The sequence below is a fragment of the Camellia sinensis genome, chromosome 1, assembly GCF_055761805.1.
Source record: "Camellia sinensis isolate YWXY chromosome 1, ASM5576180v1, whole genome shotgun sequence".
Classification (NCBI taxonomy): Eukaryota; Viridiplantae; Streptophyta; class Magnoliopsida; order Ericales; family Theaceae; genus Camellia; species Camellia sinensis.
In genome coordinates, this window is record NC_138961.1 from 248,234,608 (window position 1) to 248,306,696 (window position 72,089).

The following is a 72,089-nucleotide window of genomic DNA, read 5'->3' on the forward strand; positions in this document are numbered from 1 at the left end:
GTCTGCACCTGTGGTTTGATTCCTAGATTGTAACAGTTGTCATACTTCAAAAAATCCACACCCTTAATAACACATCATAAAATATCAATTAATGAAGCTCATGGATACATAATGTGGTAAACTGGCAGAATTTTCATCTAAATTCATGAATTCCTGATAATTTAAAGAAACATTTATATGGGTATTTTTTTTTATCTATTATTATTATTATTATTATTATTATTATTATTATTATTATTATTATTATTTTCAGATTTGGAGGTAATTTGGTAACTTTCTTTTTAATTTAGAGAATGAACTATTTAGGTGGTTGTTTATGAGAATTATTGCGCCTTTCCCTTATTTGGAATACCTTCAAGTTCTACTTTGTCTTTGAAATGCTTGTTGGAATTTCTGGAAATTCTAGTAACTTTTTGGCTTTTTAGCTAAAATGGAGGGTTCCCAAACGAGGCCTTAGTCTACCAAGATAGTCTTATACTTCTATGTAAAGTTAGCTTGCAGAGACAACAATACAAGTTTAGATAATGAAATTTCTGGAAATTTCTCTTACATTTTTAGTGGTGGTGAGACTTCATTGAATCCTTCTGTAGGAGAGGGTTCAAGAAAAGAGTTGGAAAATTCGAAGATCTTCAAAGATCCTTGAAGAACAACTTCGAATTCTCTAGAATATGATGAGAGGCTTAGATTCTTCAATAATCTCAACTTAGGAACACAACAACAAAGGAGATGATGGAGATAAGAGATTGGGTGAAGAAGAAGGCAAAATGGCTAGAGAATAGAATAATGGCAAGGCTCTCCCATCGATCTCCCACTTTCACTCTCAAGGTTGATAATGGAGAAGGGAAATTAGTTCTTTCCCAAGAGTTAAAATCTCCAAAATCCATCCCTTGTAAAGCTATGGGTGGGTGCTATTTATAGGCACCTCATGATGTAGGATGGAGCCCATGTGCAAGGCACATGGGGGATATTCTCTCTAACCACCTTGTCCGAGGAGGTGACCTCTCCGAGGAGGTGACTTCTCCGAGGATGAGAAAACCCCGAAGAGGAGATCAATCCCTCGGCGAACCCTTCTTCTTAGCCACACCTAACCAATGATCCCCAATCATCCCAAAGGGTCAGGGGTAGTCCCAGAGGACGTCCTGCCGCAAAATATTGCCGAGTCTTATGGACCCCCCGGGGTCGTGCCACCTCGACCCGGGTATAGGCTAGTTTAACCGAAGAGTGAATTTATCTCCACTCACCGTCCTCAGGATCGGGTCCTTTGTTCGGACTCCATTACGCCCATAGTTCTGGTACGTAGATCCCGGAAAGCTCCGAGCCCGCAAGTGTTCTGGGACTCATTAACGGAGCGACTTCTAGATTGTGTCTGAATCCGTTCGAAGCCAAATGTTTCGGACCTCTAGGTTCATGGATCCGAACCCTTTCGAGTCCGAGTGCCTCGGATCTCTAGGCTTGCTTAATACCCTTTCGAGTCCGGGGCCGAGTAAGTCTCTAGGTTCGTGGTTCCGAACCCTTTCGAGGCTTAGAGCCATTTAGCCCGTTTGATGGTGATAAATCTGGTCCCGCCAGTCTTGGACTTGCGATAAATTCGGACCCACTAATCTTGGGCTATTGGGCCTAAATAATTTAGTGGGCTCAAATTAGCCCCTCTTACACCTTCTAGATGAGATTCCTAGAAAATCTCAATGAGATTCAAAGGTTCTTCTTATATGTTTAAATTCCAGAAAGCCTCTGCATAAATAACAACCACATCTATCTTTTCTATCACCTTAATTGAGTCCTTAAAACCCTTAGACCTTGATCCAAACCCTAACCTTTATATTCTAACTCTTAAGACTTCTCTGTTGTCCAGAAAATTCTAGATTTACCCTACAGCCCAGAAAATCCAGTAACTTTTCTCCTTAAATTTCCAATTCAAAACGGCATCAAAGCTCAATCATTCTGACCACTATCTATGCTCAAACCCTCAATCCAATTTCCAAACCCTTGACCATTCCAAACCCACGATATTTAATTATAGGGGCATCCTTAATCCACAGGGGCTAAGGAAAACACTTGACTTTTTCTTCTTCTTATATTTGATAAGATATGTCACAAACTAACCTAAGAGGCAAAAAGCTCTGCATCATCATTTTCATGGTAAATTGATCCAGGTCGAACTTGACATGTAGACATCCTAGAAATTAAGTTGAATAAGTCAGAAGAGAGAAATCAGATTGTGACAGAGTATAGAACACTTGAGAAATAAAAACAAGATAATAATTTAATTGTGATCTAATTTATAATCCTCCGACACAATATTAGGAAATTAATTTTACCCAGCATCAGAATAAATTCCAAGCTTGAGGCCTTTATCATGTACATAGTCAACCACAGATTTAATTCCCAATGGAAAACTTTCTGATTCGGGGACTAGTTGACCCTGCAAGACCAATTTACAATGAAAAAAATTTTATTGCATACCTGGCTTTAAAGTTCAGTTTCTACTATTTCTGAGCTTAACAACCAATATATTTATATCAAAACTGGCCTTTAGATCCAAAGTAAACATTACTGTGTTTTAAAGAAAGAAACAATATTTTCCTAATGGACCGGAAGGTATATTGTTCAGTTCTTTTTTTAGTCCAATGGTGATGGACACAATGAGAGGATAGCTATAAAAGTGGGACTGACAATTCCAATCCCAAGTCTCTAGCACCACCACCAACAGACTTTACCAATTAAACTAGATGGAAAACATGGCATAAATGTAGTAGGATTTAAATTGACCTCTGAATTTCGTTCTTGAGCCGACCAACAATCATCTGATTTGAAAAAAAATTATTTAGTATGAAACAGAACCAAGTTATGAAGGGGAACAAAACAAATAGATCATGTGAATGAATACCTATGTTAACATAAACACAACCTAAATTAGCCAAATCAGTTGCGATAAGTGCATCAGCTTTCAAAGAGGAGAACATATGTTGGTATTTGTGACATTGAGTTTTTGAAAACAGGATAAATGAAAGGACATATTTCTATTCACGCATTCAAATTTTAAATACTTTCGACAGTCCATAAGGGCTTTTGTTTGGGCAATAATAAGTGGTTGGTTCTCATGTGCAAGTTTTTAGGAGCCTCTGTTTTGTGTGAATAACGCCTCAACCCTCAAAGACCCTCAAATCAGAAACCCTCTGATATATAGAGTTACTGAAGTAGACAAAGAAAATAATCTTGTGAGGTGTATATGAGGTTTTCCTATCGCTTATATAATCTTGAAGGAACAAGTAAAAACTCAAGGTGATCAGTTGCAAACTCAAGGTATTCAGTTGCAAGCTCAAGATGCTGTAATAAACTCTTCAAAAGAGCAAGTAGCATTTTTGATGAGACAGAGACAATGTTCTAGTGGTTTGCAGGTATAACTACAAGTAAACATATTTATCTAAATGATGTATTTATCATATGTCATCCTTTTCTAAATTTATGCATACTCATGTAAACTTTATTGTATAAATTAGGCGACAGATGGATCTAGTGGCATTTCGAACCAGGCTTCTCCACAAATACATCAGAGATCCTCTTTTGGGAGTCATGAAATGCAACCTTTTAATCGGGGTAAGTCATCCTTACAATACACATACATTGACACAAATTTAGAACCAATGTTAATGACTTCTCTACCAATAAATTGTTAGTTGGGTTGGACAAAATTGGGATTTGATAGGTTGACTTTCTACTTTGCTTCCTTTACTGGTATCCGTAAAAATACCAAACAAACCAGTGAAATAGAGAATTGGGCAATCAAACAAATTTGAATATCAACAATGGATCAAACTGTAATATACAATTAAAAAATAGACCCTTGGATGTTGCTATTGGTTGCTTGATTTAGTGATTGTTACTAATGTTTGGCTTTATTGGCTGATTCAGTCCAAATGCCAACCTGTTGGCATCTTATCTTTTATTTAGATATGTTTTAACATCCTAGCTTTGGAGTCTGCCCTCAGGATGTGTAAGGAAAGAGAGTCTTATATTCAAGGGCACATAGAAAAAATAGGGAGTATTATAGATAGCATGAGTAATAACTTCTTTTCATCTAAAAAAAAAAGAACACTTGTTTGTAAGAGTCTTTCAATTGTAATGTTTATGTTTATGGTATATGAATAAAAGTCCATTTTCAAAACCGTTGTTCTTTCATAATATAATCCTCTTCTTGAGTGATACACTGACTATGAGAGATTGGGAGTAGGGTGAGGCAATGAGGCTATTAGTGATTACCTATAGGCAAGAGACCACTTGGGAAAACAGAAGCTGAAAGCAACATCCAAACTTAAAAGGCCTTGTGGAAGGTGTTCTTCATCAGAGTTCTATACTTAGTAGTAATAGCAGAGGCGAGGTGGGCACATATTTAGATATAATTTCCCAGACATTAATAATTGTTAGTTGCTTGTTTACATGTTCTAAGCCCTTTACATGTCTTCACCCATATCTAATCTTAGAAATCAACTTGCAGTGCTTAAAGAACAACAAGAAGAACTGACTGCACAAATTGAGAACAATTTGTTTCTTAAATCTTTATCCACCTTACACTTCTGCATTACTGTATTTTTTCTCTCCATTTGTTGTTGTTTTCTCTCTGAATGGCTGATCTATCTTAATATGCAAATATGATCTTCAACTTGAGTATGGTGATATTTTTTGATATGTAAACCACATACTTACCAAAAAGATAAGACTTGTCGAGAATTATTTGTAGTCTAAATTTTCTTTATAGATTTTGAAATTAAAAATGATACTTATGCTCATTCAATCATTTTTATTGTAGGAAATAAGACAACATGAAAGCATCAATCAATGGACGTCATTTCTCGATTTGAACATTTTTTATGGAGTTCTTTATAAAATGGCGTCATGAGTAATACTTTTGAGTACTATTGTCCTGTGACAAGTTTATATATACCTTTTAGATTATGGTGTGGGCTATTAGTTTGTTAGAAATATTGGATCTTTTTTGTATTACAGGCTTATATAATGAACCTTTTAATTAAGGTGTTTTGGATATTTTGGGATTATAAAAATGCTGACTCTTTTACCTTTTACAATTATTGAGTATTGAGCCATTAGAATAAAATAATATTTTTATGGATATATAATGTGAGCAGGGATAAGTGAGAGACAACCATTAATGGTTAGTAAATCATTGAAAATTTCAAGCTATATATTATTGGTAATTGAATAGTAAACATAGCATATAACCGTGGTTAATAACTGCCGCTGCAAATAAAATTCAAAAAGAATTTTATGGTTATAGCGACAGTGTAAAACTGATGGAATAGAGTCAAGATATAGTAGTGGTTCACAAAATGTCGCAAAAGTGAAGGATATAGCAGCGGTCGACCCATCACTATAAAGTTAGCAAGTAATGGGTAAATTTAAGATATAGCGACATTTATAACTGTCACTACATCGGCCGTCGCGATAAAAATAATTATACCAGCGTTTGAGGAAAACGTCACTATAAGGATATGCCGATGGGGCTTTTGCGGCGGTTTGGCCGTCGCTATTGCAACCGCGAGTAAAGATTTTCTAGTTTTTAGCGACGCTTTTTCTTGGCTTTAGCGGCATTTTGGGCCGCTGCTAAAAGTGAATTTTTTTGTAGTGCTCTCTCGCTTTTGTCTCCATCATCGTCGAGTATAGGAGCATCACGGCCATCGCACACGAGCACCACCGTCAATCCACCATTGGAGCATTATCCCAAGTATGTCCTCTCTCTATCTTTCAGTCTCTCTTCTCCTAATTTCAACCTCTAGGGTTTTCTTCTTCCATTTGCATACCTTCGTACATACCCAACCCCAAATCGATCCACCCATCACCATTGATGAAAGATTGTTATTTTGGTTTTTCTTTTTTGTATACATATGTATATAAAATTTGAATTTGGGCTTTGATTTCGACGAGATTGAAGAGGTTTTCCATTGGGGAAATTGTTGAGGTAGAGTTGAATAATAAACCAAAGTTTAAGAAGAGCAGTCGACAAAGGAGTTGAAGCTTTACTTGTTGCTCTGTTTTGATCTTAGGATTGTGGGTTTGATGGCTACGTTTGTTCTTGTTTATTATTTAGGTTTTTATTTTTTTATTTTTTTAATGCTTCTGCTGTATTTTGGTGTTTCTGCTGTATTTTGCTGCTTCATTTGCTCATTTGTTTGAAAATCTAATCTAATTGGAGGTAGGTAGTGTGTGGCTTTTGACATGCTAATGAAGGAGCATTGTTTTGAATTTCAGCATAGAATTAAACATAAGTGAAATTAGAGATGATGTGAAACTTACTAATATAGATGCATATTGGAATTTCTTGGTCTTCATTCTTAATCACTGTGCTCTGTACTTGATTTGGAATTTCTTTTTCTTCAATTTGGAGAAGCTTGCTATTATATTCGTTGATGGTTTGAATTACTTGACTGGATTTTGGAGAACTATAAGGCTACTTGACTTAGTTATACCTTCTAAATGGGCCTACAAGTAGCAAAATAGTTCTTGGGTTGTATATTTCACTTTATTTTTAACATTGTAAGGCGTTGGAACGAGGTTTGAAGAACTCTATATTTGTTGTATGCATAAGATTACTTTTTAGCCCAATATACCTTATCCTTTTCTGCAACCCTGCAAGGAAGCTGCAGTCAGAAACTTAGCAAATAGAACCTAGAATAAATTCGGCTACCACCTCTTCAACTTATGGTTGCTTTCATTAAACAGAAGGAAGTTTATCAAAAGCAGTATGAAAAGCTAGGATAATATGGTCTTAAGGCTCTTAATGGATCCCGCCACAATTGCCTTTGTCACTTCCATAATTTCCAGTGACTTTCGTAATTGCCCTCAGTCACCATAAACCAGTTGGCATTCATAGAAGCTTTAACATAGAATAGAAAAATGTTTCAGGGTAATTGATGAAGACAATCTTCTTTCAGTTATTTCTCTCATGTTTTATTTCTTTATTTATTTTTTGAATCTCTTGGTTTTCACATGAGACCTCAAAAATCATGGATTTATAATCCCATGACTTTAGTGGATTTTAGTTTCATGATTTGTCAAACCAGTTGGCATTCTTAGTTGGTGAATTATTTGGTCATGTACGGAAGAGGCAGCCTTGGGTTGACCTGAAGATTGTCAAGGTAACATTTACACATGGTAGTATATATATTTGATATGAAATGCTTTTCTTGGTTTTTAACAGATGATATAATTTCAGAGGCTTATTGAGGTATTTCAATAATCTTTTTAGTTACATTTCTTTGTTGTCTTTTGGTATAGCAACTCATAGATGCACACTTATATGCATTACTTGGGAAAAGGACTGCAACAGATGATGAAAAGCCTATTAAAAAGAAGTGTGAGAAGCCTGTTAACGTTGAGGTGGGCACAGTTGCATGCATCTTTGTTGCCCACAAATATTACTTATCAGTTGATTTAAAGTTTTCTCACGTCTTTTGATCTATTTTCATATAACAAGTGGTGAAGCTATGAAATAAATAGCAAGAATCATTTAGGTAGTCTTTGGATCAAGGATTTGATGAGGAATTTGTGAAGGGGAAAGAAGATGGAAGGGAAAAGTGAACAAAATTTAGCTTGTATTTCAATTGCTTTTCCCTTTGTTTTTCCTTTCCCTCCACAAATCCCTACTTAAATCTTTGATCAAAACACACCCTTAACTAGTTGAAAGTAATAATATAGGACTTCTTGTTTGGAAATAGGAAAGGAACTTGCTTGTGATGCAGAAGTACTCCGTGCACACCATCTTTCATCCTAGCACAAAGGCATTGTAAGTCAGATCATAAAGTTAGCTTTGGAGAGTTGGCCAAAAAAATGCTGATGAGAATTCATAACATTTGGGGGAAAAAATAATATTCTTACATCATATTTGAATTGGAGTGATGGCCAGAAAATTCAGAGACCCCCCCCCCCCCCCCCCCCCCCCCCCCCCCCCCACACACACACAAAAGAGAGGATGTAAGTTATCCTTTCAATTATCATTGAACATGTCAAACATTCTATGCTACTTTTTGATGTTATGGAGACACCAGTCAAACACCACCAAAAATTGTAGAGCAATACTTAGTCGAAAAGGGGTGTTCCGGGGGCAAAAATTCAAAACAGCTCCCAAACCACCATGTGAATCTCACAGACAGTTTCCCCTTGACAAATAGGACTTGTGATAACTGACGGAATGTAATTCAGACCAGTAGGTTGGGAGTTAGAGTCGAAAACACCTTAAACTTAGTCAAAAAAGGACGTTTCGCGGTTGAAAATTCAAAACAGCCCCCGAACCGCCATGTGACTCTCACGGACAGCTTCCCCTTGACAAATAAGACTTGTGACAACTGATGGAATGTAATTCGGATCCGTAGGTTGGGAGTTAGAGCTGAATACGCCTTAGAACTTAGTTGAAAAAGGGCGTTCCGAGGGTGAAAATTCAACACAGCCCCCGAACCACCGTGTGGTTCTCTCGGAAAGATTTTCCTTGACAAATAGGACTTGTGACAACTGACGAAATGTAATTCGGACCCATAGGTTGAGAGTTAGAGCCAAATACGCCTTAAACTTAGTCAGAAAAGGGCATTTTTGGGGCTAAAATTCAAAATAGCCCCCGAGCCACCGTGTGGCTCTTACAGAAAGCTTCCCCAGGACAATTACGACCTATGACAACAGACGGAATGTAATTAGGACCCGTAGGCTTGGAGTTTGAGCCGAAAACGTCTTAAACTTAGTCAAAAAAGGGCGTTCCGAGGGCGAAAATTCAAAACAGCCCCCGAACCACTGTGTGGCTCTCACGAACAGCTTCCCTTGACAAATAGGACTTGTGACAACTGACAGAATGTAATTTTGACCCGTAGGTTGAGACTTAGAGCTGAATACGCCTTAAACTTAGTCGGAAAAAGGGCGTTCCGTGGGCAAAAATTTAAAATAGCCCCTGAACCACCTTGTGGCTCTCACAGGCAGCTTCCCCTTGACAAAAGATGGAATGAAACAAAAAACAGAAGAAAAATAAATTTGGTAAGGATGCTTCATTGCATCGTTTGGGATCGTTTTGGATCGTTTTCCCAAAACGCATGACTTGTTTAATGCTAGACTTAAGTCCTTATTTTTTTTTTGTGAATTTCATTTTCCCCGAAGGAAAAACATGGGAAATATATGATTAGAGGATATGATTAGATACAAGTCTTTGTTTAACTTTGTAAAACCATTTTCCATACTTGCATTCTATAGGTTCACCTTCTAAATAGGACAATTACCCAACTTGCAGGAATGGTTTGATTTTCTTTTATATACTCTTCTTATTTGCTTGATTTGGATCTTCTAACATGATTTTTAATTATGTGGTTCATGGAAACTGAGTTGATGTTGAAGAGCTCCCTCCGCAGTAATGCAGAGAAGTTTGAATTTCAGGCTGAGGTGTCTTGGCTTATGGACATCATTATTAACTCACTTTACAGCAAGAAAGATACCTTCTTTAGGGAGTTAATTTCCAATGCTTCTTATGCAAGTGTATTTTTCCTTGGAAATTTCCTTAACAATGATATGTTTATATCTATGTTATGTTAGGCATGAAAGAGGCTGGTTTCATCTTTTGCTATTGGCCGAGTGATATCGATCCAAGTTGAACTTGGAGCAAATTATACTTGTCAAGGGAGTAAAGTGAATTTTGCCCAACAAAAAAATAAATAAATAAATAAATAAAAATTAGTTCTATTGTGTAAATTATGTACCTCATATTATGTTGTATTATTATGCGATATCTGGAATTTTCTGGAATTTTATTTTCATTCATTAGTTGTTGATCACATTAATTGTTCAATCTGTGAAGTACTAGGCTTCTACATTAAAGTAGTAGTTTATGTCAATGAAGTTTATGTGATTCAACCATTGTTGATCAATCTGTTAATGAAGTTTTGTCCCATGCTTCTACATTAATTGTTAAATCTTTGAGTTTTGCATTATAATTGATTAACACTCACTGTGCTTCATTGTTCTGTATGTCATCGTGCTTCATTGTGATGTACCTCACATTAATTATAAAGATTGCCACTTCATTGTGCTTTCTGGCCCCTTCTTTGCGTGGGCTGCTTAAAAGCTTGAAAAATCATAAATTTATTTTGTATAAATCAGGTACAAGTGAATGTAAAATAGTTTGTTTTTTGTTTGGTTTGTTTAATATTTTTCCCTAATCAATTTGTGAAGCATCTTTAATATCTACAGGCAGATTAGATTCTTTTGAGAAAAGCAAAAAATGCTTATTAGTATATAAAAATTGGATTTAATGAAACAATGCCAAAGAAATGTTATCAGTTGAATTTTGAGATTTTATTAACATAGTTTATAGTTCATAATTTCCTTTTGTTGGTGCATTATATTTTTGTTAGTTCTTCAGTGTTTGATATTTTATCTTGTCAATGTGTATTAACCTCTAGCTTTCTCATTAATTCTAAATCTTTGGTAGATATATAATTAAGGTATTGATTTTGTTGTGACTTAGGTTTTCTTGTAATTTACTGATGGATTCTGTTTATTTGTATGCTCAGGCGAAGTTGACAAAAGAATTGCATTTGGCCAATTGAGAAGATTTGCTTGGCGAGAATTACAGCTAGTTACAGACGACTTTAATGAGAAAAATGTCCTTGGAAAGGGGGGTTTTGGAAAGGTTTATAAAGGAGTGCTTTCAAATAATACTAAAGTGGCTGTGAAACGATTAAATGACTATGAGAGTTCTGGTGGAGATGCAACATTCCAGCGTGAAGTTGAGATGATAAGTGTAGCAATTCACAGGAATCTATTACGTTTGATTGGGTTTTGCTCAACACCAACATAACGCCTTTGTTGTATCCCTTCATGCAGAACGCCTTTTGATTTATTCTAGTGAATTTTTGAAGTCTTTTGATTTTATATATAGCTGTGCATAGATGTCACTGGTAGCTCATATGTTTAAATAGGTTTGTATGAAATTATTATTTTAAGTTGGAATATACTTTGTTTGCAATGTTGACATTTAAAAGTTATTCTTTTGTTTGGATAGTTGTAAGTGAAATAGATGCAGATTGTGGAATGAGTGATAATATATATATGTATTGTTTTGTTTGTATACATGTTACAGGTTGCATGGAATACATATAGGTTGTGGACAAATTAATTTTTTTTTTAAAAAAACAAAAAACAAAAAATTATGTTTTTGGCTACTAAACAATTGGTAGCCAAATATGGAATAAATATTTTTAGCGACTAAATAGTTAGTAGCTAAAAAAAGAATTAAATGGAAACAAACCTTTCGGCGACTAAATATGTAGTAGCCATAAACAAAAGACTTTAGGCGACTAATGATTTAGTAGCCAAAAAAAGGAAAGCAAATTAATTGGCAATTAAAACTTTAGTAGCTAAACAAAAACTAGACTCTAGGCTACTAAACCACTTAGTAGCTAAAAGAAATAAGATGAATAAAAAAGAAAATTAGTGACTAAAAGTTTGGTCGCCCTAAATGGTTAAGTTTTGGCGACATTAAACATAAGTCGCTAAAAATATAATGTTAAATTTATGGTGAACTTTTGGCGACTAATTTTTTAGTCGCCAATTGAATAGTTTCAGTAACTAAATAAGAATCAGCAAAAACTGTCAACTATAATCCATAAATTGGAAAAGTTCATGTTGGTTTTTTAGTATTTCATTTAAAACAATTGAATCCGGATTCGAAGGATAAGATTGTTCAGTTCGAAGACCTAAATTTGCTTTTAAAGACAAACGGAGACAAAATCAAACAATGCCAAACAAAGAGAAAGTCTTAGTTGTATTAAAGCAAAAGCAATTACATCGAATGGCCCTTTTTGGGTACAAATTCGAGCTCATAAAAGTAAGGAATAGAATAAATAACAAGATCTTGGAATTTGGTCCAGCTATGGTCAATGAATTTCTGTTCTTTCTTTATTTAGGAAGGGAACTCTAAAGGATCAGTGAACTCGACAAAGTGATGGTTAATTCGCTCCCTTAAATCACAGGCCTCAGGTTCCGACCAACTTGCCCAGTCAGAAACCCCAGAGGAAGAAGAAGCCACAGCCTTATCCTATGCAGAGGATTGTGAAGAAGAACTTCCCATGTCCATATTTGCAACTTTCTGAATCAAAGGATTGAGGGCAGTTTGTTCATAGTCCGATGGTGAATCAGAAGAAGAACTTCCCATGTCCATATTTGTAACTTTCTGAATCAAAGGATTAAGGGCAATGTGTTCGTAGTCCAAGGGTTGATAGTTTGCAAAGGCTTCCATGACTTAAATATAGAAAGGTGGGTAAAGGTGGCTAATTAATGCATTGAGGTTCTTTCAAGGAGGAACAACATCATCAGATGACTCTTCGTGTGCTCGATCAATGGAGGAGAAAATTGATTCGGCCATAAAAAATGTATCAGTCTGTTCGAATACTAAGGTGGTGGGGGTGTTCAAAAGATTGAAGGAGAGTTTAATGTAGATGATGAATGACAGTTGCATTTTTGGAAGAATGCAAAGCCCATGCACGTTCTAAGACGTGGATAAAAGACCTTGATCCACTAATATCACCAAGTATTGGGTATATTAGCACGGGGAGTAATGTTGGCTACATATTTTGTATAAGCCAATTACAATTCGACGCGTGACAAAATAAGGGTAATACAGGAAGACTATTCAAGTCTTCAATCATAATCGTACACGTGGCAGTTAGCATTGGTTATTACGAGATCTGAGTAGCATTGGATCAGCAAAGAGATTCAGAATGATGTGGCTTCAACGGTTACTCACATTCAAATTCAAAATTATAAGGAAAGCCTAACTGCAAGTGATGGCATAATAGAGCTAATTATAAGGCAACATGATCAGCGATCATGGAGGAGCAGTTCGACGGTTAGAAATGCAGTTCGATAGTCATCCTTGAGAAGTATGAATAGCAGAGAAGGCCCCAGAAAAAAACCCCAGACTCAGATCCAAAAAACTAGTCTTATTCTACTTTATTTCCTTTCCAGTTTTACATTTCCTGTTCTTTATATTTCTGCACTTTAAAATTTCTGCACTGTACTTCATTCATAGGAGTAGTTTCAAGTAGATTGTTGCTGTAAACCTCTACGAGGCTGAGTTTGGATCATTGTAAGTTTTCATTTTAATGAAATGCTTCAATTGTTCTTCATTTAATTGTTATTTGCTTAATTCTCCTAAATCAAGCCACCAGTAAAAGTCCTCTTCATTGAGGTTGAAAGAACTAAAACACAATCATCTGATAATTGGTTGGCCATTAATTTTCTATAAGAACTGATTGATCCTTGCTAGCATGCTCATAATTACAAAAGTAACCTTCGAAAGCCAAAAAAGCCAACAACTATGTAAGGATTGAAGGTCTAAAAAGAATATAAAAAATAGATCCAATTGAAAAATAGATAAGTTTATTTTAAATAAGAGAGTTGCGCTATATTTATCAGTAAATAATCCTTTCAAAAATTAATCCAAGTTTTTCTCAGATCAAAAATTAATTCAAGTTAAAATTAATTTTTTTGCAATCCAACTAAAAAGCCATGGAACACCCAAAATAAAATTTTAACTAGAATGATATGAATCTCGTGTAAAACTCACACTCAAAAACTGACTTGTAAGGGGAGAATGTTTAAGAGGCTTAGGTCTCGTTTTCGTTTGGAAAGTGTTTATTTTAGTTTTAAGTTAAAAAGTTATTAAAAGATTAATAAATTATTAAAAAAAAGTTAAATATTCTTTTTTTCTAAAATAAAAAAATATCATAAGTATATCAATTTTTTTACCTCATATTTTAGTCCAAAAAAAATCACAAATTACAAAAATAAAAAATTCACAAACGAGGTCTTATATGCACGAGTGATAATTCGGTAGTCCGAAAATACGGTCACGTGGTGTTTCATGGTAGTATAATTGGTAAAAAATGTGGAATATTAATTATTTGTATTATGGTAGTATAATTAGTAGAAAAGGTGGAATATTAATTATTTATATTGGATAATTGAAGAATATAAAGAAGTATAATAAATGATGATTGGTAAAGGAATATAGTTACGTGATACTTTAGAACTATTATATAATTTTCCTATATGGACATTGACAAAGCCTATGTTAACCAATTTGAGATTGTAACAACAAATAAAAATCCCATCCAAGAAGAATTATTTGGTTTCTTTGCATTCTAAATTCAAATCTCCAAACAAAATTTTAAGAACTTTAAAATTAAGTTGAAACAGATCAAATAAATTCTCACAAATCCTAATTTAAAGAAAATATATCAAAATCAAATTAATTTAAGGGTAATTAATAAACAAAAAAATCAATAAGTATGCAATGTAAAAAAATGTTTTCACCAACTCCTCCCCCAATTTTTAAACTATTAATCAATTGACCTATCTTTTAAAATATAACCATCGTGAATGTGAAGGCAAACTAGTGACACTAGGCCATGAGGACTGCTGTGCAAGGAAAAGAATAAGAAGAGGACAGAACAAGGTAAGGAGAGAATAAGGCAAGGTTTGAACAAGGAAAAGAACAAGAAAAGGAAAGAATAAGCGAGGGAGAGTAGAAGGCAGGGTTTGAACATACCTGTTAGGAGCCTATAATCTAAATATGGAATATATTAACAAAGTGAATGAACTGCATTCTCGGAGATTCCAAGATTTAGAAGAGCAAAGACGACCCCATAAGAGAATCAAAAAAAAAAAAGACCCTATACGAAGAAGATACAGAGAGAAAGAAAGAGGATTCAGGGAATCATAGGGTAGGTTTCTTTGGGTTTCTTTGAGTTTCTCTCTCTTCACTGCAAAGACAGAAATGGGTGAATCGCCAACTTGTCTTGTTCGATCCTTCTCTCAACCTGCTGGCACTACTTCCACTGAACCCGAAGAGGTTTGTCCAAAAAGCACAATCTTCTTCATTTTCACAGAAAACCCTAGTGGGTTTTGATTTTTCTGACATGGGATTGCTATTTCTTTGTCGTTTTTTTAATATTATTTTGACAATACTTGATTTGTTACTGTTCTCAGTATTTGGTTTTTCATTTGAGTTCTTGATTTGTCCCTTTTGCTAGTTATAGTTTCTTCTTCTGATTCTTCTTCTTCTGATTCTTGTGCTCCTTTCTTTACTAATAACTGCAATCATCAACCAATTGCATGGGAATTTCATGTAATGCTTAGTCAATGTTGTTACAGCAAATTACGCCCGTAGTCTTGTAGTTTGTTTCTTGTGTCAATTTCGTTCTTATAGATAGTTCTAATTTGATCAATTCTACCCTTGAATTCTTCACATTTTGTGTCAGTTTAGTGTAATTGATAATGCCAATTGAACTGAAATCAAAGGGCAAAATAGTCTATTTCAAAGTGATTGATGGATTAAAATGATTAATGCCCTTTTTAAATGTACCATTTTCTCTTTGATTTTTGTCTAATTTCTTAGCAGATGTTTATCAATTGAACTAAATTTACACAATGTGAAAGGTTAAGAGGCAAAATTAATACAATGGGAACTACAATGACTAAATTGACTAAAGAGTCAAATTATAGACACAACTGGTATAATTTGCCCATGTTTTATTAGAATCACAAAATAATAGGGTACCTTGTTAAAATGTTTCTATCACATGTGTTCTTGAAGTAGATTATATTTGGAGTTGGGTATGTATGTCTTTGCAATTCTATTTAAAATATATTAGTGGATACATGTGTAAGCTTTGATGATTTTACTAAGAAACACTTGAAAGAATCTCATTACAGGGAGATCCTTATTGTGCCCTGACAACATCAATCTCATTTCGGAGGTTCATGTTGGAATCATTGGCGTGTGAAAAATGGTCGTGTTTCTCTAACAATCAGTACTTGGAAGAAGCTAAGAAATCTTCTAAGCCAGGTTTAGTTGCCCAGAGGAAAGCTTATTTCGAAGCCCTTTACAACAGAAATGGTGCTAAGAAACCTGCAGCATTGCTTGAGGAGCAAAATGCAGCGTGTAATGAACCAAATGTTATGGAAGAGACATCCAGAGACAGCTCAAATCCTCCACGAATTCCAACTAGGGTGCTTACTTTACTTCCTTGCCTTCACCTCATTCACCTTGTTTGCTGCTTTGTGCATGTGCAATAGCGTGCTAGTGCACACTGTAACACATAGCTGAGATAACGTTTTTGGTTTTTGGTAAACTGCAGGCATCAGCAAATGGGTTATCAGTGCATTCTTCAACAGCTCCTCAAGAAGAAAGAAGAAGGTTGTTTGTTTGCTTAACCCTTTAAAATTGTGCCATTTTTCTACGTGTATGTATATTCGTCTTCTTTCACTAAAATGTTTAATTTCATGGTTTACAGAAGTAAACCAGTGGATGATTGCTCAGTTTCTAGAAGGCGGATAGCAGATGGGAAATCACATGGGATAGAGTAAGATCTTAGTTTGTCTATGTTGTGGATTGTAGAGTTTTGATTAGATGCTCATATCACTATCTACTGAGTGTAAAGATTTTGTATTGCATACTAGGAACAATAGCTCCAAGAAAGTTCCAAAAGTCCTGCTAGTATTGTGTTTCTGGCACAAGGTATTGATAAGACGTGGATGCAACCTAAAAAAAGTAATAATAATAGTAATAATAAAAAAGTACTCCCAGTTTAGCGCCCATAGGATTGGGGTCTAGGAGGCATAGATTGGATACAAGCCTAACCTTGGCATTATTTGCACAAAGTGGTTACTCTCATGGTTGAACCCACAAACTATCTATCCAAAATGAAGTAGCTTCCCTTGCACTTTCTGTTATGCTGCCTTCTGTTTGTTACTACTCATGCCTAATTTATTTCATATTAAATACATATGTCAATACCATCCTTGCCAGTTATACCATTACAGTTTATAGGAACCAATTTTGCAATTCAAGTATCACTCTTCCTCATCACATGTGAGAAAACCTAAACAAAATTTCGTGCAACACAATTACTCTAACGATGTTATGCAATAATTCTAAATTTTATTTAACACTATGCAGCCATTTGAAGACCTCAGGTGTATCTGGACCCAAAGCACGACGTCCCACAGTACCCTCCCCTTTTAGCTTGAGGTGTGAAGATAGAGCGGCAAAACGTAAAGAGGCAAGTCCAGATCCATTCACTCCATGTATATCTGCAGTTTTACTCATTTATTGTTATGCTGATGTTTTTTGCTATCTTTTTATCATTTGCTGTTTCAGTTCTTTCAAAAGCTAGAAGAGAAGACAAATGCCAAGATCTTAGTTTCTGGAAGGAGGATAGCAGATGGGAAATCACATGGGATAGAGTAAGATCTTATTTTGCCTATGTTGTGGATTGTAGAGTTCTCATTAGATGCTCATATCGCTATCTACTGAGTGTAGAGATTTTGTATTGCATACTAGGAACAATAGCTCCAAGAAAGTTCCAAAAGTCTTGCTAGTATTGTGTTTCTAGCACAAGGGATAGATAAGGCGTGGATGCAAACTAAAAAATGTAATAATAATAATAATAATAATAATAATAATAATAATAATAATAATAATAAAGTACTCCCAGTTTAGCGCCCATAGGATTGGGGTCTATTAGGGGTAGATTGGATACAAACCTAACCTTTGGCATTATTTACACAAAGTGGCTACTCTCATGGTCGAACCCACAAACTATCTTTCCAAAATGAAGTAGCATCTCTTACACTTTCTGTAATGTTGCCTTCTGTTTGTTACTATTCATACCTAATTTATTTCATATTAAATACATATTTCAATACCATCCATGCCAGTGATACCATTACAGTTTATAGGAACCAATTTTGCAATTCAAGTATCACTTTTCCTCAGCACATGTGAGAAAACCTAGACAAAATTTCGTGCAACACAATTACTCTAACAATGTTATGCAAGAATTCTAAATTTTATTTAACACTATGCAGCCATTTGAAGACTTCAGGTGTATCTGGACCCAAAGGACGACCTCCCATAGTACCCTCCTCTTTTAGCTTGAGGTGTGAAAAAAGAGCGGCAAAACGTAAAGAGGCAAGTCCAGATCCATTCACTCCTTATATATTTGCAGTTTTACTCATTTATTGTTATGCTGATGTTTTTTACTGTCTTTTTATCATTTGCTGTTTCAGTTCTTTCAGAAGCTAGAAGAGAAGACAAATGCCAAGGAGGCAAATAAAGTGTATCTCCAAGCAAAAAATAAGGTCATCTCTCGACCTATATTTTAACGGTGATTGGATTAATTGATTGAATTTTTTTTTCTTCTTTTTTTGACACAAGCAATGCAAATGAAATGCATACCTCTCACAGACCTGAAGAACTAACAAGAGCAAGTGCCTAAATGTCTTGGTCCGGTTTCTAAGTAATTCATGGACGAAATAATTGAGAAACACAAATAGCCTCAGTTGATCTGAAGTTGTTGGGTTCAATAATTCATGAGAAATGTTTAACAGAAATTGAACCCCTTGGGTGTCATAGGGGTTCAATTTCTGTTAAACATTTCTCATGAATTCTTAAAACTATTTGCTTTTCTCTTGTACCTTCCCTGCCAGCACTGAACCTGTTAATGTAAATTCTTTGTAGCAGATCTCACTGACACAGCCTATGCAGGTTAAGATGAAGTTAGTTAACCTGGGACATGCTCAGAGGTAGAATCTCATGACATTCCGTCTTGTTATTTCGATTTTTGGTTCTGCTATTTTTCTTTCTATCATCGAATTTACAAGTACTTGGTTATTCATAAACTTTCTGGATATTCACTAACAAAAAAATCCTGGATATTCTGCTTGTCTTGTTAATTGATGTTCTGGTCTTTTAGATTGAATCTTAGATGGGTTCAGTCATTTGGGTTCAGTTAATTGATATTTGTTTTTCTCTTTTGTGGGTTCTTGGAGGCTGAAGCCAGAAAAAGACTAAACTATTTTAATTTTTTCCTCCTTCATTTTGTAATAATTTGTGCCTTGTTTACTGTTAATATTAGTCTGTTTTCTTCTTCAAATATGAGATTTTGGAAATTGAGAAGATTCAGTGAATTAGATGCTTGGCATTACCCTGGATTTGTACTAGGGCCTTCTTTAAGTCTAACAGGAGTTTTGAGTTTTTGACCTTCAGTTTGTAATTTTCCACATACTGCTTTAATCACTTTATTTACCATGTTCTTTATTGATTGTGCAGCGAAGAAACAAGGATGAAAATTGGCAATGGAGTGCGAATGGGGTGGGAAAGGTGCCGTGAAAAACTGAAGCTACAGGAAACTTGCTACTTTGAGTGGCAGAATTTGATAGCAGAAGCTTCTAGAAAGGGATTTGTTGGTGAGGAAGAGAAGCAGTGGGACTCCTATAAGATCTTGGATGAACAACTTGAGCAGGAATGGTTGGAGAGTGTTGAACAAAGTAGAAAAATGGCAAGACTGAAAGGTAGCAAGAGAGCACCCAATTCTCTTGAGCAAAGGAGGAAAATTTCAGAGGCCATTTCTGCCAAATGGGCTGATCCTGCAAGGGCATATGTTGCATTTTCTGCTGAGAATGTATGCTGTTTATTTGGCCTAGTCCATCTTGTTTGCTTTTCATCAAGTGATCATTTAATTCACTTTGTCTAACCCTCCAAATACGGAAAACATTTTCTGCTGATTTTTGGTGTTTGGTACAATAGAAAATGGAAAATGTTTTCCATGGTCAACGAAAAATAAAATTATTTGGGTAGAAAATATTTTCCACCATCATCACCACTAAAACCACCACGCCACGGCCACTACCACCACTAATTACATAAGTTTGAAGAATGTAATGAAACATAGAAAAATGTTCTCTATGGAAAACATTTTCTGGAAAAGAAGGTTTCCGTGGAGAATATTTTCTGCTGAAACAAGCGAAGCATAAATGTTCTGAAAAAGGGGTGGTAGCCTAATCCTATCAAGCTCTGGGTTTTGCTGCCATTCCTAAATGGATGACTAACTTATTACTAGTACTAGCTATGCATATGCCCCTTAGACTACATTAGCACGAAAACGGTGTGCAAACAGCTAATTGATGGGTATTTGAATTGAATCCAAGTACACAGAAAAAAGTAGAATATTTGATGGACGAACGAGGGATCCTTTTGAGCGTGTTATAATAAGAAAAGCCTTATATCTTGAAATTAATTCATGAAGTTGATGATAAAAATCTATAACATATTATTGGAGCTTAACATTCCAAGATATCGATTTGTAGATGTTTCAACCTACTTTGTTTTTTGTCTTGTGATACACCATTGAATGTCCAATGAATAAATCCTTATACCCTCCGTTTTCTGATATAAGACTTGAACTTCTATGCTACTTTTTACATAGAATTTCTCCAACTTCTTTTTTTTTTTTTTTTGCCCTCTCTTTTATCCTGTGTGTAAGTTCCCAACATCTACTGATTATTTGTGGAGAGAGAAGTATCAAACGATTGGTAAGTTGGACTGAATATAAGTTCTCCCTTTTGGGCCCAAGGCTCACTTGTGATTTGTGGTGATAATCTGTATATTTCATTGCAAAGTATCAGAAGAAAGATAGTAATATTTGTCCCACTGTAATTGAGATAGTCATTATAAGTTAATAAACCCTTTTGACTTTTTTTTATATATCACATTAAATTTGCCAAAACATGGTTTGTTAAGCAAGTTTTATCTTTTCCCACTAGGCATACCATGACAGGGTTTGCATTGCCCTTTATAAATATCATGGCACACCAGTTGGAGCAGAAAGGAAGCGAAAGAGAAGGCCAAGTAGTGAGAGACAACCCAGAACACAGAATCCCACAAAGAAGAAAGCTAATGACACTGATAATTCCACAGGGAATGTGACTGAAAGCCAAAAGCGTCGTACTAGGTTAAGAAGTAATATGCCCTTATTTAAGGATCCTTTGGCAAGCTCCAAACTAGAGATGATAAAGAACATTAGAGCAGAGAGAGCAGCTGCTGAAAATAAGAAGACTGAAGCCATTGAACGAGCAAAGTAAGTGCCAATTCTTCTTCAATTATATTGTATTATATATTTAACAAGGAATTAAGAGAATATGGAAGCAATCCACTGCTTGTTTGGTGCAGCTTATGGGGACTACTTATCAATTATTTTATTTTATTTTGGGAATCTATGTGAGAGTTTGGTATAGCTTCTACTTACAACTAAGAGGACCTCCAGTCTTTGATCTTTTTTTCATCGAATTTGAATGAAAATTTGATTAAAAGCTTAGTGGTTGTTTGGCATGCTATTTTAGCACATTATCCTATTTAGGTCACAATTATCATATTGAAGTCACATCATCTCTCTACCACATCACTTCAAACCCAACTCATATTTCACGTTTGTACGTAAAAGGTCAAAAAATATACTAATCTAGCACTTCCCAAACAACCGCTAATCTGATACAGAACACTACCATCCTTTCTCTTTTTTCATTTTTCATTTTTCATTTTTCATTTTTTGGTCAAATATTTTTGAAAATTTTCGATCTTCTCCTAAAAACTTGTTTTAACCATTTTTGGTGAAAGAAAATCATCTCCAATCCTTACTCTTTTCAAAATTTCATCAAATTTGAGTAAAAATATGACTGTTGGGAATTTGGTGAAAGATTTGGTTCGTCATTGATTTGTGAAAAAATAGCCTCTCACTTGAGATTTGATGAAGAAGTTGGAGGACACTTTTAACCATTATGTAAGATGCTCTAACAAGCCAAAAATATCTTAAATAAACTGAAAAAGCTGATTGTTGAGAAACTGAGGAAGGATGCATTTAATTTCTACTTTATGATTATTATCTTTTAGCTTATAAGAAATTGTACCAAACAAGCCTGAGTCACTAACAATCGGTGGCTGGCTGAGTTATTGTGTGTACCTGTACATCTGTCACTACACATCATATGCAGAAGTGCAGAAGTCAGAAATGAATTGCAAACACCCCTCCTCTCAATTGACGTCGAGTCCCTGTTGATATGTTAGTCTGGTTTAGCTATGATTTATCTGAGGATTCTATTCATAGATTTATAACATTTTACAGGTTATTGAAAGCTGAAGCTGAAAAGGCTGCAAAGGCTCTTGAGGCAGCTGCAACAAAGAGCCCTCTCGCTCAAGCTTCCCTCATTGAAACTAGGAATCTCATAGCCAAAGCAATTCAATCCATAGAAATTGGACAGATTGATTCTCATGGGAATGGTAGACACCCTTCAATCGCCTTAGCAGAACTGGTCAACCAGGCTGAGAGAAAATAATCCAGGTATTCAAGGTCTGAGCCAAACAGATCATGGAGAAATCAATCATTGTGTTTGGTTCCTATTTTTTAATTCATTTTTTTGAAAATTTTGGAGTTTTTGTTTGGTTATTTTGAAAACCAGACAGTTTTTTGAAAACTAACATGGGAGTATTTTTTGATGTGACAATTTTTTTTAAAAAAAAAATTTATTTCTCTCCTTAAATTGTAGGGAAACTTGAATATGCAATAATGCATTTTTTTTAAAACCAAGCAAAGATTCTTTTTCAAAATAGAGTTTTCAACTCACTTTTTGGAAAAATAATTCAAAAAAATGGAACCAAACATGATGAGCCCAAACAGTAGAATCAAGTAAGAGCGATTATAACGACTTTGGTTGTGGTAAATTCAACTTCCACGATTTGCTTAATGGTAAGGAGGAACTTATCAAACAAGCATGAGTGATTATGGTTTGCCTCCATCAGAACTGGATGGTATAATAAAACAATGCAGCTTCACTGAGCAACTAAGTCAGCTTGAACTGAATGGGAATGGAGCAAAATTTCAGTCCAGGAAAGAGGAAACACCACCCAATTTCGTTGCAGGCTGGTTGAAGTGGTGGATGGAGATTAGGCTAGTGTACAAAAATGTTGTGAAGTTGGCCGAGTTTTCATCTGTTAGAAGGTAAATTGACTTACAGTTCACATCTTGATTGTTGCGGCCATTTTGGCATGAGAATGTTGCAGTTTAACCCTGTACATTGAGGTGCTACTGCAGTTGTCATGTGAGTTTCTTCATATTTATGGCCAACTACTATATGTATCATAATCACAATTTCCTGGGTTACTAAAATTCTGGTTGGAAGGATGATATATTAGTGTAGTTATTGCTGTAATGCATCTTTGCAGTTACAATTGAATTAGGCACATCCATGTCATTGTAGACCTATATAATTTTATTTTATTTATTTTGGTTTTGTATACAATTTTATTGTATCCATGTTTGAGTTATGGAAATAATGGCCTTGCAAAAAAGCTCATTTTAGATTATATAATTTTATTCAAAATCTGACACAATTGTCTCTAATGACGTTTTGATACATTTGGTGGGTGAGTTTGGATTTGTTAAAGTTGAAAATCTTAATAATACATTGTCAATTTGAACGGTTTAGATGTTATTTGATCATATGATTACTTGTATATGATTAACTTAATTTTTTGCATTAACTTGTCACATGAGATAAACGGTTTAAATCACTAATATAGACATCCCGATTGGTCTTACAATGCACCAATTTCACAGGATCATCAATTTTAGCAAATCTAAATTCTTGGTTGATTTACTTCATATGACAGAGTTGTGTATAATTTTGTGACCAAATTACGTGAACTTAAATTTTTTTCTAATGTAATATTTGATTTATTTGAATGAATGTGGAATCGAATGATAATTCTATTAGATTGTTTATTTTCACGTTTGAATCACTAACTTTTATTTTTTACTTTTTAAAGGCATTCATCCAATAGCAAATGAAAAGTTATTATTTCATAAGGTAACAAGGAATGAGCATTTTTTTTTATTACACTTTCATTTTAAGAAACCAAAAAAAAAAAAACATTTTTTTATATATAAAACCCACAAATATCACAGAAAATGCTTAATTTTTAAGAAAATATTACTCTTAAATGTGTGTCTGGTTAGGCTTGGCCAAACAAAATTTCCACCATTGTTAAGGCACGAGAGTCGTTGTTATTAAAGTTGATTGGGCAATATTTTCTTCCACCACTTGCGTTATTCTCTGAAATCGCACCAAATTTATGCATGTTTATGTGAGTCTTACTAGAATCTATAACTTGTTTGCTTAGAAATATAAGTGTCTATATTTTTTCACCACAACGTACATTTTATATCATTAATTTTATAATAATGTGAGTTATTACATATCAATTATTAATTTATTTAAAAATTAATATATGAGACTCAATTCCTGTCCCTATTTGAGTATAATTAATTTCTTTTTGTGTGTGTATATTAACTTACATATCTTATTATATATGTACATGTGTGCTTATATATATATATATATATGATAAAAAAATTTATTCAAATTTTGACTTTTCTAATGATAAAATTTTGATTTCGTCCATACTACGTAAGAAGGATTACTTGAAATGTAAGAAACACTTATCAATGTTTTAATGGATTAAGGATTAAAGCTACCTGATATGTAAGAGACACTTATTAATACTTTAATGGATTAATGTCATTCTTAGTCATCAAAAGTAGGGATGAATTCAAAATTCAAATGTTATTCTTATTAATACTTTAATGGATTAATGTTTTAATGGATTAAGGATTAAAGCTACCTGAGCACTTTCCACATCATTAGAGCTGTATTAGAACTTTCAAATATTATTTTTTTAAATATATTAATAATTACTTTACAAGGGATAATTTTGAAAATTTTTAAATTTAAAATTTTGACTTTCAAAGTGGACATACATTTTGGGACAACAAAAAATGTAATAATGGACCAATAAAATAGGATGGAGAGAGTATCATCGGAAGAGTCAAAATTTGAATAAATTTTTTTTATCATATATACGAGTATCCTTGTACATATACAATAAGATACGTAAATTATATATATATACACACGCACAAAAAAAAAAAAAAATATATATATATATATATAAGGGTTAATTACAAAAAAACTTCAAAATTTCCCGCATTTTTCACTTTAAACTGCAAAACAATTTTTCGTTACTTTACACAGACAAAGATGAACAGAAGAAGCATGTTGAGACACAAATGAAACTCTGAACTTTAACTTGTCTAAATTGAAATACTGGGTTTCAAAATAAAAAATACGTAAAACCTTAGATTTTTTTTTTTTTTTTTGAAATTAATTCATTTTTTTTAGGTGTTCAAGATTTGGGCCTAGTTTGGGTAAAACACCAACAAATTTGGGCCGGAATAGGTTTCAAAGACAAAAAACTATATGCCTTACTTTTTCATCTTTCTCATAATTTTTAAAATTGAAAATTTAAGATTTATTTAATCCTCTTAAAAATAAGATTTATCTAAAAGAAGTGATTTCATGAAAGAGGATTGATTATATATATATATATATTTCCTTTGGACTTTTTTTGAGAAAAATATTTATATATGATTTTTTTTAGGTTAAACATATTGTTTTGGAAAATATATCAACAAATGCATTTGCTACTGCCACTAATTCAACTATATTTCTATACAATTTATACCAAAGGGTTCAAGTAAACCGCTGTACAGTTCTTTGTGATCTGTTTTTTAATATTATTATGTCAGTTCTTATCTTCGGGTGATGGGTTATATTACCAGTGTTCCTTCAGTGATTTGATTATCATCTAAAGAATCAAAGGGTTGAGATTTGGGTTTACTCATGATCCGAGAGTATCCATAACCGAGAGAGCCTCCACTTGCTTCAGAGAGCTACATGCAATATTTGATTGTGGTACCTCAGTCAAAATCCAGCATGATCAAAACTAACAAGACTAACCGAATTACGAAAACCAAACATTAATAAGTACCTCGGTAAGCTCAGAAAGATGGTGGGACCTAAACTTGTTGATAATAGCTTTTATTTCTGACATGGGCAGTTTAGCCTAACAAGGAAAAACAAGATAAAGTAAGAACATTCGAAAGATGCCAAACCAAAATAACCAAACTTCTGTAATGTTTTTGACTTTCCATAGCACATGCTAACAATTTCACAAGCAAGCATCAGCCAACAGTAGTAACTAGGGCTGCAATCGAGCTGAGCCAAGCCGAGCTTTAGTATGTTTAGGCTTGTTTATTAAGATTTTAACGAACTCGAACTCGAGCTCAATAAAAATTTAACGAACCGAGCTCGAGCTAAGTTGGCTTAGGCTTGACTCGAGCTTGAGCCTGTCATGAGCCTTAACGAGCCAAAAATTTATAAATTCATACTTGCGTATGAGACTAAAGTTACAATTAAAACTTTGATTATACAATTTTATATACAATATATATAAACATTCTAAAAAAAAGTCAATATTTTACCAAAATAATAATATCTACTACCACTATTATATAAATGTACCATCTATAATTAAATATTAATTATATTTATATTTATATTTTTTAAATATATAAATAACATATTTATCTTATTTTTTATACATATTTTTATATTATTTAATATATAAATAATAAATATTAAACGAGCCAGCTAACGAGCCGAGCTTTAGAATGTTTGGGCTTGTTTATTAAAAATTTAACGAGCTCAAACGCAAAAAAAAATTAACGAACCAAGTTCGAACGAGCTCCTACCGAGCCGAGCTTGTTCACGAACAGCTCTGTTCATTTGCAGTCCTAGCAATAACAAGAGTTTGAGTTGCTGCATTGCAGCTGGCCGATCCACAAGATCAGATCCAAATGCCTTCAGTTTTCAATGTGTTAACTGAGTCAAATGCGTTTGTGTGTGTGTGTGTCTCGTGAAAGTGAAATTATATCATATAAATCACAAAACACTTTGGAGAAGCAACAGCCGCTTCTACTTTACGATCAAAGAACCAGCATGGACATAAAACAGGTGCTCAACAATGAAGACGATGTACACAAATAGTTAAATTGAGACTTAAAGGTAAGCATGTAGCAAGTCACTAATTCAAATTAAAATATCCAATAAGATGCACTGTTTTTTACCTGTGCAAGAACAGCAACAGCTAGTTGGAGACTAGGTTCCAAGGTCTCGGGGACAACCTGTAAGAGTTTCAACTAAAACTCAAGATATGATGTAATTTGAACAAAAATTTGATCTTTATATAGATAATGCAAGATATATTAGTACTGATAAAAGATTTATACACAAGTCAAACAAGAATAATGAGATCCTCAAACATAATCCTAAAATAAAATTGTAAGATTAACCTATATAGGCAATTAGGAAGAGTGAAATAACTAATGAAAATAGCAACAGAAATGTACCGCTGTTGCTTCCGCCTTTTCCAAAATGAGGCCATGATCAACGTCATGAGCACAGACAAATGTCTTGACATTTGGGAAATACTTGCTCAAAGCCCACACTGTTCTATAGTTTGCACCGGGGGTATCTAAAGTTATTGCTGCTGCACATGCTCTTTCAGCACCAACTTTATGGAGCACCTCATGGCCAAGAATACAAGCAGCATGTCAGACAATGAACCTGCACAAAGCATATTTAAGTTTGAGCAGGATCATTTATCCCTCTCGACTACCAGCATCACCAAAATACACAGGAAGATCAAGTGCACAGCCAACTACTACTCAGTCACTGAAATGATGGAAAATCTAAAATCAGTTATCTGGATATTGTTGTAAAGTATTCTCATAACCATTTAACACATTCTCAGTAAGTCATGGACACGGTACCTTTTCTTTTTTGCCAATTTGCATTTATGTTAAAATGTTCACAGAGATTCAGGGAATATAAGTAAATATAGGAAAATATGGAACCAAAGGCTGGATGATCCTGGATATTCACTTCATAGACTTGAAATCCCCATGTTGTCCATGGCAAGTAATACTAGATTTTATCATAAAAAATGGACGTCATAAAAAGACAAAGAAGGCATACCCCCAGAACAGAACTACATGAAATAGTCATCAAACTGGCATAGATTACCCCAAAGGAACTAGAAAACTCACACATCCCACACTCATATGACTAAGATTTTCAGCAAAATATTCAATCAGCAATCCCTTCTCTCTCTCAGCCCCAAAATTGACTTTATTCCAGGAATATCAATTCATTGTGATGGAAGCATACCTCCTCACATCAAGAGCAACAAATGGAATAAGTCGTTCTGAAAGAAGCTGCGCAATGATCTGAAAGAACAACAGAAGGAAATACTACTCTTAGACAAAACATGATACATACATCCATACATGAACTACATTATTTTTTGGGGTACGAATCTATAAATAAACTACATTAAAAATAGATCCACCACAACAAATGATTTAAAACAAATTCATCAAAAAAAAAAAAAATGCAAATAGTGACAATACCTGGCCAACACGTCCAAATCCACAGATAATGATATGGTCTTGCAAATCATCTGTCTGGAAACAAGCCAAAGGAAATCAACGATCAATACATTCAGTGAATATTTCGGTGTAATAGCAACATCAACCCTATATCAAAAACAGACAATTCATCCCATGGTCAGATGTATGGCTGCACCAGACATTAAAAATGATTTAAAATTATTGAATAAAAATTTAGTAGATCCTAGGTACAGTTGGACATACTATATTCAGGAGTTTGAATAGATTTAATAACGGATCATATCTTATACAAATATTGCAAGACCAAACTTAGTTTAGTGCGCAGACTTTATGGCAGCCAGTGGTTCTTCACCACCTTCATCCATCATCATCAAATATTTTTGCATGAACTCAAAATGGCAAGACTTCGAGAAGTAATATAAACACAAAATACCAAATGCAAGCGAGTAAGTGTTTACCAAAGATTTCTCAAATGCATAAGCACAGTGAGTTTATTGAAACCTAAGATCAAAACAAAATTCATACACATACATGGTTCAACATTAAAAAAGGCTTCATGATGTTGACAAAGAGACTTTTGAGAGCACATCATAAATATTTCCCCACATTCTAGTGCAATAACTAATAAAAATTCTTATAATACTTTTTTCTTTTGTTTTTTCTTTTTTTTGGGTACAAAAATGGATATGCAAATAGGCTACTCCAACATATCCGCCAGGGAGTATTGCCCTTAGCACCTACATCATATCTGCAGGGAACTCCATTGCACTTACGTTAGGGCTGAAGCTTAGGCCCCCCGCGTGCTCCAGTGCTAAAGAGTATGTTTAGTCCCAACAAGAGACTATGGAGACTTGAACCCCAGCCTTGAGCGAGAGATTCGAAGGTCTTATCTACTGAACCAACCCCTTGTTAGTCATACAACAAAAAAAATAAATAAAATAAAAATACAAATTTTTTTTTTCTTTTTGATTTGCGCCTCCCATGATATAGTTAGAATGATCACTAGAAAATCTATGCTCCATTTTCCTAACTGTGGGGATATATTTTCTGAATACCAACACGTGGCATGGTGACGCCGACGTGTCAGCCGAGGTGCCACGTGTCGTGGTAGTTAGGCCGAGATGATCTCGGAGTTGCCGAGGTTATCTCCGAAGATATCGAAATCCGAGATAAGCGAATAAGGGACAAGAGTCCTAAGACGAAGAGGGGACTTAACCAAGATAAGGATAAAACTCTTAGGGAGTTTATCTTTATCTTTTAAGGAGTCCAAAGTAAGCACTGAATTGGAGTTCATAGAAGTCATACTTCTAATAGGACTTGGATTGAATATATTATAAAAGAGAGGCACCCCAGTGGGTCTAAGGTATGCAATTTATGTTTTGAGTATTAAGTTTAGCACTTGATTATCTTTGAGAGATATACTGACTTGATCGTCGGAGTGCCCCCGGGTGGAAGAACCACCGCTGGAGCCTTTTCTTTCTGTTACAGGTTGCTGAAGCCATCTATTCTGCCTGTGCTCTCCAGTTGATCACTAAGCAGGCAGTGTGGTCAGATTTTCACCCATACAATTTGGCGCCGTCTGTGGGAACGAAGGAAGAATAGATAGCCAGTAACGGACAGCAGGAAAAAATTGGGGATGATGCTCCTGCTGGGAGTGGCAGACCAATTGACCTTGACATTGAAGGAGACAACCACAATACAGAAGCCCGTGACCAGGGTCACAGAGAGAAAGACGTCATCCAGGCGGGCGACACGTCAAAAAGGACAGACCAAGGAAAATACTACAATGAAGATAACCTCTAGGTATGGAGGGACAGGTGCCTACGGAGGGATGAGGAAGTAAAAGAATTGGCGAACAAGTTGGCAGACCTTCAGTCAGTCGTCAACTTCATGATGCAGAATAATGTTATGCAGCCACCATACCCGCTGCAAGATACGCCGATGCCAGCAACCAACGCCCAGAAGGGCGGAAGAAAAACAATCCCCGAGGTCCCTCAGCATACCAGGAGCGGAAGGCATTCTCACCGGCCTTCCAGGGAAGTCGGACGAGGAGAGCCGAGGCAAGAAGAGTCTCGAAGGACGCACCACATGAAGAATCCACAGCCCAAAGAACATCTGCATGTTCAAGGGCAAGCACTCTGCTTTGACACAACCCATGGAGAAAGATCCAAACGGGCCCACCACGAGGCCGAAAGCAGTGTACCAAAAAGACTAAAGTCCAAAGACAGCCGAGCTCCAGGGAGGAGCAAAGAAGACCTGAGGGACTACCTCAAAAGGAGGCAGCAGAATGTTGAAGCCGAGGTAAACTCCCCAGTAAAGCCGAAGACAGCCTTCTCGGTGGAACTGGACAAATTCGAACCACCAAAGAGATTCAGTATGCCAAGGTTTCAAATTTATGATGGTAAGTCAGATCCAAACTTTCATGTTGGACTATACCTAAATTCAATGGCGTTATATAGCGGGAACGAGCCGTTGCTCTGCAAAGTATTCCCCTCATCCTTTGGGGAAATTGCATCTGATTGGTTCCATAAATTACCAAAGGGAAGCGTAAAGACATGGGAAGGCCTGGCCGAGATGTTTGTGGCCAGGTTCGTGACCAACAAGCTGCAACCCCTGAGGGTTGATGCTTTGATGGCTCTAAGAATCACCAAGGAAGAAGGCCTTAGGGCCTATGCGAAGAGGTACTACGAGGTGTTCAACCGAATACCCGAATGCAACCAAGAGGGAGCGGTCGTGTCTTTCAAGAACGGCCTGAAAGATGATTGCCCACTACGGAAGTCTTTGGCAAAAACATTGCCAAAAAGCATGGAAGAACTCATGGCAAGAATTGAGAAGTACGCAAGAGCCGAAGAAGATACATCGGGAAACAAAGAGGTAAAGCAAGAAAAGGGAAACGGCTCGCCGAAGCGAGGCCGAGGCAATAATGGGCCAACCAAACAAGAAACAGAGTTGAGAAGTAAACAGGCGGTAACGACGGTATTCCGAATCCCAATCCATAAAGTCCTAGATCAAATTCGAAACCAACCTTATTTCAGGGCTCCGCCAAGAGCACCAGGGGAATTCATGGGAAGGAACGTTGGTAGACGTTGTGCCTACCACAATGAAGAAGGGCACCCAACTCAAGGTTGCAGAGCCTTGAAAGCACACTTGGAGGACCTGGTGAGACAAGGCCTTCTGAGGGACCTGGTCGATGAAGCCAGGACAAGGGAAGAACAGGCAAGGTTGCCTTAAGCACCAGCAGCGCCGCCTCCCCCAGCACAGCTACCACAAGCAGGAGGACCGATGGTGGTTAATGTGATCCACTCAAGGGTCAACGAAAACGAAGTCAGAGGAGAGACCCAGAGGGTAAGACATTTACAGCATGTCTACCAAGTCGGGGAGAAGAGACATCGGCCAGAAGAATGCCCAGGGCCGATGATAGCCTTTACTGAAGCCGACCTGGAATTGGTCCAACATCCGCATAATGATGCCTTGGTAGTATCCCTCCAGGTTGGGGAGTGCCAAGTGAAACGCATCCTAATAGATCAAGGCAGCTCTTGTGACATCATGTATGTCAGATGTTACAAGGAGCTGGGCCTTCACCCTGATGACTTAGAACAATCCAGCAGCCCGATGGTCGGCTTTAATGGAACGCCGACATGGCCACTGGGCGCAACAAGCTTGGAAGTACAAGCCGGCACTAAGAAGATCAAGACGGAATTTCTGGTAATTGACACGCCCTCACCATACAACATCATCTTGGGAAGGCCATGGTTGCACGCAATGGGGGCAGTTCCCTCAACGTTGCATCAACTACTACGGTTCCCAACAGAGCATGGGATTGAAGAAGTCAGAGGAGATCAACTGCAAGCAAAAAATTGCTCCATGACAGCAATGAAGTCCACCTGTAGTATACGGGAGCCAAGGAAAGCAGAAGTTGAAGAAGAGGACATGGAGGTCCTAGAAGACGTCGAGAAAGAACCAGTCGAAAAGAGCGAAGAGGCGCTAAAAAAAGTTTTCGTCCAGGAGGGCGACGAAGAGCGCTTCTTTCTTCTCGGCTCAGGCTTAGCTAGAGAAGAAGAGAGAGAATTGGAAGATTTTTTGAGGGCAAACATAGAGGTGTTCGCCTGGACACCTTATGAAATGCCTGGCATTGACCCCGAGGTCACTTGTCACAAACTGAATGTCGACAGGTCGGCAAAACCTGTGATTCAACGAGCCAGAAGATTGATGTTGATGCACGTCGAAGCAGTAGAAGAAGAGATAGATAGACTCCTGGAGGCCAGGGCCATCAGAGAAGTTCAGTACCCAACATGGCTGTCCAACACAGTAGTAGTTAAAAAGAAGAATGACAAATGGAGGGTTTGTGTAGACTTTACCAGCCTCAACAAAGCCTGCCCCAAAGACAGCTTTCCTCTGCCCAAGATCGACCAACTGGTAGATGCTGCTTCAGGACATGAAAGGATGAGTTTTCTAGATGCATACAGAGGGTACCACCAGATTGCCATGTACCCCCCAGACGAGGAGAAGACCGCGTTCATCACCCCTAAAGGCCTGTACTGTTACAAGGTAATGCCTTTTGGGTTGAAAAATGCAGGAGCAACCTATCAGAGGTTAGTGACAAAGATGTTTAAGCACCTGATTGGCAAAACAGTAGAAGTCTACATCGACGACATGGTCGTGAAGACCAAGGAATCAAAGGGTCATCTTGCCGACCTAAAAGAGGTCTTCGACATACTCAAAAGATATCGGCTCCGACTCAACGCCTCGAAGTGCGCCTTTGGAGTTGGATCAGGTAAATTTTTGGGGTATCTGGTAACAAGAAAGGGCATTGAGGCCAGCCCAGACCAAATCAAGGCCATCTTGGAACTACAGAGCCCGACATCGGCAAAGCAAGTTCAAATGCTTACTGGAAGGGCCGCAGCCCTAAACAGATTCATCAGCAGAAGCTCAGATAAGTGCAGACCCTTCTTCAACCTGGTGAAAAAAGCCACAGACTTCCTATGGACAGAAGAATGTGAAGCCGCCTTAACCGACCTAAAAAAGTACTTGACCACAACTCCGGTTCTTTCCAACCCAGTACCAGGGGAGGAACTGTTTTTGTACTTAGCAGTCTCAGAACACGCAGTCAGTGCAGTGCTTATCCGAGAGGAAAAAAGGGAGCAAAAGGCTGTTTATTATGTAAGTAAAACTTTGGCTGACGCAGAAACAAGATACCTATCACTGGAAAAATTAATGCTGGCCTTAGTAATGGCTTCAAAAAAGTTGAACCATTACTTTCAGGCACACAAGATTGTGGTCCTAACAGAGCACCCACTGAAATCCTTGTTGCAACAAGGAGACTTAACAGGAAGGATAGCAAGATGGGCAGTAACCCTGGGCCAGTTTGACCTGGAGTTTAGGCCGAGAACAGCAATAAAGGGCCAAGTTTTGGCCGACTTCGTCGCAGAACTCACACCTGAAACCATCGCACATCGGGCTCCGTCAAGCCAAGATGAGCATTGTCCCAACAAGCAAAAAGAATCCCAGCCAAAGACAAAAAAGTAAGAGAAGGAGAAGCTCAGACCCTGCAGCATTTACATCGGCGATTCACTCAGACTATTCGTCGATGGAAGTTCAAACCGCCAGGGAGCAGGGGCAGGAGTATTGCTGATATCTCCAGATGGAGAAATAGTAGAACAGTCCATCCGTTTGGGGTTCAAAGCCTCAAACAATGAGGCAGAATATGAAGCATTAATTGCAGGGCTAAAGCTGGCAGCAGCAGCAGAAGCAGATGAGGTAATTGTTTTTTGTGATTCACAACTCATTGTTAACCAGTCAACAGGAGAATTTGCAGCCAGGGACGAAAGAATGTCGGCATATGCAAAAGAAGTCATCAGATTGGCAGCCCTATTTCAGAACTGCAGATTACTCCAAATTAGCCGAGATGACAACACCCACGCCGACGCGTTGGCTAACCTGGCCAGTTCAATTCAAACTGGAAAAACAAGGACAATTATGATCGACTACATGTCGGCCCCGAGCATAGATAAACAGAACACCAAACAAGAAGCAATGTGCGTGGACTTGGGATCAAGCTGGATGGATGCAATCATTGCATTCCTAAAAGAGGGGAAGCTGCCAGAAGACCATAAGGAAGCACATAAAATCAGACTGAAGTCGGCCAGATTCAGTCTAACAGCAGAAGGCCATCTCTACAGGAGGTCCTTCACTGGGCCGCTTTTAAGGTGCATACACCCTTTGCAGGTTGAAGATTTTCTTTACGAAATTCATGAAGGAATTTGTGGAAGCCATGCTAGGGGCAGATCATTAGCCCACAGGGCCATTACCCAGGGGTATTGGTGGCCCTACATGCAAAAGGATGCCGAAGCCTATGTGAAGAAGTGTGAACAATGCCAAAGGTTTGCACCTTTGATACATCAACCAGCTGCTGACCTGAACCCAGTATCCAGCCCTTGGCCGTTTGCCCAATGGGGCATGGATCTGGTTGGACAACTTCCCCAGGCAACTGGGCAGAGAAAATACTTGCTGGTAGCAACAGACTACTTTACAAAATGGATAGAGGCAGAACCTCTTGCCAAAATCCAAGATGTGGACGTCAAGAATTTTATATGGAGAAACATTATCACCAGATTTGGGATTCCAAGAGCAATAGTTGCCGACAACGGAACATAGTTTGACAGCAAACTCATCAAGAACTTTTGTGCAAAATTCAAAATCAAAAATTATTTCTCAACACCAAGTTTTCCTCAAAGCAATGGGCAAGCAGAGGCATCCAACAAAGTAATTCTGGATGGAATAAAGAAGAGGCTGCAGACAGCAAAAGGAAAGTGGGTAGACGAGTTGCCCAACGTACTTTGGGCATATCGGACTACGCCGAGAAGATCAACAGGAGAATCCCCCTTTGCCATGGCTTATGGCACAGAAGCAGTCATCCCATTGGAGATCGGCATCCCAGGGATCAGAACCCAGAGAGTAGAGAATGGCACCAATGACGTACTCTTAGCCCGAGATCTGGATTTGTTGGAAGAACGAAGAGAGAAAGCTGCAATTCAGCTTGCAGTATACCAGCAACAGCTTGCCAGGGCTTACAACAAGAAGGTCAATCCAAGAGATTTTCAAGTCGGCGACCTAGTCCTGAGAAAAGTCGTCGGGAACAAGAAGGATCCCAGGGAAGGCAAGCTTGGCCCAAATTGGGAAGGACCCTACAGAATTACTTCAGTATTAGGCAATGGAGCCTATCGGCTTGAGGACAATGAGGGCAAAACATTGCCCAGACCTTGGAATACTTGTAATTTGAAATATTTCTATCATTAGATGTGCATCATTTTTTGGCCGATATCATCAATAAAGTCTTTTCAGAATTCTTTCAACACATATGATTGATAAAGTTATGCATTGATGTTTATTGAAGATATAATTAATGTAAACCCAAATCAAACTCAGGTTCACATTGGGGGCAAAGAAAAGGCAGAGATTATTCCTTAATTCACTTGTTGAAATTTGTAGCAATTTACAAGTTGGAATTAAGCTGATTCCTTATCTCCACTTGTTGAAATTTGTAGCAATTTACAAGTTGAAGTTAAGCTGAGATTATTCCTTAATTCACTTGTTGAAATTTGTAGCAATTTACAAATTGGAATTAAGCTGATTCCTTATCTTCACTTGTTGAAATTTGTAGCAATTTACAAGTTGAAATTAAGCCGAGATTATTCCTTAATTCACTTGTTAAAATTTGTAGCAATTTACAAGTTGAAATTAAGCTGATTCCTTATCTTCACTTGTTGAAATTTGTAGCAATTTACAAGTTGAAGTTAAGCCGAGATTATTCCTTAATTCACTTGTTGAAATTTGTAGCAATTTACAAGTTGGAATTAAGCTGATTCCTTATCTTCACTTGTTGAAATTTGTAGCAATTTACAAGTTGAAGTTAAGCCGAGATTATTCCTTAATTCACTTGTTGAAATTTATAGCAATTTACAAGTTGGAATTAAGCAGATTCCTTATCTTCACTTGTTGAAATTTATAGCAATTTACAAGTTGAAGTTAAGCCGAGATTATTCCTTAATTCGCTTGTTGAAATTTGTAGCAATTTACAAGTTGGAATTAAGCCCATTCCTTATCTTCACTTGTTGAAATTTGTAGCAATTTACAAGTTAAAGTTAAGCCGAGGTTATTACTCAAGTTCTCATAGCAATATGTGGGTTGCTTAACCCTAAGGAAGATGCTTAACACTTGTTGAAATTTGTAGCAATTTACAAGTTTATGTTAAGCTGACATATGATCACCCACTAAGGTATACAGAAATTTACAGGTTGAAGTAAAGGCTAAGTATATTGTTTAAACACTTGTTGAAATTTGTAGCAATTTACACGTAGGTTAGACCGAGATCACTGTTTAATACTTGTTGAAACTTGAGAAGAAGCTTGCAAAGTTTACATTAAGTAGTATATGTTTTATACTTGTTAAAATTTATGAAAGGTTTGCAGGTCAGTATCTTGCCGAAGTAAAAGTTTTGTAGTTATACCCGAGGTATGTAACCCCGAGAAGATTGCACAAAGGAAGCAAAATGAAAAAGCATGCAAAAATTTCTAAGTATAGAACTATGCAGAAGCAATCAACAGAACATCACAAGATTAAAAACATCCATAGAAAGAACAGTTGCAGTTACATATTGAAAAAGCTACGTCGGCCATAAGAAGGAGTTTTTCATTGTCTATAAATTAAAAGAGAGTACAAAGTGCAAAGTACAGAAAAAGAAGGAAAAAGTACAAAAGACATTTTAAATCAAGACTCTTCAGTATTAGCAGCTGCAGGGACTGGGACCTCAGACGATTCGGGTGGAACCTCCTCGGTAACCTTTTCTACTTCAATCTCAGCATCAATCTCAGCCAGCGTGTTATCCAGATTTCTTTCAGCCAAAAGAAGGTCGGATGATAATTGCCCGATGGCAATTTCCTTGGGTGCCTCCCCAACCTCATCACCCTCCTCATCCAAGGTTAAATCCATCACTTGCTCAGCAGGAGGAGGGGACTTAGCTTCAGCAGCATCCTTGGGTTTTCTCACCAAGGCTTCATCATCATTGTTCTCTTCATCCTCATCCTTGGCATCAGCCTCAAGCTCTGACTCGTCTTCAACCTGACTTAGAGGAGGAAATGGTAAAGGAATGGCATCGGCATTACGAAAGGGCGAGTCAACAGGGAGATCAAGTTTTTTTATCAGGGACATCCAACCAAGGAAAAATCCCCTATTGCATGCCTGCCTGACTTGAAGTTTATAATCCTCTGTGACATCGGCCATACCCTGGGCATAGGCCTTTTCATCAGCCTCTTTGACTTCGGCCTCCTTGGTGGCCAAAGCCTGCTGGAGCTCCTTCTCAGCCTGGGCCTTTTTTACTTCGGCCTCGTTCTTCTCAGCTTCAGCTACTTTTCGGATAGCCTCAGCAGACTCCACTTTCTCTTCGGCCATCTGCTGGGCCTTAGTAGCCGCCTCGGCCTGATCCTCCAGTTTTTTCATCCTTGATTCAAGAGATTTGATCTCTTTCTTCAGGGAAGATGCTTCCCTCTTCATATCAACCAATCTTTGCCGATTTTCAAAAGATTGCATTGAAAATGAATGGGCGTGCTGAATGGCCTGAAGAAAAACAGAAATGTTAGAAAATATTCTTAGTAAGAAACAGAAGGAAAAATCACAAGTGCAAACAGGAACACTTACTTGAACGGAGTGTTGGAGCATAAGGGCGTAATTCTCATACTCACTGAGCTCAGCATTTCGTTCCAAATCCTTCGGAAGGAGAAGAGCAGTGCTGAGGGCGACACCAACATTGATATCGTCGGCACTTTCACTGGCCATAATAGGCCTATCCTCCAGAGTTAGTTGAGGGGCCCATGGAACGTCGGGCTTCTTGGACGCCGAGGTCGTCGCAGACGATGACCTCGGCTTTTTTGATTGTGTAGACCCTGAGGGTTGGGCCCCAGCAGACCTCTTGGTGGAAACAGAGGTTGATTTTTTGCTTTCTGCCAGCTGAGAAATAGGCAAAGCATCCTCAACCTCGGCGTCAGTAACCTTGGCCTTGGGTTGAGCCTTTTTTACTCTCTTCGGCTTTGGTGGGGGCATCGCATGCGTTGGTACAGCATCGGCGTCGGTTGGAAGGTCGGCAAGAAGATCTTGAACGACAGGCCTTGGACGAACCATCTCGGCAGTCTTTACAAGTCTTCGTCGACGTTTACGTTGTGGAATTGGTATTAAGTAGGGGACCGAAGTGGATGGAAGATCGGCTGGGTCAGAGGTGGATCCTTGATCTGTTCGGGATGAAGACGCGGTTACAGTTGTGGCAGTAGGTGGGGAAAGACTCTTTTTCTTCCTTTTTGGGATGTCAGGTAAAGTGGATTTATATGTCGGAATGAAGTTCAGCAACAGGGGAGCCTTGCGCTTATGGATTGGAAGACTGAGAAGCTTCTTTAAGTCTTTTCCAGGGAAAAAGGATTGACGGAAGTTTTTTGGTGGTTGATGAAGATCTGCATGACAAGCAAACAGACTTTAGAAACAGACAAAATTTTAAAGACTTAAATAAAAACAACTAAGCGTTAGCACTGGGCTCTTACCCTTGCCCTCTGTAACTGTTCGAGGAAGAGGGTAGAGGTGGACATCTTCGTCTGGGCCAAATTCCCAATTTCCCGAAGCAATAACAAAGTCATCCCCAGCTCCCTTGTTGGAGTCTGGGAGGTCGGCTACAATTTTGAACTCGGTAGACCTCGGCTTAAGGTAATAAACAAAGCCCATTTCCTTTAGGTTGAGGGGGCACATTGTATAACAGTATTGAAGGTCGGCCAGGGTGATCCTAAGATTCTCCTGCCTAGCTAAAGCTATAATACCGTTAATCACCCTGTAGGAGTTGATAGTAAGTTGCATGGGGTTCAGCTTGTAGAAATGAAGAACTTCGCGAAACAAGGGATTAAGTGGAAGCCGAAGTCCACATTCAGTAAAGGCTACTATAGGAAAGGGCATCGTATGGTCTGTGGGCATGATGGTATCATCATCCCCAGCTAGCTTAAGGTGAACATCGGCTGGGATAGAGAATTCCTGCCTAAAGTATTCGAGTTTTGTTGGGGTATTTACCCTATGCCTCCACATACCCATTACGTCGACTTAAACAAAAGAAGAATGTGTTTCAGAAGATGGGCGTTTAAAGAAGGGTTGCAAGAACCTTGGCAAAGACCTGGGAAAGGACTGACAAGGCTTGTTTCAGTTTTCCCTAAAAAATTGACGATTCTACACACAACTCCCAAGCCAAAGAACTATAAAGATCAAAATCGAAGGCACAAATTTGAAACAGATACAAAAAAAAAAAAAAAACAACAACAAAACAACAAAACGATGACGCTTCAGAATCAAAGAACAGAGGTATGGTTCTCAGAAACGAAAGAAATACAGAAGTAAAAAAAATCAATCAAGAACAGTGGCACAAAAAGTGGTGAAATAGTGCAAGTGTTCAAGATGTAGTCACGATTCAAGATACAAACAAATCCAAGGCTTTGAACAAAAGCAATAAATGACAACAGGCAGACGAAAGCACATAAATAGAACTAAGAGTGAAAGGAACAGAATCTTACCAGAACAAATGAAGCCGGGGCAATATTCGCCGAGATCAGATATCGGTTGTGACAACAAAGAAAGCTTCGCAAGAATGGAAGATTAAAGACAGTTTCAGAAGAGAGATTGAAGCAATGGCAGATTCGAAGAAAAAAGAGCTTTCGGAGAGAGAAAGAGCAAGAAATCAGAATGAAAAAGTGAAGAAAGAAAGATGCAAAGAAAAGTTTTGTCAAAAACTTGAAACAGCGGCAAAAATAGGGCATTTATTACGCTTGGAGCACCGGATATGTCAGACGGCGCAGACGGATGAAAAGACAGCCTTAAGGTGCGTCGCAGGAACGGGCCAATAAAAATAAAGCATTTGAAGAGAACGGTTAGAAGTGCATGACAGCTCATGCGCGTGGGAGAGTACATTCGGCTCCTTGTTCTTCAAAGAGAACACATCGGCTGGAAGTAGATTATCTTGGCTAAACAGTTTTTGAGCCATTACTCAGAAAAGAAATGTCGAAATATCGATATAGGTTCCATCACCTCAGAATGCCGAGGTAATAGAACCTAGGGGGCAGTTGTGGGGATATATTTTCTGAATACCAACACGTGGCATGGTGACGCCGACGTGTCAGCCGAGGTGCCACGTGTCGTGGTAGTTAGGCCGAGATGATCTCGGAGTTGCCGAGGTTATCTCCGAAGATATCGGAATCCGAGATAAGCGAATAAGGGACAAGAGTCCTAAGACAAAGAGGGGACTTAACCAAGATAAGGATAAAGCTCTTAGGGAGTTTATCTTTATCTCTTAAGGAGTCCAAAGTAAGCACTGAATTGGAGTTCATAGAAGTCATACTTCTAATAGGACTTGGATTGAATATATTATAAAAGAGAGGCACCCCCGTGGGTCTAAGGTATGCAATTTATGTTTTGAATATTAAGTTTAGCACTTGATTATCTTTGAGAGATATACTGACTTGATTGTCGGAGTGCCCCCGGGTGGAAGAACCACCGCCGGAGCCTTTTCTTTCTGTTACAGGTTGCTGAAGCCATCTATTCTGCCTGTGCTCTCCAGTTGATCACTAAGCAGGCAGTGTGGTCAGATTTTCACCCATACACTAACCATGCTGAGTTTGAAAAGCTAAGCTACCTAGTAAGCCAATCCTGATTGACAAATCATATCCATAACTAACATAGTACCAATGAACTACAAATTATTATCTAGTGGAAATAAATAAATGAATTGAATTCTGTAAACCACCAATATAAATGCTTACTCAAATATCATCAAACTTGAAATTATGAATTCTACCTCACTCTCTAGAGGCTATGAAGCATGGACACTCCAAAATCAGTGCCGTGGCAGTGTCTGACACACGGACACGCCAGGGACACGAGGACACATACGGGACACGCCATTTGGCGTGTCCCTTTAATTTAATGAATTTTTTTGTAGGGGACATGGCGGGGACACGCATGTCCATATCAGGACATGGCATGGGACACAACGGAGCTAAATTTTAATTTTGTTATATTTATTTGGGGTCCAAGTGTAATATTTAAAAAGTAAAAATAAATAAATTAATTAATTAAAAAAATCAACTTGCCCTAATATAGTCTATCAGTGTTGCTGAATTGAAGAGTAATCAATCAATTGAAGAGTATCATCAGTGCCCTAAACCAGTCGATCCACCACCTCCTTGAACCAGTCGATCTAGTCGAAGCTTCATCCAGTCGAAGATCGAAGACCTCCAGTCGAAGCTCCATCCAGTCGAAGATCGAAGTTCCATCAATCGATCGAACAGTCGAAGACCCTAGACGACTTCGAAGGTAAACCTCTCTCTCTCTCTCTCTCTCTCTCTCTCTCTCTCTCTCTCTCTCTCTCTCTCTCCTTGTCGAAGCTGAACGAAGCTGAAGACTTTTTTTTTAAAAAAAATTAGATTTATATATATATACAAACTGTTTTCAACCTTCGAAGACTTTTTTTTTTTTTTAAATTATAGGTTTATATATATATATATATATATACTGACTCTTTTCAAATTGAAGAGTGTTTATAGGTTTATATATATATATATAATTTGAACTATAGGAAAAATATATAATACATATTATAAGATGATATATACTTATACATATTAATTAAAAAAAATAAAATAAACACATATAGGTAAAATAAAATAAAATAAATTAATTAGAACACATTATTTAAAAAATATAATAATAAATAAAATAATTAATGTGTGTTAAAATAAAAAAAAATTATAAAAAAATTAAAAAATTTGTCGTGTCCCCATTTTTCAGAAATTGCCGTGTCCCGTGTCCGTATGCGTGTCTGTGTCCGTGTCCGTACTTGTGCTTCATAGTCTACAGGTAACAAACTCCACACATCATGCAGCTCAAAACGAGAGGCTAGTAACTGGCCTCCGGCAGCTAACCACGGGGTGAGGGCAATTGATACCCTTACCACAAGAAACAGCAAAGACGACATCTGACAAGACATTATACCCTGCAAAAAAGGCCAATTAGCAAACAATTAGTTGTGCTAGCAATACTAATGGCAATAGTTACCATTTATATTGTTTTGTTTTATTTATCTAGTGTGGGAATACCAGTCCTACACAGTTTATTTATCTACTGTTATGTATTAAAGTTCACAAAAACATATATATGTGTGTGTGTGTGTGTGTTGAAAAATAGGAATCAAAAGTGGAAAAAAAAGACCTAAAATAATAAAGGGATAGCATGAATTTCAGTCAATAATACTGGCTTCCATTCAATGCACCACCACAGATTTGCTTAGACTCCCATTCACAAAATCAAACTCTCAACACCAATCCAGTCCTATGATCCTTTAAACATAAAATAACCTAAGGTTCACCCAATCTTGGTGGCCTATGTAACTTTGTCTAAATAAAGCCCACATCATTTTCAGACCTTGCAATGCTAAACTGACCTAAATTTAGTACTATATCACTTTCATATACTTTTGAGAAAGTATTAAGTACTTATGCTGGTGCATTCTACTAATCAAAGACAAATGATATGGCATATCATCAGTGCATAATGGATAACTCGGATATGGGTGTAAGGTGCAGGTATGTGTCTAAGTGTTGGATTAATCTAATTCTCATGTCCAAGGACACCACAACATGACTAGATTTCATATTTCTTAAACATTTGTTTGTTTTGAATTTTTTTAGTATAGAATGGTATTTGGAACCAAAAATTGTTATGAATGAAATGAAGGTCTAATGCATAGTGATATAGTAAACTCAAACCATTTAGACATCCTTGTTTGGTGCATGTCCAACTATACATGTTGGATGCATTTCTCATATGGAACCCTTTCCCTTACACACGTGGCATGTCTATGTATCAAACACATCATATGGCTTGTCAAATTATTAATTATTATTTTTTGCAAGACATGTTGAGAATACTTCATGGACACACGTCCTATGTCTAGACAAGTCTCTTAGAAAACTGATTTGGGGTCAAAGTAAATATATGGAAATCGATGCTTCTCATATCTCTGTGCCCTAACTTAATATTCATATACATAGCAGATAAAAATATATATAAAATAAATAAATAATTTGTATCCCCCATGTTCATATCTTAATTTTTTTGAAAATTCCATGTCCCATGTCTGTACTCATGTCCAGGTCTCTTAGGCTGCCACTATGAAACCTAAAAGGATAAGCGAAAGCATTTCACTTTCACACTCAAAGATGGTAGGAGACTATCTAGAATGATTTGCAATAATAATAATAATAATAATAATGTGTCACAAACTCAATCGAGATATCAAATCCATTCATACATTAGCACCTTCTTAATAAGCCAACCAAATGGAAAACCACAAATATAAATTTTTTACTTTAAGCTCATATGACGAAAATCCATCTCTTGGACTGTGTTTAGATCATGGATTTGGGTTTTCAAATCTCCATCCAAATCCATGATCCAAACAAAGTCTTAGTCGATGCATAATACACATGGAAAATCATGGGTGCCTAAAATTTTGGATTTTAAGTTTTAGGAGACCTAAACCTCCAAGATTGTCCTAAAATGAATTTTCCTTCAGTATCAACTTTAAGGTGAATATACAATTCACACACCTTTTAGCTATGATATGTATGCACATATATGCACATTTAAACAAGTAATTTATGTCTCACAAACTATGAATCCTATTATATGGATCACAAACCCCAATGCATTTGTAACCACAATATGCACACACCTTTTAGCTATGAATCCTATTATATGTGATTCTCATGTTCGCCTAGTTACAAACCAAATATTCATATTAAGTAATGCTCACTCACTGAAAATAAAATAAAGTCAAGTTTTTATTATGTGGGCCCACAGACATGCTTGAATGCAATACCCAGGAATTAGTAAAATTAAACAAATAAACAAATAAATAAAACAAAACAAAAAAAGTAAGGCTGTGTTTGGAATGATTTCCAAACTATAATTCTATCCAATGTTATCAAACCCGGACCGGACCGGCCGGTCGGACCGGTTGAACCGGGAACCGGGCCTCGTTCCGGTCCGGTCAACCCCCTAAACCAGGAGTGGGGCCAAAACTGGGAAAAACCGATGACTCAGTGGTCAAACCGGCAAAACCGGTGACCCGGACCGGGTCGAGAGGGTCAGACCGGTCCTTTTTTTATGTATTTTCTTTCTTTCTTTCTTATATATTTCAAAAGTTTGACTAAAAATTCTTATTTTAAGAGTCTCCTCTCATAAGGAAAAGTCTCATTGAAAGCTTGAGAAGATTATGAAATTCTATTCCTATTTATAGGAAAAAAATTTCAAAGAGAACTTACAAAATTCTATGTGGAATTCAATTAAATTATTTGAAACATATTGATTGGAGGGAGAGTTGAAAATTTCATTTCCCTCCAAAATTAAATCTAGCATTCAATCAATTTATTTGGAGGGAATGTTTAAAAAATTTAATTTCTTTAAAATAAGTGACTTTTTTTTTTTTATCAATTATGACTTTATTAAATATTATTAATAAATACTATGCAACAATTTTTATTTTTATTTTTATTTGATTATTTATATATTTTTTTATTTATTTATAATTTATAATTATATTTTTTAATTATATAATATTAATTATGACGTCACGGTTCGACCGCTTTGTCCCGACGGTTGAACCGGTGACCTGTCCACCCGGTCCCTTTTCCGGTTCGCTCACCGGTCCGGTTTTGAAAACATTGATTCTATCCACACATTCCAACTTCATGTTTGGATATGACTTTCAAACTGTATTTCCAAAACTCTACAGAAAACTGTCTCAAGCGCGATTTTCAAAAAAAAAAAATTCAAATTTGGCCTAACCGGTCGTCCCACAGGATGTCCCACTAATCGTCCGGCCGGTTGACCGAAATAGTGCAAATTTTTTTTTTTGGCACATGTTAATTTTTATATATTAAAAAAAAATAGTCTCCAAAATTTTAAAAAAATTTTGTGCGATTTAATAGAATTTTGATTTGTGTGTTTGAATATGAGTTGTAAGTTTTTGTATAAAATATCATATGTCACATCAAAAATTCTCCACTCAATTCAAAACTCTTTCACCAAACAAATTTTCTACACTCAAATCATAATTCCAAAATTCACAAACTCAAAATACAACTCCTACTCTCAAATCATATTTAGAAAGCTCTACCAAACGAAACCTAAAGCTTCGCTACATAAACCATCAACTATACAACAACGCTCAATTAGTAGACATTAATATGTGTTTGGGAGGACAAATCAGACAGAAAAATTTGCAAGAAAAATATTTAGTTCATAGAGAGGAAAACCTGATTAACAGCTTCACCAAAAGCCACAAATGCGAACTCTCCACCCGGAGCAAGTAGAAGGCCAACTCTTATCGCAGATATGATTGAAATACCAAAAAGTCTACCTACTACAGCAATATCCCCAGCCAGTTGACCATGCAAAGCCTTGCAATACATATACAATACAACACAGTATTAGAAGCCAAATTCTGAAGCAAAAACATAGCCACAATACTCGAACCCATCACAATCTGAAGAACAAAAGAAAAGGACTTCCACACATCACTGAAACTGCCTAAGAAAGTCCCCAAGCAAGCCCACACAACCCTAATCACAGCCCAAAAAAATAGCATCAAATACAACGAAACTAGTCTCATCCCCTTCATCAAATACGTGCTCCACCACAACAGCTCGAACCCCCATTTCGATTCCATCACGACAATCACACACGCCAATGCCCAATTCACTTGCAAAAGAACTAATACCAGTAACAAAATCACTGAAACCACAACACAAAAATCCAGAAAATAATTCGAATTGTAATCAACATCAAGGCTTAGAATCTCAACCAGTTGGGCAACAAAATCACAAAAGAGGTAAAAACTATAAAGACGACGATTTAAGAGACGACTGTTGTGATGGCGAGGGTGATGAAGGAATAGAATAGGGATATGATGGCGGAGGCGAATTTGACAGGTCTATCGTACAAGTAGTGGTAAGTGATGTAGGTGATTGTGCTTATTGCGTAGAGAGAGAATAGGGAGACAAAGAGGATGAAGATGAGGGGGAGAGCTAGGGTGTGGAGAGAGTAATCAGAGATTTGGGTTGGGTGGGAGGGGAGCATTCAGATTTGTTTGGGTTGGGATTGAGAGAGAGCAGTTTGGAAAGTTGGGTAGATGATGATAGAGAAAGAGATGGGGGAGAGGAAGAGAATTGTGAGGGCGAGGAAGTGGCAAGAGTGGGCTTTGATGATTCATTTTGATTCAAAGAGGACTCCCAAGAAGTTGTGGGTTGGGGCTAGGGTTGCCATGGGAGGTGAGCTTTAGAGAGAGAAAGTTGAGAGAGAGAGACCAAGTCTAATGGTCAAATCAAACGACTAGGTGTAAAATATTTGGGGGGTATTTTTGACTCTTTGGGTTAATTTGACAACACAGGTAAAAATTAAAAGTCAATTTTTAATCTATTTTGAACTAGCCTAGTTGGGGGGTATTTTTGACTCTTTGGGTTAATTTGACAACACAGGTAAAAATTAAAAGTCAATTTTTAATCTATTTTGAACTAGCCTATCACCCGTGCTATGCACGGGATAATTATAGGAGTAATGCTAAGGACCCCCAGTGACTGGGCACCCCCAGCACCCCCAGTGCCACATGGCACACTGGCTAAAGTCTAAAAAAAAAAAAAAAAAAAGTTATTTTTTAGCTAATCAGCAAGGACCCCCAGCACCCCCACTAGGGGTCCAACGCATTTTCCTAATTATAGATATTTAGATTTTTTTAATATATAAATTATGTTTTTTAAGATTTTTTATAAAAATAATTTAATAATTTTATCACTAACCATAGTGTATAAGAGAAGTTGAAAAGGGTATTGCAGTAACTATACACAGGTTGTATCTATAATTATTTGTATGAAGGGATTTTAAATGTTGATCAGGAGATTTTGACCAAATCAATAAATGCAGGCATGTGGAAAGACACGTGGATTGAAAAAAATTAATAAATGCTAATCAGGGGATTTTGACCAAATTAATAAATGCTGAGTTTTTTTTAATAAAAAATTAAAAAATTCAGATTGGGATATTGAAGCTCCCACAGGCCTTGGGGTTAAAAACCCCATTTTGCTTAATATATAGTATAGATCATATCATCTTTTATATTTTTTATACTTTTTTTTAAAAAAAATCAAAAAATCAATTTTTAATCATCTTCCCAAAACACCCATTTGTTTCTTCGGTCAAGTAAGTTTAAAATTGCACCGTAATATGAAGTTTTGAGGGTTTAAATAGTGCAAATGAAACTATAAGACCATCTCCAATGTTGCATCAGATTGAGTATCAAATTTGAATTTGATGAAAAAAGTCACTTTTTCTCTCTCTAATAGTTTCACCAAACTGATATCAAACTGAGAACGGAGCAAAAGTTTCATTAAATTGAGGATTCGCGTGAGATTTCACCATTTTACTGTTCAATAACGTTGGAGTGGGGCCCATCGGTCAACCGACCGGACGTCTGGTCTACTTCAATTTCCTTCAATTTTTGATTGGCCTGCGAACTGGTTGAAATGTTACTGAAACAAAGGGATCTAACAAAGGAAATGTTGATTTTCTACCCTTCAACAAACTGACTACTCACGATGATGATGATAATGCTATCCCACAATCGAAACTTGGGTAACTATTTGTTCTTCCCCAAGAAATTGATTAGTCTTAAGAGCTTTCTTTATTGAATTTCTTGAATCTTTTGTGTCTGTATATGAATGCATGTTTATATACACACATATACAATATGTTCTTAAAAAAATTGCTTGCATGCAAATTCCATTGAAGAATAACAAATTTTTTTATCAGTTAAGTATACTGTGAGTTTTTTCATTCCAATTCCTTCCCTTTTCTCGGCTACCTAAGAGAGACTTGGGGTTTTCACCTTTGTGATCTTTCTTTTACAATCTTTTGCACTCATTCAATGATAAAGAGTCACTAACAAATTAATTTGTTGAAGTAAGTCCTGGTGTTTTTTGTTCCATATAGCCTTTTTGTCTCATTTGCAGAATTAGCATTTCCTGATTGAATTTGTCATAGGAGAGGAATTCGAGACCAACTACCTTATTCATGAATTCAAGCAGGGAAAAATAAATAAATAAATTGAGTTGCCTACCCGGTCGACCGGCCGGTCGATCCACCGGACGTCCCCTTCGCTTTGATGCACGCTATAGTAGAACAATTGGAGCTGCTCGTATCAGATTGAGAAAATTACCTTTTTTTATTCAAATTTGGTGAAATTTTTACTGAACCGTTGGAAATGCTCTAAAGGGCTTCTAGTTTTTTCATCAAACCACAAGGGGCTAATGTAATTTATTTATTTATTTTTATCTCATAAAAAAAATTTAAAAAATTAAAAATTTATTAAAATACCCAATTCTCAAACGGAAAGACTATATTTAATTAAGAGATTTAAGAAACACACCCTAAAAAATCTTAAATTTGGGTTCAACTCGAATAATTCAGTGTAAGTTTAAATTGTCCAAATTCAAATATAAATTGATCGGTTGAGGGAACGTCTCGACTCAATTTGAAGTATGGAGAGATCAATTGAAATATGAGTCTGAGATTGACACCAGTCTCTCTCTCAACTCGTTTGGACAAGTTCGACTTTGAGTTTAGCTCAAATAACTTTGGGTTATATTTGGGTTGCACAAATTCAAATATCAAAAAAAAAAAAAAAATGTTTATCTTAAACTGATATATTTGATCTTTAAACACTATAATAAAAAAAAAATCTTAAAAATTACAAAATATGAAACTCTAATATGAAATTTTGTTTATGTGTATCAAAGAGTAAAATTTAATCCAAATAGTAATATAGTAGTATGTGAGAACCCTTGCATAAGTATTATCCGAATTAATTCAAGTGGACAAGTTTAATCCAAACCCCAACCAAATTAAAAATTATATTGTCAAATTCTTTTAAAAAAATATTTAAAAATAAAATTAACTAGACTCATGTTGTTGGAGTTAAAACATTACTAGTGAATATAATATAAATGTCAATAAATAAGGATATTTTTCTGATCAAAAAAATAAAATAAGGATACTTTCAGTATGTTTTATCTGACATAGACATTCTTCATCCTTTTTTGTCATTTACTTGTGTAAAATTAGTCCAACAAAAACAATTTGAATAAGATGGCTTAAGAAAATCGGGTCATTCCAAGCTTCAATCAAGTTGCCGCTTCACAAAACTATAGATAGCCTAAACTTGGAACCTTGGTTTGTGTCAAGCATTAAACAAGGAGATACCATGGTTTGTGAAAAGCCTAGCATACATAGCCTAAACTTGTAACCCTAATTTGTGGATGCATCAAAGACCATGATTATCAACCTCTGCTATGCTAACTACATTGTTGATGCATCAAGAGTGGTGTAGGCGTTGTACATCTCTTTGAAATGTTATATGCCCTGTTGTTCTCCTTTTTCTTTTGTAATGTTTTCATCGTTTTTCTCATCTCAAGGTAGTGTGAGATTTGTACATCATATTTTGGACACTAAAATTATACTTTGAGAAATCCACACGAATGGGAAAGTTTATGACCTTGTTTGGTTTGATTTTGGAAGAAATGTTTTGTAACACTTTTTCAAGAATAATTAAACCAAATAGATTTTTTCAAAAAAACTCTCAGAAATGTGTTTGGTTATCCAATTTTCAGGATTACTTTTGAAACATGTTTGCAAAAAAGGCAAATCAAACAGGTTTTTGTATTTTTATCTCAAAAATTACTCTACAAAAAGGTAAACCAAACAAGTTTTTGTACTTTTTTATCTCAAAAACTACTCTACATAAAAAACCAAAGTTATTTTAGAGAGAATATTTGGAAAAAGACAAACTAAACAAGTTTTTGTACTTTTTATCTCAAAAACTACTATACAAAAAAAACCAAAATTATTTTATAGAAAATATTTAGAAAAAGGCAAACCAAACAAGCTTTTGTACTTTTTTATCTCAAAAACTACTCCACAAACACAAACCAAATGTTTTCTGCCATTCTAAACTATATGTTCTACCATTCTAAATTAAAAATTATGACATGCAAACTAAGGTAGCGTTTGATAGTGTTTTAGAATTATAATTTGAGAATAGAGTTGTATTTTGAGTTTGTAAGTTTTGGAATTATAATTTAAAAAGACAAAATTTGTTCGGTTATGAGTTTTTAAAAAAATGTTCAATTGAATTTTGAATTTTCGATGTGACATATAAAATGAGAAAAGAGTTTTCAAAACTTAATTCAAAAACTTATAACTCATAATCAAATACACAGCTCAAAACTCTATTGAAAATTCTATTCAAAACTCATAACCAAACTCTTTTTAAAATTCAACTCAAAAAAATAATTTGTATATTTAAAAAATATCAAAAATAAATATAATATATATATACCTTTTTCCAAATAACAGGTGGCGATTGACAATTGAAAAAAATAAAATAAAGTATTTATCCGATCAACCGACCAGACATCTGACTTTAAAAAAAGTACTGTTCCGGGCGAACGACCGCGTAGATCTGACTTACCAAACATGTTTTCTAAATGTGTTTTGAAATTGATTTGAAATCATAATTTGAAAATTCTTACCAAATATAGAATTAAAATGTAAAGATAAAATTAATTTTGAAAAATCTTACCAAACACAACCCCTGGTGGTTTAAGGGATGTTTTATATCATCCAACAAACATGGATGGAAGGAATAGATGTCTTGTCTTAGGGTGTGTTTTTGACAGCATTGTACAAAAGAAGAAAAAAAAAACAAGAATTCCAAGGTTATCTAAGTCTTCGTTCGATGTACATTGATATTTTGATTTTTTAACTTTTTAATTATTTTAAATTAAGGTTAAAAAATTTCGTTTGGAATAAATTTTTTTAACTTTTTAAACTTTTGTAAAAGAAAAAATAAAATGATTATAATTTTAATGTGAAATTTTATCTTATTGAACTAAAAAACCTATTTTATCTTTTTGTGACTAAAATAACTCCACCCCAACCTAACCCAAACCAAACCTTCATGCCAAACATAGCCTAAGCCTAGCTCAAAAACTAAAATAATAAATAAATTTAATAAAGAAAAGTCAGCTGTAATTCACCAAATTGATTAAAGTGTCACTATTTGATATGAAATTTTCAAAAATAATTTTTTAAATTTTCAATTCATATTATTATATATTTTTAAATATTTTAATCAACTTTTTCAGTTTTTAGATTTACTTAAACTTTAATATACTTAAAAAGTATAAAATTTATGCAAAAATCTTTAAAATAATTATTGAATATAACTAAATACAAAAATATACTAATTTTTTGTATTCTTTTATAAAATTCACAAATATTAGCATATCTAAAAAAAAATTTAACATAAATTTCTAAAAAAAATTCACTAAGAAAAATACAAAAACAAAAAAAAAATAAAGTACTTCCATACAGTAGTCAAAAGCACATCAAAATTTTGATTAGCAACACATAAAATGAAACAAAGGGGCACTCTCTAGTAGCCACCCTTTAGATCGTTAACCACATCATAAGGTATGGGAGTGACGGTCTCTATCGTTGCACCTTCAACCATAAAACCAGGTTTAGGGCCCTCTGGCTGCCTCTTGGGAGTAATTCTATTTCCATACACTATTTACACTTTGTGAACATCTTTCTTAGTACATACACTTAATGAATTTATTTATCTTTTGTTTTACTCATTCTACACACAAAATGTTCCAAATATGCCCATGACATATAATGTGTATAAAAATTTCAACACATTAGGTACACATACCACAAAAAACATAAACTCCCACCACACCCCTAAGCCTAAGTCAAAACCTAAACCATGCCCAACACACATGACATTTTTTCGGCACACTCCAGCAATTTTCCAACCATATTTACTAAAGTATGCAAAAAAAAAAAAAAAAATTTAAGTCAATAATTTTTAGTATTATTTTACTATTATTCTTTAAAAACTAATATTCTGTTTAGTTTTAAGTTTTCAAAAATATTTTTGTTAATTTTAAAATCTTTTTTTTTTTAGTGTAAACTTTTTACTAAATAAGTGCACTTTTTGTCTTTTTACGAAAAGATGTGCAGAAAAGTAGGGAGGTGATGTGATAGAAAAAAGATAAAAAGATGAATTATTTTTGGGTTGCCAAACTTGGCCTAAATAATTCTTAGTCGCCAATTGAAGACTTTTAGCGACTAAATAATTTGTTCGCCAATATCTTTCCCGACAATAATCTAGCGACAAAGCTGACGACCAAAAAGTTTAGTCGGCAAAATGTTTTGGCGACTAAAATAGGACTTTTGGCGACTAAAAATTTAGTCGCCAAAAGTGTAATTTGTTGTATGAAGGTAGGGAAGGTACATTTTGAACGAACCCAGTTCATCTCAGCTCTCTCTCTCTCTGTCTCTCTGTCTCTCACTCTTCCCCCTCTCTCTCTATCAGGCTTGTTCGTCTTTCTCCTTCAACAATTGTGTGTGTTTGGGTTAGACTTCGTTCGATTTAGGTTCATTCGAATCCATAAAGAGCTAATAGGGGGCAGGAGTTCGTTCGACCCATAAAGATTTGTTCGAATCTTCATCATCTGGTTCATTTCTTTCATCTCAGAAGTTTAACAAAATCACAATGCAAAGAAGATGAAAAGGACGAAATTGAGTGAAGAAGATGAAGAAATTTCTGTGAAATTACATCTGGGTTCATCTCTTTCATCCAAGTATTTATTTTTGTGAAATTACATTCCTAAAATTGCTTGAAATTAATTGAGATTCCTTTTGCTTTGTTTGAGAGTGAATGAAATTTGCGAGAAATTGCTTTAAATTTTTTCTGAAATTGTTTGATTATTGTTGTTGTGATTATTATTTAATTATTATCTTTATTGTGATTGTTGTTGTTATTGGTTTTTAATTTTGTTAAATATATATATATATATTTTATGTTTGGGGGGTTTTCCTTTTCCATATCCAAAAATCTAGAAAATAGTAATTTTTTTATAATTGTTGTATTGTTGCTGGGTTTTTCTCACTATGTTTGAACAAAGGGCATTTTCGTCTTTTTGCATGCAAGAGCAAGGGTAATATGGTTATTTTGTATAGGCTACTAACGTCGCTTTTGTAAATTGACAGAATGAGAAAATTTTGATATTAACAAGTAAACTAAAAAATATTACTGTAATTATTAAAACTATAAATAAGATTTTTGTATTTGTCAGCAAGCTTAAGAATAACTTACCTTTTCACTTTTGTGTATTGTTAATGAGTGTGTATATACATGGTGCACGTGCAATGGAGTTTGGGACCCACAATTATTGGAGACAGAAAAATGCTTGGCATCTGGAAGATCCATTGAGCTAGCCAGCTAGCTCCATATCAATTCAATTCTCACCATTGCAGTCATGGCTTCATCTTATGATTTAGTGCAGGTTTAATATTTCTTATTTTTGTTATCTTTTGGGTTAAGTTTAATGTTTTTTTTTCTTCTTATTTTGGTCAATGTAAGGTTAGAAAATATCTATATATTTTTATTTTATATGAAAATAATTTTCAAATTTTTTAAAAATTACTTTTTTGGAATTTTTTACATGTGGTTTATTTAAAAAAAAAAAAAAAAAAAAAAAAAACTTAAAAACAATTTGAAGAAACTAATTGGTCAAACAGTTTTTAAAGTTCTTAAAAGTGGCTGCATAGAAAACAAAAATTTTAAAGGAAAAAAGTTAGGTAAAATAGAATCAGTGGTGGATGAGTTTGACTTAGAAATGTTATGAACAATATTGGCTTTTAATTTTGAATAGGGACCAACTTCTTTAAAACTTGATGAACACTAGATATTTTTTATGTCGATATTTATTTTATAAATTAATAATTTAAATTTTGTCTAACTTCTTATAAATCAAACTCAATATTTAGTTAATAAGTGGATAAAATTTAAATTATTGATTAAATACAATCCACACTTGTTTGTTCTTTCTCTTGAAACTATACTATACTATGCATGCATACATATATAATTAACGAGCGGTTCCCCAAGTGTCCGTGGGGGTTGCAATCATATCAGACGTTCTTTTGAAATCATCATCATCATCATCATGTATCATATCAGTGGATGTTTTTTTATAAAGGTGTTAACACCATAAATCTGTAATTTTTATTATTATTTATTATTTATTTAATTGCAGGACACGTGGCATCCTCTTATTCATTTGGAAGTTAAAAGAAGTTATAGAGATAATGGAGAATATGAAGGACAAAGTGGATGAGTGGGAGGACAAAGTGGATGAGTGGAAGGACACATGACAAGACAAGAATGAAGATGGAAGAAATGGGTAGTTACTAAGTAGTTATTGCTGTATTTTTTCTTCTATAAATAGCCATTAATGGCTACATTGTAAAGATGCAGAATTCAAAATCAAAGACAATTGATTTCAATATTTCTTGTCATTTTCCTTATCTTAGGAGTAGTTTAACATAGATTTATATTTCGAAGCATTTATTTTCAGTATTTCCATTTCGAAGCATTTTATGTACTTTCTTTTCGAAGCATAGGAGTAGAAGTAAGTATTTATTACTTTGATTGTTCACTCAATCATCTTTCTCCGTCCCTTTTTCTTCTTTTACTTTTTCTTTTCGCTACACTTGGCAAATTTGAAGTCCTCTTCGTTGAGGCAAAAGAACCGTCAACACAATCGCTTGGTAATTGGCTTGAATTTAATCTGTAAGGATTTTTCAATCCTTGCTGGCACGCTCGCATTTATGATATTTTCCTTCGTAGGAAAAATAAGCCAACAAAAGGCATTTTGCAAGTTTGGTGCATACCAAAAATCATCATTCTTTGTTTTTGTTGTATGTTCTATGTTGTTGTTGAGTTATACATACAATTCTATTTGTTAATTAAACCTGATATGTCTTCTTCTGGCTCAAGGAAAAGAAAGAGAACAAAAATCCTAGTATGTTATAAACTCAAAAAAATATATTGACTACGTTTTTAGACCGGAGAGGGCTGTTTGGGTTAGTGGGACTCACCACCGGCCCCGTTTCAATAATCAAAACCGTTCATTTTATTGGACACTCCGTATATTTTATTCACAAAAAAAAATTAAATCGATCGATAATAGTAACTTGTTTAATTTTTCGTTTTTACTAAAAAAATAGACGACAATTGTGTTTTTAAAAAACCAACCATACATTTTTTTATGACAAAAATAATAAATTAAACAAGTAGCAGTTATCAGATCGGCCTAATTTTTTTTTTTTAAATGAAATATATGAAGTATCAGACAAAATAAACTGTTTAGATTATCGAAACGGGACCTGTGGTGGGCGCCACGGACCCAAACAATCTCCTCTAATCCAGATTTTAACTGAAGAGAATCTATCTTCTAAAATTTAATATTTATGATCAAGATTTAACCAATATATGACCCCACAATAGTAATTTCAAATTTATACCGTTGATATGAAATTCTTAGTACTTTTCTGATTTTTTTTTCTAATACTATAGACTTTTTCGGACACATATTCCATTAATATAAAATTTATCATTGATGTATAATTATTTTTCTGCATTTACCCTTAATAATAATTTTGCCTTAATATGTACAAAATCAACCACAGAAGTTAAAGCCCCTAGTCATGTCGTTGATTAGTCAACATTTTCAAAGCCAATTGTGCAAAATAAGTTCACTCTTTGTGGTGGGTTTTAAGATGAAAAATAGATAAATAAATAAATTATATTGACATTTTATGAGATTTGGTCTAATTATATTTTATCTCTTGATATTTTAGAAATTATATTTTTATTTCTGTGGTTAATAGTCTCATTTTACAAACCTCTCTACTTATATAAAAGGTAACAACTTCTAATAGAAAAACAAAAGAAATTACATTGAAAAAAAAAAGTAAAGCAAAGGAAAAGAGAAAAAAAGAGAAAGTAAAACAAAGTAAGAAAAAGAGAGAGTGTATGAATTTGATATCTTCATCTTGTCTAAATAATTACAATTATATGGGATTAGTGTAATTTTTTAAGTGTCAGGACTGACATGTATTAAATCCAACCCTCAGTGTGTAAGTGTATACTAAAAAAAAACACAAATGTGCTTGTCCTACCGACCTGGCCCAATTGACAGATGATGTAATGTAAGCATTTCAATCATAGTGGGCCTAAGCAATGGATCGGTTCGTGCTTTAATTGGGCCTGAGAGCCAGTAAAGGATTCATTATTTTGATATGCTATTGCAATGCTGATAAAAAAAAAACATAGATATCACAGTATATAATAAATATAAAGATATAAATAAAAAGAGAAGAAACTAAAAAAATAATAATAAATGGAAGTTTCAAAGAGGGAGAGAGCAGAGCTTCTCTCTAGGGAGATTTTCAATGATGTTTTGGTAATTGTCTGGTAATATTTTGATGATTCTTTTTATATTTTTAAAGTGTAGATTAAATTTGTAATTTAGAGTGTAAATCTAGACTTTTTATATCCAAACTAAAAGTTTGAATGTTTTTTTCCTCCGTTTTGACATATTTTTTTGAATTTTCTACCCTTACAATGGTTCCTTCTTCTCTTAAACATTTTCTCATACCATTATGGGTGTCTTCTCAACCTTTTTCTTTTGACGGTGTCCGAAGTACAGCGGTGGCGGTGGCAGTGGCAGAGTTGAGCAGCAGCGATGGAAACGCTGTTGATGGAGACATCGGGTTTTCAAGCAGATCTTACTTTGTTTGATGTAGATTTTGCTTTCCAGACCACATCTTTAAAAAGATCACTAATTTTTCCTAAATTGTAGCTGGTCTTTTTTGACGGATTTGTTATGTTTTTTCATTTTATTGTATGGTTTGTATGGCCTTTTGGGATCTTATTTTTTATGTTATTGATTTTAATATAAATGTTTTCATGTTTTCCAAAAAAAAAAATAAGAATAATGTCTAGAAAATAAGAACATGATTTTTTCTGAATCATATTAATTATTTGGGAAAGCATGCAAGTACGACATACAAATGGGCGTTTCATGCTGTTTGTATTGCCTCGTCCAGAGTTACCTTCTAATGTCTAGATCCTCTAAGACCAAAAGAACCGTCATACATTTTCATTTATTCATGTCCGTTCATGGAGGTCTCCGAATGTGTCTTTGAGAGAGAGAGAGAGAGAGAGAGAGAGAGAGAGCTCTGCTCCAAAGGATTGAAGGTTATGCAAATGGAAACGAGTAATGTCCATAGTTAAGTTCATCTTAACTTTATGACTTGGAATTACATTCATCAATAAGAAGTTAACAAAATATTCAGCTACATAACATAATTAACACCGACATGCATTCAAACAGAAACCTACAATACATGATTGCCCGTGCACATTGTTTGAGAACACACTTTTGCCGAGAAAGATAGATGAACAACCACAAAAGTGATACCTAGTAATGTCATAAACAGAAACCTACTGTAAGAATAAATTGATGTATATTATTGATTTGTGTATATTACAAGATTGATATATTGTTTTGTATGTTACAAGCTATTATATAGGAGAGGTGTGAGGTAAGTGAGTGGTGGTAGTGGATGGTAGTGGAGGTGGTGGGTGGTAGTGGAGATGGTAAGTGTGTTAGGTTTAGTGGGGTGGATGTAGTGGGTTAGGTTAGTGGGTGAGGTTTAGTGTACATTAACAGCCCCCCTCAAACTCAAGGAGGATAGGAACTAACCAACTTGAGTTTGAAGAGAGTAACAAAACAGAAAAGTAAACTGATAAATAAAAAACAAAACAGGATAGGAGACACGGTATGGTCGTGTCGGACCGTTGTAGCAGACAGTTTACGGGGTCATGTCGGACCGTTGTAGCAGACAGTTTACGGGGTCATGTCGGACCGTTGTAGAAGACACTGTGTGGTCGTGTCAGACCGATGTAGAAGACAGTTTATGGGTTCATGTCGGACCGTTGGAGCAGACAGTTTACGGGGTCATGTCGGACCGTTGTTGAAGACAGTTTACGGGGTCATGTCGGACCGTTGGAGAAGACAGTTTACGGGGTCATGTCGGACCGATGTAGCAGGACAGTTTACGGGGTCATGTCGGACCGATGTAGAAGACAGTTTACGGGGTCATGTCGGACCGTTGTAGCAGACACTGTGTGGTTGTGTCAGACCGTTGTAGCAGACAGTTTATGGGGTCATGTCGGACCGATGTAGAAGGACAGTTTACGGGGTCATGTCGGACCGATGTAGAAGACAGTTTACGGGGTCATGTCGGACCGTTGTAGCAGACACTGTGTGGTTGTGTCAGACCGTTGTAGCAGACAGTTTATGGGGTCATGTCGGACCGATGTAGAAGCTGACCGGAATCAATGTCGGGACAGTTTATGGGGTCATGTCGGACCGTTGTAGAAAATTGTGGTGGTGCACCAAGGGGGTGACTTAGGGAGTGCGCTATGGGCGACTTATACATTATACTGGTATAACCCCCCCTCAAACTCAAATAGGTGTGAAGATAGAAACCTATTTGAGGTTGAAACAAAGGGATTGATAAAGCTGACCGGTGTAAAAGACACTATATGAGTGTGTATATAGGCTGCCCAAAAAAAAAAAATATACATGGATGTAGATATCGAGCCCTCAAAAGTCGTGCCCTCAAAAGGTGTGTCATCAAAAGGCGTGTCATCAAAAGACATGCCCGAGTCATGAAAAGGTGTGCCATGAAAAGGCGTGCCAGGTTGTCGGTGTCAAAAGGCGCGCGATGCGCGTGGCTGTCTCTATGTCATGGTCGTTATAAACCGAAGCGGAGGAGGCAGAAACTGAGACAGAAAACTGAGAGAAACCTCTGAAAAATTCTTCATTTTGCTGAGAAAGAGAGGTCGTTTTGCTGAGAGAGATAGTCTGTAACACTCTGTTGCTGTTGCCCAGAAAATGGCTTCGTCGTCCCGCGGGCTGCTCACCCTCTTTCCCGACCTCAACGAGTCCACAGGAGAGAGAACTGGTGCGGTGGCCAGTGAACCTCAACCAAACACCGCTGGGTTTGCTCCGCTGAACTTTCCGATGCAGTCGGTGGAGCAAAAAATGGCAGTGCAAACGGATGTGGAGGCGAATCAGTATACTTTGAAGGCATGTGTGGAGTCCATGACGGCGGTCACAAACTTGTCGCACCGGCTGCAGAGTAGGACAAATGAGGTGCAGCAATTAAACTCCCAGTTGGCTCTGCTCCAACGCATGTATAAGGATGCGCGAGCAGAGATAAGCGTGCTAAGGGCAGAAAACAAGGAGCTGAAGCGGAAGGCCACCGTGATGTTCCGATTTGGAGGGCCGCCATATACTGCAGTGGAGGAGCAGGGAGTAGGCAACTTGCTTGGTGGTCTAGGAAGCACGGAGGCAACACCGTCAAGGGCCGCCCAGGATGGAGGCAAGAAGAAGAGACCGGCGGCAGAGTAGAAAAATCCCGCCTGTGGATGTGTGTTGTTGAATGTTGTTTTTTTTTTTTTTTTTTTTTTTTTTTTTTTTTTTTTTGGTGTAAAATGGTGATCGGGGTGAGCCCCGACATGAATAAAAGAAGGTCGTCTTCTTCCTTTGTGTTGTTGTTTTCTTTTGATGTTTTGTTTTGTTTTGTTTGTTTTTTTTTTTTTTTTTTTTTTTTTTTTTTTTTTTTTTGGGTGGAAAAGGAAATAAAAGAAAGAATGGAAATATCAGAAGGCGTGGGAATCGGAGAGCGAATAAATGAGATATAAAAAAAAAAAATAAAAATAAAATAGACAAAAAGGTAGTGGATTGAAATAGTAAATAATAAAAAAAGAAGAGAAAGTGTACTGTCGGTGTTGGTTTTGTAGAAGAATAATAAGAATAATAAAAAGAAGAAGAATAATAAAAAATGGTAGGAATGGGGGAATAAAATAAAAGAAAAGCATGATGGGGGCAAACTTTCGGTGGCTTGGTAAAAGATGGAGGAAAACAAAGATAAAAAAAAAGTAAAAGAAAGGGGAGTGGGGGATGTGGAGTCTGACAAAAGAAAGAGGTTTGGTTGTAAAGTAAGGGAAACGTGGGTGGAAATGGGGAAGGGAAAAAGCTGAAATATTAAAAAAAAAAAAGAATGTCGGTTTGAAAGTGGAAAAAGTACAGTGAGAGAAAAGAAAAAAAAAAAAGGGAAGATTGGTTTAGTGGCTTCAGAAGAAAAAGAAAAAGTGGTATGGTTTTTTTTTTTTTTTTTATTCTAGAATCAAGCAACAGATTGAGTGTCACCCCTTGTCAACCCTCCATTTTACATATATACAAATATATTCTTTATCTCCAGTCCCCTCCGATAATTATCCAGCTGAAACACCAGCGGAAACAAACCTCAACACTCCGCCAGCGATATGAACGACAGTCCGCCGTCGGTGGTGGACTGGGCGGCACAGCTGAGCGCGGAGGCGCAGGCATGGCAGGCTCGGGCGAGGGCGCAGGAGGCCACGGCTGTGGCGCTGTAGGAGCGGCTTCAGCAAGCCATAATGAGCGGCGGCGGCGGAGAGGAGAGGGGATGCTCCGGCGGAGGAGAGACGGAGGACGCCGAGTCGGCGTAGATTGACCCGGACCGAGTGGTGGAGACGAGTGGACCGAGTGGCAAGTTTGTCGGCGGCGAGTGGTTGTGTTGCAAGTTTGTCAGAGGATGCATGTCTACAACTTGAACTTCTGGGTTGTTACAAGAGAAAAAAGAGCACTTCAGAATCATGGATCACAGGTTCACCCACCATGGAGGATAGCTATGCATGGAGGAAATATGGACAAAAGCAGATCCTCAAGGCCAAAACCGTGGGGCTCCAGTACAGGGAATCCGAACATGGTCGGGGTTCGGTGTTGGTGGAACAGATCAGTGTTGGTGGAACGACACCTTGAAAACCCCTTTCTCTTTCGCGTTTTTGAGAGAAATCTCGGAGAGTTTGAGGTGTTCGACGAGTTCCGAATCGGTGTAGTTGAAGAGGATGTCGTCGTGGATCAGAAGCTGGCGAGGACGATGCAGAAGAGGTGGATGAGGCGTTCGGTGGCGGCGCCGACGTGGTGGCGGACGAGCTGATTCGAGAAGCTCTTGGAGGTATTGGGGGGTCTGAGATGAGGATGGTGAAAGTGAAGAAGGAGGCATGGTTGATGGAATTGAGTTGACTCTGTGGTTGTGATCAGTGGTGTATGAGACACCAAACCAAGTGCAAGGGAGGTGAATGAGGAGGTGGTTGGGATTTTGTGCAAGAAGCATCATCCGGGAAGACAGTGACTGAGATAGAGGAAGCTAGGGAATGTGTAGAGGTCCGGCGGGCGGCCAAGGTGAGGCTGCCGCCCGCCGGTGAAGCAGAATGATCAGGTTCTTAACCTTGCTCTGATACCATGTAAGAATAAATTGATGTATATTATTGATTTGTGTATATTACAAGATTGATATATTGTTTTGTATGTTACAAGCTATTATATAGGAGAGGTGTGAGGTAAGTGAGTGGTGGTAGTGGATGGTAGTGGAGGTGGTGGGTGGTAGTGGAGATGGTAAGTGTGTTAGGTTTAGTGGGGTGGATGTAGTGGGTTAGGTTAGTGGGTGAGGTTTAGTGTACATTAACACCTACAATACATGATCTGGTGATGGATCTAAAAGACTCTTGTCAGCCTGAAATAGAGTAAGCGTTTTTGCTTAAACACACTGACAAACAAAAACTAATATCAAATCTGAGCAAGTGGCAGGTAGAAAGGTTAGAGCAACAAGTTACCATCAAACAATGAAGAAATGAAACACTAACAATAAGAATTTCAAAGATAAAAACATGAGCAAAAGGGGCTTAAATTAAAATTTTGGAATATATTATATATATGAATGATGCAAAATAGAGACAAATTAACAATTGCCACAATAATGACAATGAACCGAATCTGGATTGGATGGTAAACTAAAAAGAAGAGATATGTTAATAATCTCCACAAGACCAACAATGAACCAAATCTGGACTTGGATGGTAAATGTAATAAGAGATATCCTGACCAGAATCAAATTCAGGAGGCACAAGAACAGCCACTATATTCTTTGTATGCTTGGATTTCAATACGGTCGTTCTGCTGCAAATCATGAACAAAAGAACCAAGATTCCGATATTCACAACCCACTTCACAAGCCATTATAAAAAAGTTTGCAGATAAACAATCTAACTCCGAATTCAATAATATATAATGAAAACTAAGAGTATCATTCACATAGATTCTTATCCCAAGCATTCACATGATCCAAATGGCATAGTAAAAAAGAAGAAAGGAAAGAAACTTGATAATTTGAAATGGCAACAAAGCAACAACAAACAATGAGGTAAGTAACTATGGGTCAATGGGTCTGGATTTGTGAAAGATAGGCAATTTCCAGTAGAAAGAATAAAATGATTATCATAGTAGTGGCATTGAGAAAGAGAGACCAGATAACATTCGTATACCAATGTCTTGGAATTTATGGTAATGAATTTTCTATACAGAGATATATGTAAAATCCAAAATGTTTACACAACATATATCATAGGGATCCCTAACACATCTATTGGTGTGGCTAGATCGAAAGAGAAAAGATTGAATTGAAAAGCAAAACTGAAGGGAAAAAAGATTGAATTGAAAAGCAAGACTAGAAAGAGATTGATGATGATGATGATGGTGGTGGTGGTCTCTGCTCTGCTGTGTGTTTGATTTTGAAGTTTCGCTCAAAGGACGAAGAAGAGCTTGGGACTGAGAATGACACAAGCACTGTTTGGCGAAAAGCCAGAGAGAGAGAGAGAGAGAGGAAGGAAGATAACACGAAACGACGACGCATAAGATTGCTTGATTGGGACGTATAATAATTCTGATAAAAAAAAAAAAAAAAAAGACGTATAATAATTGACATTTGGTTTTGATTTTGATTTTTTATTTTTCGTGGAATTTTAAAAAAATTATAATAATAAATTATCATTTTTATATTGTTTTTTTTACTAGAAATATTTTTTAAAATTTTAAAAATATGTATCTTGATGTTTATTTTTGTTAAATTAATTTTATTTTTAAAAAATTAAAAATGTGAAATTGAAACCAAATAAAGCTATTATTTTGTAAATATTCCTTCCTTTAAAAAATGTATAAAAAATAAAAATTACTTACTCTTTTCACATAAATGGCAAAAGATCTTAACAAAATAATAATAATAATGGCTACAGATTGAAGCCATATCAAAATGCCGATAGTCAAAAAAATTAAAAAGTCAAAATAAAAAATTAATTATTTTTTAATTATTTTTTTTACATATATTTTTTTTGTATAAAATGTCAAAAAATTATTAAAAAAAAGCAATTTCTAAATGAACCCTTAACAACGAGTGTTCTTGTTTTTGTTTTTTTATTGTTGTTCTTTTCCCTAATTCAAAGACAACATTTGATTTTTAATCTATTGATTGCTGCCTCCACAACTCAATTAACAAAACTCCACTTATCTGAATCATAACGATAATAGCCAAAATACCAAATGATATCAATCCCATGCATAAAACTCACTTTTAAAAACTAACTATATCTTTCTTGTAATTGCTTAATTTGAACATGACACAATCTCGAGTTTAGGAAGTGATAAACATGAATTTTTCTTGTTGCAAAATATATGAAAGAATAATAAGATATATGTTTCTTTTTATACTAGGGGGTATGTTATGTATAAAATGAGAAATATATGTTAAGAATTGTGATCAAAGTCCTATTTTTAAAGTGCTACAGTAATTAGTATTTTTTAACAAAAATAGGAGGGCCTTCCACCCTGCAGTCAAGATAGGAAGGAGCTTCCACCCTGCAGGAATGAGATATCCTGCCGCAAACAACCAGCTCAACTTAAGAAGGGTTGTTAACAGTCCGTTGAGCTTCAGACATGGCCTGTACATGACGGAATTAGGATTTCATTATGAGGGGTCAAAAGAAAAATAATTTTTTTTTCATCATATATATAAACACAACACACATGTATGTACAATATGATGTATGAATTATATATACGTTGGAAAAAAAATTTAAAAACCATAGAAGTAATTTCTAATAAGACGGAGAAATTTTTTGAAAAGTGCTTAGTTTTCTTTTTTGAGCTTCAGACAAGTGCTTAATAATTTTTTTCCTTCTTTCTGGTACGCCGCATTTTCGACACGACTCCACAGCAACCAAAAAAAAAGAGCAGAATAATAATAAATAAATAAATAAAAGGTAATGCAAATATAGCTTTCCCTTAGAAGTGAACTCCATTGCTTGTAATCTTCCAAACTCAAAAGTCCAGAAGTTGTTTCATAACCTGCTAGCAAAATGTCCAATGCAAGACTCACTCTCTCTTCATCACTTTTTTTTTTTTTTATCAGCAAACAAAAAGAGTATATAAATAATGAAAACACAATTACAAGAGAAGCATCCAGCATAGCTAATTGAAACCAAACAAAATTGGCAACAAAAAGCTAGCCCCACATCCACTACCAATACAACCGTTGGTGAGAAACCAACAAGAAGAACCACAGAAACCAACCTAAATCAGCAAAACAGAGAAGACCTCATACCACCACCGAAAACCAAAGAAAAACACCCAAAACAGAGGAGAAGAAAAAACACCAGCAAATAGCACCAATACAGTACCAGCAGTAGGCAGCAGAGGAGAAGGAAAACCAGCAAAAAGCAGCAGAACGGAGAAGAAGAAAAGAAAATAGCACCAATACAGGCACCAGGAAATAGCACCAACCAGAGGAGAAAAGAACAAAAAATAGGACAAGCACAGCTTCAGCCTATCCCTCTTCTACAAAACTTAATTTGTTGCAAGTTAAACAAAAAATCATTGACTGAGAAAGACAGCTTCGCATCAGCAGCTCTAACCCACATAGCAGTCCTGGTTTTAATTAGATCACATAGACCATACAGGCTTGGTTGCAGATCAGAAAACAACACCTCATTCCTGTGTTTCCAAATAGACCACAAGGAAGCAATAGGTAAAACATTCCAGACTTTTCTCTCAAAACTATTACCTGAAAAACCAGCCCAAAACTGTAAAACTCCATCCACTGTTGCCGGCATAACCCACTGAGATCCCCACCAGAGAAAGATATCAGCCCACACCCTCCAAACACAACAAAACATGATTGACCGACAAAGGGACAACAAAGTTAAACACTTTCTCTTCATCACTTAAGTCTCCTTTCTGCAAAATCTCATCTAAGAAATCTCCTTTCCCAACATGCCCCACATCCCTCTTTTCCCTTTCTTTTATGATCTCTTTTAAAGTCGATGAGAGCCTTCCTCTAGCCTGCAAAATTCGGCCAATTAGTTTATAACTAACTCTACAAAAGAAGCGGCATCACTATACAAGTCGGTTCCACAGTTTTAATGTGTCAAATTACACTAAACTACAATGAAAGCAAATACGCAACTTTGACAAAATAAGAAGTCATAATTGTTTGTCAAAGCTTCATATTTGCTTTCATTGAGAAGAATTGTAGATTTTTCTTCTAGCAGTACCTTGACAGCCTTAGCATAAGGTGTCCCTGGGACATACAGTGGGATGGACACAAACCCGTTCATGAAAGTAAGAAAATCTTCCAGTATTCTTGGAGCTAGTGAGTCTTCTGGCTCAATATCCAACACATACTTCAATATCACATAAAATGTAAACTGCATTAAATCATGAAAAAGAATGAAGAATTAGAACTATTTGAAGTTTAAAACTCTAAAATTGGTTGTAAAGCCCTCACCTTTTTAGCTTCTTCGAAGACGGCAACTTCTTGGTGTTCTCTCCATGACTCCATTACCAAGATTGACAGCTTCTTACGTAACATAGGAAGTCAGGTCTCGACCTCGACGTGCCAATGAGGCTGACAGCAATGTTTCTCAACTTTGTGTGGAGATCACCGGAGACCAGCTTTATCGACAACTTCCCAAGAATGTCAAGTAGGACTCCAACCAGAGGTATTGAGTCTTCTGGCTCAATATCCAACACATACTTCAACATCACATACAATGTAAACTGCATTAAATCATGAAAAAGAATAAAGAATTAGAACTATTTGAAGTCTAAAACTCAAAAATTGGTTGTAAAGCCCTCACCTTTTTAGCTTCTTCGTAGACGGCAACTTCTAGGTGTTCTCTCCATGACTCCATTACCAAGATTGACAATTTCTGTACGTAACAAAGGAAGTCAGGTCTCGACCTCGACGTGCTAATGAAGCTGACAGCAATGTTTCTCAACTTTGTGCGGAGATCACCGGAGACGAGCATTGTCGACAACTTCCCAAGAATGTCAAGAACAGGCTTGGGTATGTTTGAGGGCCCTTGTCTGACAAAGAAGAATCGAAGAATAGGAAAAACCAGAGGAAGTAGGACTCCTAACAGAAGGGCAGCTACTACTTGGAAAAGTCCTATCATGTTGGCAAAGAAAGAAGAAAAGGTACTCGTGGGTTTGTCCCTTATGGTTGCTATATATATATATAGAAAAAATTGTTATCAAATCTTGGTTATTTATTGCTACAGATCCCCTTTTGACTTTCATATAATTAACTTACATTTTTTTGTTAACATTTCCTGTTTTTTCTGCATCACTTATACCCCTTTCCTAATGTTAGAGAAAATTAGAAATGGCAAAACTAATAAAAATTGGAGATAATATAGAATATTACCAATAATGATTTATAATTGATGAGATTTAAAAGGTTTAAGATAAGTAAATTAGTGAAAATGAATGTTAAATGCAATATTTTAAGATTCTAATATTATTATATGTAGGAAATATAATCGATTTGGTGGTGAGGAAATTGAGGAGTGGGGGAAAAATTGCCATTCCTAGAGAAAATTTCTTCATTTAGATTCATTGCTTTTTAACTGGTTTTTTTTTTTTATATCTTATGTAAATGTTTGGCATGAAAATTCGACCATGGTATTGTAGCCATAAACCGAGTTAGCACACACATAATTTGGGCTTTTAATTTGAGATTAGAGACCCATATTTCTAGGGACCCCCTCCCAAAAGAGGCAAAAGAGAGGGATGGGAATGAAAAATTATAATGATGTTTTTACTTTGGGTAAATTACACTCATCTCTCTTGAGATTTTTAACAAATACAGAAACCTCCCTTGTAATTTGAATAATTACACAAACCTCGCATATTTTAATTGACATTGTCAAGATTCTCTCATATTTAAACCACCGTCCACAAGTAACAAAACATGTTGATGTCATCACCAATAAACTCAAAAATACCAATAATGCTCTCAGGGTTGTTGGACAATTATTAATATATTTTTGAAGAAAATGCAATACAAACTAATAAATATTACACATTTTTTCTTTCTTGTGCTATACAATAATAAAATTTTAGAATGATGTAATAATTGTAACATTAGTAAATAAGAAAATTTTATAAATTTTGGTGTAAATTATACTAACTACTCTTGAGATTTGGAGAATGCAATAAGCTTCATAAATTTGGTACAATTATATTATACTGCCATAATATTTTAATTTAGATAACACTTAATGCTTTTTTCCCAATAATTTGTTAGTCATATATAGAGAAAAAAAATACGAATCGCCTCATATGGTTTTGAAACTTACATTCTACCCTTTAAGGTTTCTAATTTCATAACAAATAGCGCCTTTTTATTAATAAATCAAGTCAATTAACAGTTTTTAATGTTGTTAGAAATATGTTTCAATTAATAATTTAGATAATTTTATTAATGTATAGAAGAGTAATTATGAATTTGATTTTTTTTAGTTAATTCTGTTAAATAAAAAATTCTAACAAAGGGATTTTTATAATTTTTCAAACTACAAAAGATAACCTGTTCTTTAAACAAATCTTAAGAGGTATATATATAATTTATCCTCTTTTTTTTGACAGAGAGAACTAAAATTTCAATTTTAGCAAAGAATCATTTCACTGTAAATTAGTATACTAATTGGTATATGTAGCATCTCCGTTAAATAATTACTCATACCCGAGGATAATCAATGATGCTACACGCATTGATTATTATTACACCATACTAATTAGTGTACCAACGTATGCTATAATAATATAATTTCAAAATTAAAAATCTTACCTATTATATAAATTATAAATATTTAAAATTAATAAAATCATAACATATTAGCTATTAATATACTAATTGGTATATATTAATTAGTAAGTATATCTTTATTCGAGGATAATAGGTGCATGATTGTTTTGTTTGAAGTGTTGGTGGAGTTGTTTTTGTACTTATCCTGGTATTCCAATCATGATTGACAGAGTTATCCCATTAAAGTTGACCATCGAGAGTTTTAATGGGTGAGATTTATTTATTGAATTGATATTTTGATTTTTTTTTTTTTTTTTTTTTTTTGAGTGATAATAGAGAGTTTTAGAGTTGAGAATGTAAACCTAGATTCAGTGACTTGGAAATTCAAAAATAAAAAAAATAAGACCAAAATATTACATCAATGGAGTGGGGTCCATCCCTAGAACACCTTTAAAACTTACGTTTTAGAGCTTTAAAACTGTGTGGGTAATTTTCTGACCACACTGCCCGCCTAGTAATCAGCTGGAGAGTATCGGCAGAATAGATGGCTTCAGCAAACCTGCAACAAAAAGAAAAGGCTTCGGCGGTGGCTCTTCCACCCGGGGGCACTCCGACGATCAAGTCAGTATATCTCTCAAAGATAATCAAGTGCTAAACTCACAAGCTTGAGTATAAAACTGCGTACCTTAGACCCACGGGAGTGCCTCTCTCTTATAGTTTACTCAATCCAAGTCCTACTAGAAGCCTGACTTCTATGGACTTCAATTCAATATTGACTTTGGATTCTTCAAGAGATAAAGATAGACTCCCTAAGAGCTTTATCCTTATCTTTAGCAAAGTCTTCTCTTTCCTCTAGGACTCTTGCCCCTTATCCATTTATCCGCTTATCTCGGATTCCGATATCTTCGGAGATCACCTCGGCCTCGCCAAAGATAACCTCGGCATAACTACCACGACACGTGGCACCTCGGCTGATACGTCGGCATCACCATGCCACGTGTTGGTATTCAGAAAATACATCCCCACAACTGCCCCCTAGGTTCTATTACCTCGGCATTCTGAGGTGATGGAACCTATATCTGTATTTTCTTCCAGTACCTCGGCGTAGGAACTCTTCGGCCGAGATCATTCATTTTAGGCCGACATGCCTTCATCAGAGAACAAGAACTCAAATGAACTCCCCCACGCGCATGAGCTGTCATGCACCTCTTCTCAACCGTTTCCCTTACGCGTCTTTACCTTATTGGTCCGTGCCTGCGACGCGCTTATTAGTCGTCTTTAATCTGTCTGCGCCGTCTGACGCATACGTTCCTCCAGGCGGAATAAATGCCCTGCTTTGCCGCCGTTTCAAGTTTTTGATAAAACTTTACTTCCTTTCTTCGTTTCTTTACTTTCGCACTTGATTTTCTGGCTTTCTCTCTCTCTTAAACTTTCCCAAATCCGCCATTACTCTAGCTTCAAGCTCTGCAACCGTCTTCATTCTTCCATTTCAGCGAAACTTTCGCCGTTCCGTCGTGTCTGTAACCGTTGCCTTACCTCGGCGAATTTCATTCCGGCTTTATTTGTTCTGGTAAGCCTCTGTTCCTCTCATTCCCAATTTCTTCTATGTGTTTTTGTTTTACTTATTGCCATTATTGCTCTGTTCAAACCTTTGATTTGCTGAACTATTCATCTGGATGCGTCTATTCCATGATTTCACTTATATTTTGAACACTTGCACTGTTTCAACACTTTTCTTGCCACTGTTCTTGACCTTTTACTTTTGTATTTCTTTCGCTTCTGAGAATCATACCTCTATTCTTTGATTCTGAAACGTCGTTCTTTGTTTCTTGTTTTCCAGATTTCTGCCTTTAATTTTTGCCTTCATAGATTTAGGTTTGGGTTTTGTCTATAGAACCTTCAATTTTTAGGGAAAACTGAAACAATCCTTACCAGTATATACCTAGGGTTTCGCCGAGGTCCCGATCACCCCTTAAGAGCACCTTATTTCCGAAACCTAGCCTTCTGTCTTTAGGCCGACGTTATGGGTATGTGGAGACATAGGGTTAATACCTTGACCAAACTTGAGTACTTTAGGCAGGAGTTCTCCGTCCCTGCCGATGTCCACCTGAGACTGGCTGGGGATGATGACTCCATCATGCCCACCGAAAACACCATGCCTTTCTCTATTGTAGCTTTTACTGAATGTGGACTTCGGCTTCCACTTAACATTCTCTTTCACGAAATTCTTCACTTTTACAAGTTGAACCCTATACAACTTGCCATAAACTCTTTTCGAGTGATTTTTGGTATTATCGCCTTAGCCAGACAAGAAAACGTTAGAATCACCCTAGCCGACATACAGTATTGTTACACCATGTGCCTCCTTAGCCTGAAGGAAAAAGGTTACGTCTACTACCTCAAGCCGAGGTCCACTGAATTCAAAATCGTAGCCGACCTCCCAGACTCCAACAAGGGGGCTGGAGATGACTACTTCATTGTTTCTGGAAATTGGGAATTTGCCCCAGACGAAGATGTCTATCTATACCCTCTTCCTCGAACAGTTAAAGAGGGCAAGGGTAAGAGCCCAGTGTTATTTACTTAGTTGTTTCTTTTCAAGTCTTCAATATTTTATCTGTTTCTAATGTCTGTTTCTTCTTGTAGACGTTCGCAAGCTAGCGAAAGACTTTCGCCAATCCCACGTTCCTAGCAAGGACCTGAAAAGGCTTCTGGACTTGCATGTCCACAAAAGGAAAGCACCTCTTCTTCTGAACTTTATTCCTACGTACAAATCCACTCTGCCCGACGTCCCGAAGAAGAAGAAGAAGAGTCTTTCTCCACCTTCTGCCACAACTCTTCCCACTGCTTCCACATCACGAGCAGACCAAGGATCCACTTCTGACCCAGCTGATCTGCCATGTACTTCAGCCCCATACTTAATCCCAATACCAGAAAGAAAACGTCGGCGATGACTTGTCAAGACTGCTGAGATGGGTCGCCCGAAGCCTATTGCTGTTGATCTCTTAGCCGACCTACCTGCCGACGTTGATGCTGTTCCAGCTCAGTCCATGCCCCCACCAAAGCCAAAAAGAGTCAAAAAGGCTCAACCCAAGGCTAAAGCCACTGTAGTTGAGACTGAAGATACTCTGTCAATTTCACAATTGGCTGGGAGTAAGAAGACTTCTTCTGCTCTTGCAAAAAGGTCGGCTGAAACACAGCCAGCAGAATCTTCAAAGTCAAAGAAAGCGAGGTTGTCCTCTGCAACGGCTTCGGGGTCCAAAAAACCCGACGTCCCCTGGGCCCCAAAGATTACTTTGGAGGACAGGCCAATCATGTCTAGTGAAAGCACCGATGACATTAATGTCGGCGTCACCCTTAGCACCACTCTTCTTCTTCCAGGGGACCTGGAGCGAAATGTTGAGTACAGTGAGTATGAGAACTACGCTTTAATGCTCCAGCACTCCGTTCAAGTAAGTGCTCCTGCTTTCAACTTTCTACTTTCATTCTGTTTCATACTTAAAATATTTTCTAACATTTCTATTTTCTTTCAGGCCATCTAGCATGCCCATTCGTTTTCAATGCAATCTTTTAAGAATCGGGAAAAAATGACTGAGATGAAGAAGGAGTTTTCTGCCCTGCAGAAGACCAACAAAGGTCTTCAACTAAAAATGAAGAAGCTGGAAGACCAGGCCGAGGCTGCAACTAAGGCCCAACAGATAGCCGAGGAAAAAGCCGAAT

General features: G+C 36.2%; 4 protein-coding genes across 8 annotated transcripts in view; 3 read left to right on the forward strand and 1 right to left on the reverse strand.

Annotated features, from left to right (window-relative positions):
- LOC145789402 (31 kDa ribonucleoprotein, chloroplastic-like) overlaps positions 1–11,114 on the forward strand; it is a 13,132-nt gene extending 2,018 nt beyond the window's left edge. The window contains exons 1-6 of one of the 2 annotated variants that reach the window (XM_082900943.1): positions 2,233–3,398; positions 3,501–3,597; positions 5,642–5,740; positions 7,291–7,392; positions 7,731–7,798; positions 10,557–11,114. In XM_082900943.1, coding sequence (XP_082757069.1) covers positions 3,508–3,597; positions 5,642–5,740; positions 7,291–7,392; positions 7,731–7,798; positions 10,557–10,566 — 369 coding nt within the window. In that variant the 5' untranslated portion in view covers positions 2,233–3,398; positions 3,501–3,507 and the 3' untranslated portion in view covers positions 10,567–11,114. Of the gene's footprint in view, positions 1–2,232; positions 3,399–3,500; positions 3,598–5,641; positions 5,741–7,290; positions 7,393–7,730; positions 7,799–10,556 lie in introns of those variants that run through there. The other variant, XM_082900941.1, reaches the window with a different exon arrangement.
- A 3,383-nt stretch (positions 11,115–14,497) lies between these two features.
- On the forward strand, positions 14,498–19,587 carry LOC145823079 (uncharacterized). The gene is made up of 10 exons (XM_082922117.1): positions 14,498–14,899; positions 15,763–16,059; positions 16,188–16,246; positions 16,344–16,412; positions 17,009–17,111; positions 17,210–17,295; positions 17,920–18,022; positions 18,121–18,192; positions 18,575–18,636; positions 19,163–19,587. Exons 1-10 carry the CDS (start codon positions 14,825–14,827, stop codon positions 19,584–19,586), a joined length of 1,350 nt encoding a protein of 449 aa, XP_082778243.1. The 5' UTR covers positions 14,498–14,824; the 3' UTR covers position 19,587.
- A 1,063-nt stretch (positions 19,588–20,650) lies between these two features.
- On the forward strand, positions 20,651–23,180 carry LOC114304960 (uncharacterized). Its single transcript, XM_082901069.1, has 2 exons — positions 20,651–20,969; positions 22,011–23,180. The coding sequence occupies exons 1-2, from the start codon at positions 20,857–20,859 to the stop codon at positions 22,219–22,221; spliced, it is 324 nt and encodes a 107-aa protein (XP_082757195.1). The 5' UTR covers positions 20,651–20,856; the 3' UTR covers positions 22,222–23,180.
- A 2,273-nt stretch (positions 23,181–25,453) lies between these two features.
- Positions 25,454–46,746, reverse strand: LOC114295261 (K(+) efflux antiporter 2, chloroplastic-like). Of its 4 annotated transcripts, none has more exons than XR_014348061.1 (7): positions 45,644–46,721; positions 28,254–28,379; positions 28,012–28,070; positions 27,192–27,408; positions 26,910–26,966; positions 25,772–25,846; positions 25,454–25,673 (listed from the first exon to the last, which is right to left on the reverse strand). XR_014348061.1 is itself a non-coding variant. In XM_082901120.1 (7 exons), exons 1-4 carry the CDS (start codon positions 45,797–45,799, stop codon positions 27,396–27,398), a joined length of 282 nt encoding a protein of 93 aa, XP_082757246.1. In that variant the 5' UTR covers positions 45,800–46,746; the 3' UTR covers positions 25,454–25,673; positions 25,772–25,846; positions 26,910–26,966; positions 27,192–27,395. The 4 variants fall into 4 exon arrangements, 3 of the variants coding, with proteins under 3 accessions (XP_082757246.1, XP_082757250.1, XP_082757244.1); XM_082901120.1 differs by having other exon boundaries at positions 28,254–28,307; positions 45,644–46,746; XM_082901124.1 differs by lacking the exon at positions 28,012–28,070 and having other exon boundaries at positions 28,254–28,307; positions 45,644–46,746.
- Between the last annotated feature and the right edge of the window lie 25,343 nt (positions 46,747–72,089).

Coding starts and splice junctions, on each gene's coding strand:
- LOC114304960 (XM_082901069.1), top strand. CDS start 20,857: ATGCCCTTATTTAAGGATCCTTTGGCAAGCTCCAAACTAGAGATGATA. Junction 20,970..22,010: donor GAAGCCATTGAACGAGCAAA/GTAAGTGCCAAT, acceptor AACATTTTACAG/GTTATTGAAAGCTGAAGCTG.
- LOC145823079 (XM_082922117.1), top strand. CDS start 14,825: ATGGGTGAATCGCCAACTTGTCTTGTTCGATCCTTCTCTCAACCTGCT. Junction 16,060..16,187: donor CTCCACGAATTCCAACTAGG/GTGCTTACTTTA, acceptor GGTAAACTGCAG/GCATCAGCAAATGGGTTATC. Junction 18,637..19,162: donor AACCTGGGACATGCTCAGAG/GTAGAATCTCAT, acceptor TTGATTGTGCAG/CGAAGAAACAAGGATGAAAA.
- LOC114295261 (XM_082901118.1), bottom strand. CDS start 45,799: ATGTATTGCAAGGCTTTGCATGGTCAACTGGCTGGGGATATTGCTGTA. Junction 28,308..45,643: donor TTGGTGAAGCTGTTAATCAG/GTTTTCCTCTCT, acceptor GCTTGTTTCCAG/ACAGATGATTTGCAAGACCA. Junction 28,071..28,253: donor GATTTGGACGTGTTGGCCAG/GTATTGTCACTA, acceptor TTGTTCTTTCAG/ATCATTGCGCAGCTTCTTTC.